Source organism: Pyricularia pennisetigena (assembly GCF_004337985.1).
Source record: "Pyricularia pennisetigena strain Br36 chromosome Unknown Pyricularia_pennisetigena_Br36_Scf_12, whole genome shotgun sequence".
Lineage (NCBI taxonomy): Eukaryota > Fungi > Ascomycota > Sordariomycetes > Magnaporthales > Pyriculariaceae > Pyricularia > Pyricularia pennisetigena.
This window is the reverse complement of record NW_021940924.1, coordinates 625,256-695,027: the sequence shown is the minus strand read 5'-3', so window position 1 is coordinate 695,027 and position 69,772 is coordinate 625,256. Positions and strand designations below refer to the sequence as shown.

Here is a 69,772-nt window from a genome sequence, read left to right as displayed (position 1 = left end):
TGAAGCACAGGCAGCCGCGTCCATCTGCCTTTGCCCTTTCAAGGAACTCACATCAAACTTTGCTCAAGATTAACAAAAGATTGGTGGTGAAAAAAATATTTCTCTATCCTTAATTTCGTTAAACCCCAAGACGAAGTGTTCCGCAACCAGCTTTGTAGACCCGGACTTTTATTTCTTCCCACAAAGCTCCGACCCCCGGCGCAGTAGCAATGATGACTGAGAGCCTACGAAAGTCTCGAGCTACTGCAGTATAAACGTCGCTATCTGCTTTGGATCGTAAAAAGCAACGGGCTCAGCGCTGGCGCCGTGCCGTGTGATGAGAGATGCGTCATGCATGTCCCTGATCCTAAGCACACCGCCTCTCGTTCTATGTTTGCTTATGTACCGTAACTCACGGAACTCTTAGTAAGAAGCTGCTTGGCTTCGCGATTCAGTTTTGAAAAAGAAATAATAAAATCGCGCATGCACGTTTTTACAAGGTTCTTGCGATAAATGAAGAATTTTGCGGTCGTGTTTGCCCTTGCTTTTAGCAAACCATTAGCTAGGTTTATTTACAGGTGTGCTTGCTTTGCTCAGAGGTCATCTGTTTGCATGTGGAAAGTGACTTGGTTGGCAGTAGGGAAGAAGGTGAATTGCAGGGCCTTGATATACCTCTTAGTCCAGTCAGGGAGCCTGGCTAAACACGCAGCGAGCGGGGTGCATGTCTGTGGTTTTATAGCCACGACTTGCGAGCCCTTTATCGGCTTCTAAAATTGTCGTTGATAGGGCTGAGGGATCAACAATTCTCACGACTCATAACAGACGAAAAAAGCTACCTCAGGATGGATGCGTTCCCAGATCAGGTCCTGAAGGACTCGCTGAAAAGGTACGTTATTTAGCGCAACCGGTACTAAATGGTGAGATAAGTTAACAACAAGCTTCTCAAGCCTCCGCGTCAGTGGAGACTACTCCGATATGACGGTCGTCTGTGGCGACGATACGTATCACGTCCACAAGGCGGTCATTTGCCCGCGTTCAAAATACTTTGAAACTGTTCTCAAGGCGGGCATGCACGTAAGTGCACGCAATGTACAATACAAGACGTCGACAAGGTTTGGAGCTGACCCGCTTTCCAGGAGAGTCGCACATCCCACGTAGACCTGTCCGACCACAGCCCAGATCCGGTCAAATCACTCGCAACAATCAACCCGAGTCGGGTTGGCTGTGGCAAATGAGTAAAAAAAATAAAAAAAAGACAAAAAAGGTGAAACCAGTAGAAGCCAGGGAGCACTTTTCGCTCCTTCTGGACCTCTGGGTGCTTACATGCATGCTGTAAGCATGCAGCCACTACCTCTCTCTAGAACTAGTCTAGTCTGGAGATGATGTTGGCTGACTCCACTTCCGCTTGTCAGCCCCAGCGCGCGTTCGCTGAATTCCGGATAGCGGACCGTCTTCCTAGTGGGCAAGCGACTTGACCAGGGTATCCTGTAGTCGCGTTTGGCGGACCATGGCCGAGGTAGCCGCCAGCGCAGATGCGACAGAAAACCAAGCCGTTGTCCATCTCGGCGAAATCGCCAGTAGCCATGAGCTGTAGATGATCGCGATTGACGGTCTTGCTGGTCGGGTCCCATCCATTTTCGTTCCCAAAAGAATATCGACAATAATGTTGTGATACGTCCAGGCCTTATCAGCACCTTTCAGCTAGTAAGAGCTACGAACGCCTCGAGCTTAATCGCCACTCCTTTGGCTACACTCCCTTTATTATAACTGGACGCGCTGGCCCGCAGATATGATCTTAATGAGAGACATCCAGCTTGGAAATAACAGCTTCTGGACAATGAGACATAATTCCAGCTCCCCTAAAACCCCCAGCCATGTTATCTTTTGTCATGAAATTTTCATACGCGGCTGCAAACGCCAAAAAGAAATCGACCTTGCTGATGCTGTTAATGTGGGCCCGGATGAAGTTGTTAATTTCTGGGCCGTACGCCCGCTTCAGGATACCGAACACTCCGACGTCAAGTGGTTGGGTTAGGTGAGATGAATGAGCAGGCAGGCAAATTGGAATAATGTTGTGATCTTTGCAATAGCCTTTAAATTCAGGGGATTGGTGACTGCAGTGCCCATCGAATACTAACATCCGATATACGCCTTTAGTGCGCGATGTTGTATGATTGTCGAAATGCTGAACCCAATCGAGGCCAGTTTCGTTATTTATCCATCCATTGGGGGTGGCTTTAAGGCTCCACATATCTGGAAGACCGCCTTCTGTATACCAATTGGCCAAATGGTAAACGCATTTAACAATAAGATACGGGGGCATGTTGTAGCCGTCGCCACTAATGCAGTAGATTGGATTTGCGCAGTTCCGAAGGTAATTATATGTTACGGCCAGATCAGCAGGGCCACAAGGACAAGAAGCTACTAATGTATCAGGCGAAAAATTCCACCCCCAGCCACCGTGCCTTTTTTAACGAACCTTCTCAACGCTAAACAATTTTGGCTACGGAGACAAACTACGGCCCACAGGTACTTCCTATACAAGTATATACAGGATAATACTTGTCTTCAAGGTCCGTCCCCATCCATTTGCCACAACTGTGCGGGTGTGCGGATTTTTACACCTACCGGAGTAGGGCGGGACAAGTCACTCATCCTACCCCCGGGTAGGGTAGCACGGATGATATTGGCAGGGCACACAAATGTCACGTGATCTAAAGATAAGAACGAGCGATACTTTAGTATCACTAAGTATCAAGGAAGTCTATGAGGCAGCCTTGCGGATATAAAGCTTTTCAGGCATCACACCCTCTCCATGTTTCAGCGTGGGTGTAGTCGCTGGGCGAACCTTTATCAGCTCAATTCATCTGAGGAATGTTCTGAATTTCTGTGTCAATGCTCTGGTGCATCTGGGAGTTGTGCGATTCCAGAATCTGTCCTGCGGAGACATTGGAAGCACAGTTGGAGGTAATACGGCCGGTTAAAAGGAAAAGGGTGATTCCGGATCCAAACGAGCTCTTGGTTAGCAAACAGAACGTTATTGGATTGCAGGAAAATGATATAGAAGATTTGGAACCTTTAGCTGATGAAGAAGAGGTTAATGAACCGGAACAGCCTGAAAACGATTGTATTTTTGTGCGTTGATAGTCTTATATTTAAATCAGTTTATAAAAGTAGGCATTTTGTTATTAGATTCTCAGGGCGCCGAACAGGGGCACGCAACGTTATGACTTGGATTCTTGCAAATCAAAGTCGACCCCAGATCATGCCAAGCCTTTGGAAAAAGCTAAACAGAGAACCTTGGGGAACGAATCCCGCGTAGGCACATTGCCACCAGGCTGCAAATGAACCTGCGGGGTTGTCAGCCCATTCCCATAAAAATCTCTAATAGGCATTCTTACCAGCTACTGGCCCCAACAAGCTGAAGCCAAGGGCTGCCAATACTTCTTTTGCTATGGAGAACAGCATGCCCTGGAAGCAGGCGGCAAAGATGAAGAATATTCCCATTTAGCCGGGCGACAGCCGATATTTGCTAAAATCCTAAAGCTCAATTTTTCAGTTTGTGTTTTCGGGTTGACGATGAAATGAATAGCTAGCAAGCAGACAGTAATGAGGTATGATGGTTTTCGTAAGTAAACGGGAGGTGGATTAGGTACAGCGGCTAAATATTACTGGAACAATACCTAAAACGCGTAACCTACTGGCTTGGCGAAAGCACTCGTAGGATTAACATTAATTGAGACAGGATTGATGGTTTGAAAATAGTCTTGGCACCTAGTGAGCGCAAGTTTAATTTATACCTTGGCCAGATGGTTTGCGGCCACTGGTCGTAAAAAAGAGGTACACACTTACTATAAGAACTGTAATGGGACGCCGACAAACACCAATGTGGCAAGAGATGCGTATCAGTCATATGGAAGCTCGATTCAGAAATATTACTTTGCGGAGGTTCAAAATTTTGGCAAAAGCAAGACTGCAAAACCCTAGGTTGCCGTCCTTTTGGAAGGACAGGGCAAAAGAACAAGAACATCTGTTGCCAGCGTCGAAAGTTTGGTTGAAAAAGTGGAAACCCATCCTGAAGTTATGATGATTAAAATTATGCTTTTTATTGCAGGCTTCAAGCTGGCAAAACGACCAGCCCCTCCGCATTCTACAACTCAAGCTCGGACGACTTTCCTTAATGAACCTATATAATCGAAGGTGACGTAGGAGTGTAGGGGCTCTTACCAAAAGTGGTCGTCGTCTAAACAATCGTCCCACGCCACATCAACGATCTCGACTTGGTATAACTCATTCAACTCCATTAAAACGCGTTACAGGGAACAAACAGTAGCTTCTCACACTTTAATCCTAACACCTATGAATGGGTATATGGGGTTGGAGTTTAAATATAAATATAATTCGTACATGATCTCTTTGTATGTCTCGACAGCAGACGGCCTCATTTTCCCCAACTATCAACTATCTCTAATTTCGAAGATGAACGTGCCGAAGCAAAAGGGTAAAGACTCAAAGGAGGCGCAGGGAAGCGGAAATTCCACCATTATCTGCAGCTGCGGAAAATGCTTTACAGCAAAGTCTTCACTTGAGCAGCACTGGAGGGACTCGCCCAAGCACAAAGATGAGGTGCAGCCCAACGACTTTCTGAGGGTTGACCAGAGTAAGGCAAGTGCTCAGTACAGCATCACTGTTACTAGTTGCTGATCTTTGCTCTCCACTTCGGAATTGAGAAATTGTAAAACATTGCTAACTACTTCAAATTTCAGAACCAGATACGTGATTGTGACAAGGTAAAACCTTTTATCTAGGTTGGCGTTTGTCTTGAATAATTCCAGGATCATGGGCGCACGTATAGAAGTTAACTAACAACAATACGTAGGCTGTGAAAACGTCCAAGAAAGTTATCGCGGGGGATGACAGCGTTGAAACCAGTGAAAACGGGCCAAGAAAGAACCCAAACAAGCGACGTCAAGAACAAACAGCCAAACATGAAAACAGCAAAGCAAATCACTCGTGTGGTAGCGTTGGTGGTATAGCTTTCCTCCCACGTCGCCCTGGCGGCTACAATTCTAGCCCTGCGCATTTCCCGAGTTCTGGAAGCAGAAACCGCATGATTCCAACGAAGTCCTATGGCGGAGGTCGATGTCTGGTCGGAGGCTGTGGGTATTGTAGCCAATGTCTTGACGTAAACCATCTCTAAAAACGGGTTAGGATAACAGTGCTGTTACGTATGGATAAGGCAGCCTGCTGCAACAGGAAGCAAAAGCTTCGCCGATCAGATCTCTTTGTCCCCTATTTCACACTGCATGCACGCGCTAGCAGTGACTCACTGCATAGCCGTAACGCGCGCACATATATCCTGAGAACTAAACCATTTTCTGCTATCGCAACTGGCTGCAGATTGACAAAAGCCAGTACCATGTGGTTTTCCCAGACATGCTTTCTAACCATGCGGAGGAACTTCATATAAACCATATTGGCCCGCACAAAACATGGGACGAGGTGTACAATCTACTGGACAGCCGCCTCAACACTAATACGAACCATAACAAGCAGGCGCCATAATCTCTTTTTTAGATAGCAACCCGAATGCGGTGGCGATGGCGATCATGTAATTATCGGGCTAACCAATCTCGCATACCGGGAGCGATTTGTAGTGATAAGTATGGTGCCATTACCCTAAAGCACTCCAGACGAGGCGTTTTAGCGAATGCTATAAATTTTTGACAAGTGGGCTGTTTTTAACGTATAATGGTTAAACTTTGATTGAAGTCTCAAATGGGATGCGAAGATGGAGCCGTCCATGGTATATGAGTTAAATTATGGAACTTCGATAGTCAGTCTGGTCTGGAAGGTGGCGCGTAATGAATGTTGTTGAAAAGACTTTAAATCGGCTCGTCCGGCGCCGATTGAATTAAAATTTAGAGTTTTCCCTCTTACCACAGCAAAACAGTAGCTCGGACTTGAACTTGGCAATTAGAAAAGTTGAGGATTGATAAATTTGGGGTAAAATAGACTCTTACTAGCGAGAGTATGAGTGCCGACATTCCCGCTAACTTTAAGTTTACTAAGATTTGAAGGCAATACCGTCTGAAGTTACCAACCGGAAACAGGCCGGGATCGCTGCTGTCGGCAATTAGCGGTAGAATCCGTACACCTTAGGAAGCCTTTTTCCGGTCGGTGTAGGCGACGTACAGGTCGCTGGCGATGGTTTGCTTTACACACGCGGGTGACGGCAAGATATAAGAGAAGGCATAGAGAAAGCTGAGAATTTGCTCAAACATGTTTTGGCAGAATTGAAATTGGCAAAGGGTACGGTTACAAACTTCAGCGGGTGTCACGTCCTTATTCATAAGATAGAATTGATAGAATAGCAGCATTTCATCCTACGATAAAGTCACGAGACCGTTGTCCGCGGGGCTAATCTGTGTGCGCTTGTGGTGGGGTCTCTTGGTGCACTAGTTGCTGGCTTCTCGTACTTATGCTGCAAAGTCTCAATCGTGAAATGGGTATTGCATGTGTTGGCTGTAGTACTGCCAACGGGTCTTGTGGGTCCCTTGATGTTGAATAGTAAGTAACGCACACCAACGAACACGTGCAGGCAGATTTGATTGGGTAGGAGAGCCATGTATTGTTCTAGGTGGTGCTATCTAGGCTAAAGCGCGTGTCAGCGCTTTTATCGCGCTCCTAGCGCTGACTAAGCTTTGATGGTCATGTGATACCGAGCTTCTACTGATTACCTAATGCAACAGTAAGCGAATCACACCCACCAGCACAAAAACAAGGTATACCAGCAGCAAGCCGACCGAGATGAGTGCGTCACGGATCATTCCATTTCGCAGGCGGTCGATGACCTGGTACACAGCCGCAGAGATCTCATCGGTCGTTACAGTGGATGGGCTTGAGAGAAACGAAGTCATGCTCGAATCGCCCAAGATGGATTGCTGCGCCCCAGAGCTGAACAAATCTCGGGGGAAGAGCGGGAAGGAAAAATGTGCTTGTTCGTTGACCCACTTTATTCCGTTTTCGACCGCCTCGATCTTGAGCCCCAGCAGACATCGAACCACGTCCTTGACGACTTTATGCAGTACAATCACACCCGTATTCATCATCGGTTGTCTCCTCATCATCCTCCCATCCACTGTAATTGGGGTCTGTCAGCGGCCACTTGTCTAGCGCCAAACGCTGCTTATACGTCAGGGAGTAGGTAGTTTCGAAGGCTTCTCGGACCATCTTGCGTGCCCTGTACCAGAAAACGCGGCTATGCGACACTACGTAATTGACCGCATTGTAGGCGATGTCTCGGTCTTGTGTTGAAAGTTCCGGTGATGAAGCTGACGAAAATTGTGACGAGGATCCGTTTTTGAGTAGAAGATAGACGAAGCGGAATGCAGCGCTACGGACCACTGCTTTTCTGCTCCTGATCACTAGTCGTTCCTCAGGGTCATAGTCATCCGACTACACCTTTAGTAACTTGATGGTATCTCGGAGATTAAGGCCTTGACAAACATCAATGCCAAGGTCATCAAGAATCTCGCAAAGGGTACGGTAGTCGCCAAGTTGATGTGGCATACGTCTGAAAAGGTTCCGCAGTCCATGGTGGACACTGTAATTGATTGCCTCAAAGAACGGAATGTGCTCATGAATTGAAAGTGCCTTCTTTGACCTCGGTGACTGGGATACCATTAACCTTTTGAAAAAGGGGATGGTATTTGGGTCAACGAGATACTGCTTCCCTTCCACGATCACCGTTATGACGTTCTTGCCATCAGATGTCATGCCCGGGGTCTTGAGAGGGGCCAAATCCTTCGTTTCTGTCGTCGAGCTCCATTTGATGTAAAGATCGTCCGGTAGCATCCTCCCTGCACAACTTTTGTACAGGGAAAGTTGGCTCTCTTCTGCGTTGTATTCAACCCGAACAGAACCATCAAAGTCTCTGGCAACTTCGAGGATCTTTGAAATCACCGCCACGAGCTTCTTCAAAGTGCGTTCCTTATCTTTCTCCCATGTCTTCATCTTTTCAGCTACATCCTCAACAGCCGAGGGCTGAAAGAGGCCACCAGTGTGGTAAGCTCGCACAAGCTTCGTTGTTTGCGATGTCCAAAGTTGTGGCATAATATCTTGGATGAGTAACGGCTTGTGGGCGACTCGGGTCTTAATCTCTAGGCATTGCTCTGACGAGATTGTTTCTCCCTGCATCACCACCTCCAGCTTCGATCCTGGCCATGTATATGACACTGGTGACGCCTCCGGCGATGCTTTTGACAGTTGCAACGAAGACAACTCGTGGGCAAGGGTGATTTTTGCATCTCTTTCACCAGCGGGAGAGACATAACCGTCAACCTCATATCTGACGAGTAACTTACAATCACGACTATATGGCCTTCCGTCTTGCAGAGGTCGAAGCATGGGTTGCGCACCGGCACCACCTGGATCCTTTTTCCAAGTGGCGAGACATAACCACCTTCATCCTTCTCAACGTACTGAAATGCCAGTGTGGGACTGTTAGTATTGGAAAACAAGAGCAAAGTCTCAACACCTACCCGGCTCTGTCCAAATTTTGGGCACCGTCTTATACCAATCAACGCATTGGTCTACTGCGTACCATCGATTGGATTGCTGCATCTGTGCTGTACTTTTATAATCGAAGCATTTTCGACGCCTGATCACGGCAAAAACCAGCATCAAAACTCTCCAGAACTTTAGCCAGCGGCCCGTACCCTTCCTCGACGGGCGCCCTGTGAGTAAACAAGTATTTAGCGCCTTCCAACATGGCGTGTTGTCCTTATCGAATTGTCTTTCCGGGTCCTGACGACGGCGAAGTGGCGACCAAACGCGATGCAATGCTCACTGGTCACCCTATTCGATATGGTGTCCAGAAGCGGAAAAAACGAGGATTGCGAGATTGGTGGCACTTGAGTGCAACCGCAAGTTATACCAGTAAGCGTTTCTAATTCAATAGTCCAGGAAAATCGCACAACCTAACGATAATATCAGGAGCTGGCATTGAGTAAAACCGTGGCGACTTCCTAGAAGTACAAGGTGATTCCGAGAGTCACTGGATCGCCATCCTACTCGAAGTGCGCCAAACCTATTTGCGGGTTTGTTGGATGTATCGGCCCAGCGAACTGCCCACTGAAGTCCCAGAATCAAAAAAGGGGAATACTAGACTTTACAAGTCAAATCACAGCACGCCAAGCGATAATCCAGTATGGAAATTCAGCTAACAATGTTAAGAATAGTGGACATTATCGACGCCTCGAGCGTTGCATCAAGAGCAGTACTCGTAACGGAACCTTCATCGTACTACTGCTTCAAGAGGCGAAGAATATTTTATCTTATTAAGCGTACAAGTACCTTGCGACGGAAAATTCAAGGTGGTACAACCCATGCCAGCCTCAAATAGCACCGGGGCTTCATCCCTTAACGATAAATCTTGTGCATACCAGCCCAGTTGGACATCCGTCAACTATTTTTACCAATAGTGAAGAGCATATGTTTTGGCAGTTATCCTTCAGATGGTGGAAGGTAAAAAAATATGCCCTGTGTCTCACTTGGACCTTGTTTTTACTACAGTCCTGAAGCGCCTCCATCAACTATGTCGTCAGCGATTTTCAACTGAACATAATAACTTGCAAGGTGTAAGTGAGGTGCTCAGTTATCAAAAGCTGCATCCGACTTGGGTGCCATCTCCATGCTCGTCTTCGGTGCGGAAGAAGCACAAAACCCTGTTTTGGGACCTTGATCGTCATCTGGAAGAAACGGTTCTCCGCGACCTGGAGACCAGACTCGCCGTTCGGCAACCGGCTCACATGGATTCTACTGCAGGGCCCTCCTTGACGACTACTGGAACGTTTTCATCATTGTCATCAGCCATGGAGCTGCCGATTCGATCTGAATTGTTGGAAGATCAGAAACTATCCTCAGATACCGGAATAATTACAGACACGATATTGTAAACGCTGTTTACTGGTATGGCAGACATCCTAAACAATGTGTTACAAAGACCTCCTCAGGCTAACTTTCCGTTTTTATGAGGCCAAACGTAGCTGCAGGCAGTTCTAGGCTTTCTCAAATTTTAATCTGGACTCTCTTTATGTTTGGGCACCTCGCTTACAAGTTGCAGGGACATTTTAAGGACCCGGGATCGCCGCCGTAATCTCCCACCCCCAACAGGCAACTGTCTGCGAGGTATCTGAACCAGTTGCGTATGTGATCAAAAGTAAGGTCGGTTGGAATTACTGGCCCTTGGTTTTAAGCAGATGTGACGAAGAAAGTTGATGCTGGCCTTCAGCGGTGCGTTTTGTGACGGACTGTCACTTGAATCTGTTATTGCAATTCGACCGCTGATTCTCGTAGCTCATCAACTGGGTCTCTCTTTCTTCCATTCTTTTTGTCTCCTCAAATCTTTTCAGGTTACCGTGCCTAGTTTCTGCTCTACCTTGTCATTCTCTATACCAATATTCCGGATTTACATCATTTTCTCGCTTGAGTTTACTACCCTGCTGGCCACGTAGAAGATACCCCCGTGATTTGACGCCACGTCTCATGGGCTCCATAAATAACGGTCGGCCTAAAGGGCATTGTTGCCTAGCACAGAGCAACTAGCCTCATGCCAGGGTGCCTGCAGGCTGCCCTCCCTGGGAGTGACCACAGTTTTTCACAGACATCGAGCGCGAAGGCTTGCCACAAGCCGCATTCTATTTCAACCCCACCCCAGCTGATCATTGTTCCCCCTGCTCGTTTTACTATGGTTGTTGTCTTCCGAATACACTTTACCGCACTCTAAAGAGCGGTGTGACGATGACACAGCAATCTGTGATTTCATGTTCACTAAGCATGGAAGTAGAATCTCATTTTGACCGGATGATTGAGGTAGCATTCCGATACCCTGCCGGGAAGGTTCGTGCCGGCCTACTTTGGAAAGATGCGGTGTCGGCTGCCAGGGCACAGTGATTTCAAACGCTTTTTTCCGGGTCGTTTGTGTCCCAGACTGTGAGAGATTCCAAGCTTCTGTGTTATAAAAAGGCATGGTTCAGCCCGTTACAAATGTTAAGTTCTTCCATCCTCTCGACCAGTGTGGTTTATAACCAGTTAGGTTTCCTCAAGGGCCTAACTTGACCTCATTACCCAGTCAACATCATATATAACATCTACCAACTTAGCTATTATTCAACTCTTACTTCATACAAACCTTTGATATCCTACCTCGAAGGACATTTCATCACAGAAGTGTCAAAATAATCTACCATTTCACGTAAGGAACCTTCTCAGTAAAAGTTCTTTGCATAGCATCTAATTTGGAGAATATTTTGGCTAATATTGATTGTTTTTTGTTGGAGTAGCCACGCAAGAAAAAATGGAAAACAGTTACAGTATACAAAAATGTCTTTCATGCGGAAAAGTATGCTCTTACTGTACCAACGGGGTTAAGGACGGGGGAGATTGCAAAAAATGCCGCGGAACTGGGTTTACTTCAGAAACAAAGGACAAAAAGTGCCAAGGTGATTGTGGTGGGTTGGGGTACATTTTTTCGTCCAAGTAAACTTTGCCTTCGGGCAATCGGAACGAGAATTCATTATGGGTTTTAGAGGCCATGAGAAGCTTGCAGAGAATAGATATGAAGGACAAAGAGCCGCAATGCAATTGTGGAGGGATTCCAGACTATATGATACATATGAACAAGCTGAATAGCTTTGCAGATCTGTCGGTATCGAAGTTGAGCAGGCTGGAAGGCGTAGGAAGTTGTGGCGGCAGGAAACCTCGGCGGTTTGGCGAGGAGATAAATCGCCCATGCTACGGTATATGGAAAAAGGCCGGCAGAGGTAAACTCTGCGATAAATACGGGAGGCGGTTGACAGTATAACCCACTGCTCCTCATACGTGCAGCCTTTTTGAGCTGCGACGTGCCTGATTCCTCTGGCGCCCGAGTTCCTTTGGTCTGCCATTAAAGTGCTTGGCAGGCTGGCCTTGGCGAATGCCTGTGCCGCTGGAAGGTGTGAGATCTGTCGGCCGCACCAGGGAATCCCGGGAAACAACCGGGCTGACGAGCTGGCCAAGACCGGCTCCGCCAGATCGCCGGACCCAGACCCGAGGGCTTAGCAAACCACATATAGCGGCGCCAGTACGGTTCTCAGAGCCATTGTTTCCAATATAGAGAAGGGTCGGTGGCGCAAAAAGCTCTGTGAAGGTCCCCCGCATATAGGAAATGGAAACTTCAATACCCACCGAGAAAGGAGCCCGAGGAACTGCGTCTGCCAAGACCCCTACTGGGCCACTATCTGGCCATGAGGACCAGCCATGGCGATTTCAAAGCCTACCATGACCGTTTTAACCACCAGGATGCAAACACATCGTGTGCCTGGTGCTGGAAGCGGACCTCCCCTGAGCACCCGGTGCACTGCCGCTATTCGCGGGCGGTGTGGAGAAACTGGCCGTGGCCTGATAACGACCGGCCGGCCGGGCCGCCAGACCGCGCCCAACGCCGCAAATTCTTCCAGAAAAGTTTTGGGCAACCGAAAGGCTTTCATGCGTTTTTGATAGCCACCAATTATTTCAGCGCCCGCCCCAGAGCGGCCTGCCAGCGCCCCGCGCGCCACGAACGCACTTTACGCCTAGGGACACCGATCGTAAGCGACTCGACCTCTGACGAGGAATAGACTTATTGCCTTCTCATCCATACTTTACGGCACCAGCCGTCAGACGAAACCTCCGTGCACCGTAGGCACGGGGTCGCGTCAGTGAACTAACCCCCTAAGCAGGACCGGGCCCGAACCCGGTCAGGCACGATCCGCCTCTGCCATCCTTGTTTTCTCCCTGTGTAAATAAAGAAGATAGAACGGGCGCCGAGATACCCCTCGGGAGGCTGCTAACGGGCGGCTAAAAAGCCGGGCCGAGCCCGGCGTTAAATAATAATACTACTACTACTACTACTAAATCACAAATCCAAGTTGCAGTGTTGGTGGCGGCTGCTGTTTTAGGGGGCCAGGGTGCAAGAAAGGCTCCGTGCTGGGGGCCCATCCAGAAACGACAACACTTGCACCAGATTTGCCACTGAAAGCAGCCTCCGTTGTAGGCCGTCGACGATTCTATCACCGATGGTCCGCAGCTTACACTTGCAAGGCTCTTTGCCCTGGTGGCGTGGTCGGGGGGGTTACCATCAGCAAACGGGGGCACGGGCCCAGGGATAGGGTTGCCACAACCGGGATTTGTGACTGTTGTCACAAATCGTATGTAATTTTGTGAAGATAATTTCTGGGAAACCGTTATTTTCCGCGTTATTTATATTTGCGTTGTTATTCTCGAGTATAAAAGGGCTTCGAAGTGATTTAGCCAACTTTACCGGCCATAACCCAGTTGTACGCCACCCAGATTGGATAGTTTTTGCAATAAACGCTTTAAATCTGGCTTTTTGATAACAGTAAAAAGTTTCGCTTTCCAATAACTGTCGAACAGCGAAAATGGCTCACAAATCCAAGCTGACGTCGATAAGCTTCTTTGAACGGCCCAAAAACAGATGAAAGACTCGAATTTCATACGCTAAACAGCATATTATGCAGAGCTGAGGTTGACGGCGCTTGCCGACAGGTATGGCACATCACCAGTGAAAAATGGGCCAAAACCTCCAAGTTATAGAAGTAATGATTTTGCTGGCATACAGGCAAGGAGCGCCTTGCGGCTCGTTCAGTTTGGTTTTCGCTTATGCTCACCTAGTAGTACTCTTGATTTACTTGCACCTTTTCCCACATTGTAAATCCTGGTGTGATTCATGTGGAAATGAATGGAAAGAGCCGCTGGTCCTAAAAAACAAATTATGACAGTTGAGTGTCGAACTATGTTTGCAGTTAAGTGATGTACCTGAGAGTAATACGGACAGACTCTTCCGGAGGGCTGACTTGCATCCATCATCAAACACCTTATTACAGTTCTTTACTACATTCCAAATGGAAGCAAACGACAAGAGTTGAGCTAATTTGTCTACTTCCAAATCTGACCGGGCCAAAAGGCTGCTATGCTTCCAAGTTTGTCATACCGGCTTTCAGCGACAGGTAGGCTAATTAAGCCACTAGGGTCACAGGCCGCAATATTTACTTACCCCTGCATACGGAATACCATCCGGTTCTCCGTCAAGCTATGCCTCATCCAATGCCAATCGGCAGCGGCGGTACTTATTGCGTTCGCTCACTACGCATACAAGTCGGGCGCATGCCAGTTGAAACTGCAATCGGCCTCAAAACAGGCCTAGCCACGATCAAAAAAGAAGGCACACTGATTGACCGGTGCGAGGCTGTGATATGACGTAGCTTCTTTGGAAACCTTGTCTTGGAATCCTTACGGATCATCGATATCATCATCAATGTGGTTGAAGAATCAGGGGTGAATTTAATGCTGACTTTTCTGCGGGAACCTTTTGACCGGCTCGTTCCTATTGGCCTTCAACTCCATGGAGCATTCCGGCACTCAATTTGAATATGTTCCTCTCGATCTGCGCTTGGCAAGATTCTTCGCCCTCCTTGCTTTGCGAATGCGGTGTAGGTTGCCAAAAGGACGTCATGCAGTGTTTCAGGGGTATTTTCTCTTGACACAATTCTGCACTAAGTAAATGGGCGAAAGAACCTGCTTTGGCAATGCGCTGTAAAAGTATGACCAGTTTTAACGCAATTCACACCCCAGCGCCGTGATACCTTTCACAGGAATTCAACCCTTGCACAGCCGTGTTGGCAAACCATGACAAACAAAGGCAACCACCAACGATCTAATCTGGCCCGAGCGGCTTCAAGACCCGGTCTTGACTCGCGGCTGATTGGTCTCAAAAAGATCCCAGGGAGAGGCCGGACGCGTTCCCCGAGTGTTTGTGCTCGGCCTCCCCGAGATTACGTTGCCGTTTCTGGTTTCTTTCATGTAGAGAGTGCAAGCCAAGAATGAAATTTCTGCTTTCAGTCATCATTCCCAACAGCTTGGGCGCAGTCTTTGGAGAGGTTGACTCATAGTAGCGCATTTTTTTTGGTTGCCTGGTTCTTAGAATGATGTTCAAGAATTGGAAAATTTATGGATGCGCTGCAGGGAAATGTCAAAAAGTATTCAAGATCCCAGGCATCTAATTACTGCAATTCAGTCTGTACCATCCCAGCCGCTCTTTACCCATAACAGCCATTGTCAGGCTTGTATTTAATTTTATCAAAGTTCTTTCATTTGCAGCTCTACGAGGTGGGGAGCTATGTCCCAGCCCGATGGACTGCAGCAGAACCTTCTGCCCGCCAGTATGGAGCCATATTTCTCCAAAGAATATATATCTCACGGACAGGTCTAACATCAGTGGACATCTTAGAGCGCACAGCCCTGCCATCAGCGCGGCGTGGACAAACCGATAGTAAGCTTCAATTTCTCCAAGCCTGTCGCAAATCTATCTGACCCTGTTTTCAAAGAAGTTAGACATTTGGATAATGTAGCGGAAGCACCCGCTTCCGTGGATACCGCGAGTAAAACTTCTCAGAGGACTGCCGCACCAAAGAGAAAGCGCAAGGCGCCTGATCAGTTGCCACTCGACTCAATACGCAACAAGATGGGCTCAATATCCGCATCTAACCTTGAAGACACGACTATCGACACGCAGGCGTTGGAAATGAAGCAATTTTCGCAGGTTTGGGAAGCGATACTTGTGAAAATGACCTCGCAGCAACTCGATTTCCGTCATGATCTAATGGCAGAGTTTCAGCTACAACGTCAAGAGGAGCGCGCAATGGCTGAGTTGAGGCTGGCGTACGAGGGTGTGAAACAACAGTTACAGAAGAAAGCCCTGGAGGTGATCGAGCTACAGAAGAAGCTCGATTGGTAGTAGTAGTAGTAGTAGTAGTAGTAGTAGTAGTAGTAGTAGTAGTAGTAGTAGTAGTAGTAGTAGTAGTAGTAGTAGTAGTAGTAGTAGTAGTAGTAGTATCTATTAACGCCGGGCCGCGCGGAGCGCCGGTAACGCCGGTTCTGGTGTAGACAGGGTTTTAAATATCAAAAGGGGTTTTCCGATGGGGGTGATTTGGATTTTACGGATCAGCCGTCTTTCCGAACGATCGATATCATCCGGCACGCCTTGGGCTGGCCTAGACGACGTGATAGGAAGGATGCTGGCTTGCAAGCCATACCACGTCCATCTATCCCGGTGTGGTCACATCGCATCTGTTGCATTCGGCAGGATTACGAACCGGGTTAGCGCACCCTTGATAAGAAAGCGCTGTGCTATCGTGTGGTACGTGGGGTCGGGGCTTTTCCACAGTGCATTTGTTATGCCTGACACCTAATTTGTACTGGACTGCCCTATCCCCACCTCAGCCATTTGCAAAGGCTGGCTAGTAACGGTGTGATGAGTTGGTGGGCCCACTTCGCAACTTCACAGGTTCCCTATGTACACCCCCCCACAGGATGCCCAACATTGACTGCCCAGACGTCTCATTGACTGCACGATTAATGTGCACATCTGCAAAATCTCGATTTATTTATGACATTGACCGGATAACTTCGCTATCCCTCATCCAGGTGCGTTTTTGTACGTGCTGTTATTATTTTCCCCATTGCTTTCTTGATGCTTCTTGCTGGCCTCGGCCCTCAATCTCCCAATGACGGGGAGGCAGATAGAAATGAGGGAAATGTTGCCGGATACTTGGTGCAGAAACATGCCAGCATTGTAGTCTGACAACACCTGCGTCGACACAAGGCTACCAACCGTGATGGGTATGCAACTACTTTCATTAGTGTCAAATAAATACTAATCAAGAGTCTTTGCTTACCAAAACTTCAAGGCCAACATCGGCCGGAAACCTCTCGGAAGCTTGTGCATCCGTAGCCAAAGACACACCAAAACAAGAATGCCCAAGTCTATGAGAATGCTTATAATGACGCATGTGAGGTGTAATGTTCTCTGTCTCTGGTCTATGAAGACTGTTGAAGGCGGGCCTACACAGATCCAAGCGATCGTCAATCCGGCTATATCCAAAGTGATTAAGACCAGCAAAATATCCGAGCACCAATGAAGTCGAGGATAGAGAGAAGATCGTGGGCTCAGAAAATCGATCGTAGGGTTGCTAGAGCTAACCACGTTAAGTCGTAGGACGTTGAGTTGTGTAAAGAAAAGGCAGATCGAGGCATTTGTGAAGGCCGTTGCTAGCACTGTGAGCAGAGACCCCCAGTACCAGCACTAGAAGACGTCAGTACAAGTAATCTATGTGAGTGTGGGTTGTTTACCTTTTCAGTAAGTTGAAAGTTTAATCCCATGATTTGCAGGCACCATTGAGCACAGGATAATGATGACTGCGCGAATATCAACAGTGTTCCGAAACAAGCAAGGTAGTGAGAAAGGACGTTGACTAGAAGCAGCGTTCGAAGCCTCCAGGAACGTAAAAGCCGCGGTGCAACAAAATAAAGCATAAGGAGAGTAAGGAGGATCGTGAAGATGAATAAGAAGCCCAACAATAAGGAAAGGGCTTCCTGTGGCACGGTTGATCTCGTCCAGGATGCCATGTTGAGATGATGGTCAAAAGCAAACAGCTTCCAGAAAGTGGAGGGCGGGTATCGTTCTAATAAGGAACCCGAACCCCGGAACAATATCCTGGCCCTGGCAGATACCTAAGTCGTAGAAAGTAACGATGGCATGGGTTCTAAATGCGGGATCCATAGGTATCGTGCCCTGATGGAAGCACCAGTTTCCAGATCGCTGATTCCATCGGCCCTTTGGCCGTTCTCAAGCTATACGAATGGAGCAAATGACAGTAGCATACGATTGACAAGACTACAGAATTTGGCCAACGTCAACCTGTATTCTTGAACGCGTCGGCCAGTCCCTCGGAGAATCCACTTTAAGGATTTCTGATCGTCTCTTGCATGAGCTACCTAATTTCCATTGTTTTATCAAAGTTACTGGGCTATACAAAGCTCTGGCGCCATGTGTAATATTCCAGCAAGGCATGACTGGTGAACCAAAACCTAGCACTGGCCCCCTGCGCATCCCGTTCGCTTTCTGGAAAGGGAAAAAGTTGCCGCTCCCCATCAAGCAGTACTACGCTGTGATTTTCTAGGTCAGGAAAGGATACGCAACCGGAGAGAGCTCATCTGCCCGGAGGTTCAAGCGACTCTTCCGAACAATACTCGATCCGCCCCTTATGCAGATCCGACTACAACAGCGGCTACCTCGAGACCCTCGGCTTTCTCACCGAAGTCGGTGAGGTCTCCCGCGGACAGCTTGAAGAGTGTTTTGATCAAATGGCACAGCGGAAGGACACATACTACAATGTCGTGATTGAAGACACCACGACCAAAAAGGTCGTTGCTACGGGGACCGTGGTTGTCGAACTTAAGTTGTAAGCATATCACGAAGTTCCCGTTGCCGTTTTATAATCTTCTTCGCTCGGCAACTTACCCTTCTCCAGCATTCACGGCATCAGCAAGGCCGCCCATCTTGAAGACGTTGTGGTAGCCGAGGAATACCAGAAGATGGGCCTTGGCTTGCATATTCACAGGGCTAGAGACTTCATCGTGATGAAGACCGGCTGCTACAAAGGAGTGCTGGACTGCTGTGACTACAACGTCGGCTTTCATAAGAAGGCCGGCTACGAGGAGTGTGGTGTGCACATGAAGAAGCGCTATGATGGAGTCCCTGTTAAGGCTTTCCTGCCTCCTTCATCTCAAGTTGTTCAGAAGGGAAGCGAAAAACAATTGTGTTAGGATAGCAAAAGGAAGCAGAAGCTCTGGAATAGCGGTTGGAAAAGCTTATAAATGCAGGTGAGAGGAGGATGGGGATCCAGCTGTAGCCAACCATCAGATAAGTTACTGAGAGGAGGTCACCTCAAGATACGCGCCCCACGCTCAGGGTGCGGGGTGACCTCTCTTAATAGGTAACACAGGACCCATAGGGTGGGCCTAACAGGTGTCATAAAATGCTCTCAACAGAGAAAGGAGTCACTAAATATAAGCACGATCACCACAACTATTGCGAAGACTGCGATAGAACCTTTTGCAGCCGCACCAGTTTGTGCATGGCTATCTTATCACACGGCGTATCAGGCATGGAATTTGCTGCATATATACATCGTGGGGCTGCATGACTCTCGACATCGCGACCGAGTTCTCGCTAACTATGATGTGCATCGGAGTGCGGCACAGTTGGTTGATATTGTCGCGATCCGACAGGCCACCGGCGTCCAAATGACCCAAACCTAGGGCGCTGCCAATCAATTTGTGCAGCAGGACCCGGACTTCAAATTGGAAATCCTTTAGTAAAGTATCAGCCCGGTATTGCCAAGAACGGTCTAAAAAAGGAGCTGGAACCCCTCTCCCCCGCAACGTCAGAGTGCAAAACCTAACGTGCGCCCATCGGTCGGAACTATCGAGGGCGATCAACCTTTGTAACCAATGGGCTTTCAACCAGTTAAGCAGAGAACTACTTCAGCCAATGGCTCTGCGTAAGCGTGCTCACGTCTCCAGGTCGGCGCTTGTCACTCTTCCACCTCACATCCGTGTTCCGGGGGTTTAGGCGGCAACGGGTTGGCTGTGTTGTTACTGGCTGGTGCTGCGTATCCCTGCACGGTTGGCAGAGTGCCTAGCAGCCAACGTTAAGAGGTGCATACGTTTTCAACTTATCATAAATGGTAAAATCCAACCCCCTGCTGCAGATACGAGGGCCTCGGAGGCCCTACGGTCAAATTGCAACCAACATTAACCAATTCCTGTAACCGGTGTGATTATACCTGAGCCCATATTTAATTCGGCCAGGGTTTCAGAATTACAAGGGCCTTAGCGCCCGCCAAGCCCAACTTTTGACGACTGTCAGAAGTTGGGCTTGGCGGCCGCCGACGGTCTTAAAATCTTCCCCCTCCAACAAGACTGGTAAACGCCCCGTTACTCATCTCTATCTGCAGCTCTTAACAAGATGGAGCACAACGTCGACGAGCACCAGTTGGATGACCCTGCGATTGCCGACAGCCTATTCAATACGCAGGCTGTTAAGCGGTTCCAAGATCTTATCATTGCCTGGAGAAAATATAACGATGGCCGGCCTAACTTCAAGGTCGATGGAGAAAAGTCTCTCGATACAGTTGCAGAAACCTTCAAACTTGGTCTGAAACTCGACCAAGCCTCAGCGATTCGAGTCCTACTTTCCTATTTAAGCTTCATACAGGCCGACGAACAGCTCACCAATCTAACGCCAAGCAGGCGGAAGACCCGACCTGAACCTTTGCTTCGGCAGGCCTACGCAGCTCTCAAATTGAGGCCGGATGAACTCAAATTTTCCTCTTTTCAAAGTCGCCTATCTAGAGCCCGTTCACTTAACAGCCTCAAGGGTCTCATTGCCTTTCTCCCATTTACCGAACGTGGCAAAGTCGGTGTTCGGCGTTTCGAAAGTTCAAATCCTTCGCTTCAGTCTTATATTGAAGCCCACACTCATTACCAGGAACTTTTGCAAGCGGGAAACGAATTTATCGACTCGATTCTATTAAATGTTGAACTTCCTAAAAGAATTTGGGAAGACCACTCTTTCGGACAGGATTTACCCTTAGAGAATCAAATCCGACTACTCAGAGTCAAGGCTCCAGATCTGCCCTCTGAATATGAGCTGGACGAGCATGGACACATCGTCACCGTCCAGCCCATCATCCCGCCCACGCCACCACCAGGACCAACTCCGCCTTTGGCCACAGATGGCCATGCCAGCACCGGTAACTGTGCAAATGGTGGGTCATCCCGCCAACAATCCAGGTCGACCCCAGACGAGCCGAAGCGCAAAACTCCATTACCCTCTTCTCCACCTTCGGTTACAGCATCAAGCGGCCATGTCGGCACTGGCGCCTACACGACCGGATCGACGGCATCACAACATTCGCTGTCCCCTCCTCTTCTCCCGTCGCCGCCGCCGTCTGAATTTCGGCCATCCAAAAGAGGAGCCCAATTGATCCCTAAGTCAGCTTTCGGATACCGGCAGACAGATACCAATGCTCTCAAATCGACATCCGCAAACCCCCACTCGAATGGCAGAAATCCGTTACACTCCGCCGGACGAACCTCGGCAGCTTCCTCTGGCGGAGACGCCACCATCGAACAGATATCACCATCGAAAGCCCCCTCTCGCGATGGCGTGGCCGGAACGAATACCGGTGTCTCGACTGCCGACTCCAGCTTCAGCCAGAAGCGACCGTCCAGCCTAGGCTCGTCGGCGAAGAAGCAGAAACTAAGTCATTCAGAAACATCAATCTCCGTGGTAAAGATATCCCCCTGGCTAAATGATGCACTATCACCGTCGTCCATGGCCCGACTTAAACCAGGTCAACAGCTTAACGATGCCATAGTCAACGCATATATGCTCATTTTAGCCCAGCGACATGGGACTTGTTTTGTTAACAGTCACTTCCTCAATCGCCACTTGACGTCCGTATGGAAGGCCGAACATGGGGATCCCTTGGACACTGACCTGGCCTTGATGCCTGTCGAAGAGAATTACCACTGGTACCTTCTGGCCATGTACAAGCGACCTCCTAGCACTAAAGCCTCTGCTCAAGACGATCGGGTTATCTGTTTTCTCGACTCTTTGCCATCCTCACGGTCGTATGACTCTGCTTTCACCCAATGGGAAAAGCATCTCAAGTCTCTCGGGAACTGTGGATATATACATAGAAAATCGGTCAAAGTCCCTCGGCAAGATAACAGGGTTGACTGCGGAGTCTTCAACCTTGCGTTCGCCCAAAAGATCCTCGAGAATCCTCAGCAGTTCGCTGATGCTGTTGAAAAAGGGACAGCCCTGGACTGGGAGATCAACGCCGACATATTTCGCGAGTCCATACGAGCTACCCTCATATCAGCAAACAACGGCTCCACGCCTCTTGTTCCTCCAACCGAGACTGTGGAAGGCGACGATCTGTTTATGGACAGCGTGGAGGTAGGCTCCGCCTGCCTTGCCACTAATCCTCTTGTGTGGAGGCCAGCCACGATCGCGCCCTCTGCCACGGACAGAGACGCCGTAGCAAACTATATGACAGTTGATGATGAGACCTTACAGGACTACATCGAGCTCACTGAGGCGGCCAGCAACGAGACAGACCCGGGGAACCGAACTATCACCGCACCGGCGGTCGGCAGGCCCACTGCTCTTAGTAATGCCACAAACAGGGTCGTGGAAGGCGAGGATGACATCATGCTTGACGCTGGACGCGACGTCGGGAATCCGGGTGCGGCTTCGGTCTGCCACGACCCAGACCTTCATTTGACCGATAACACTCCAGGTAATGATGGCGTGTTCGAGGCCGCGCATGACGATATCCGTGATAATGAGACGACACCGATAGACACGCCTGGTTCTGCACTATCTCGAACAAGAGCTGTACGTGGTGATGGGGATATTGATGTTCTTTTTCGTAAGTCAAATCATTCCCGCATCTGCACGAGAGCAATTACTAACTAGCGTCAAGAGGGGACTGTGCATATTGAGAGCGACAACCCCCAGGTGCCCTGCTTGCCACCGATGTCTCCTCGATCTATACTACCATTAGCACCAGCTTCTTCTGTGGAGTCATTAAGATCAATCTCGCCTCATGCCCGGATTGGCTCGGCCGCTGTGTCAGACGAGGAACAATGCATCGGAGCTATACTCAGTAAGTTATCGGCTCCCTCCTACAAGGCGTACAAACAGCCAACTGACATGGTGCTGAGATGGGATGAGTAACCTTCAAGCTTACAACTCACCCCTTGCCGACACTTCTGAGTTCAGGAAATTCCAACATCTGCTTCAGAAACACCGTATTGGACATGCTTTACCGGCGACCGACCGTGGCTGGGCGCCATTACTAACCTTCCAAAGTTTCCCTCGCGATCTCATGGAAACGGGCTGTAACATGCAACTTCCCTGGAATCCCCAAGGTAGCGACGAGGCCTTGACAGACCTAATCGACATAGATAACCGGCTTCATCAGGACGGATTTTTGCATTGGAACGACAGCCTTGCCGCCAGCAGTTTGAAGAGTTTTCAAGACTTGGGCAACTTCCCCGCGGGACTCCGCATTCTTCGTTTTATCTTGGCAAGAGCACAGCTACGAGCCTTTTTACGAAAGTGGTTTGCGCCCAACGAAGGGCCGTACATAATAGGACACTGCTTCTATTATAGCGATGTTGGAACAAGGGGACTTCCTCTCTTTCTCCGGCACAACCCTAATCAGAGCGATCGTTGCTTGGGTTTACATATATTAACTGATGAAACACGCCTCCGGTATTTTGCCGGGTCCCATGTAGAGTTTTGGGCCCCGACAGGTTTACATTGGTTCCAAAACAGCCAAGCGTCACTGCAAAATCAGAAAAGTGAATTACGGTCAAAAGGGTTGTAAGTAAACTGGACAGTAAATCTTAACTTTATTTAATTTCAGATTAAAAACTAATAGGCCCTCCAGTACATTGTTCGACCCCAGGATTAATCATCAAATCGATAGTGGGGTAGCCCTCACCATCATGATTGGGCTTCCCGAAATGCTTGTGGGTTTGCCGAAGTTGAAGGTGGAGAGTCCATCTGTGAGAGGAATTTTGGAGGCGATGAAAAATGACGACGGGATTGGCTGGAACTTGGAAATCTAGTTCGGACTAGTGGTCCGAATGAGATTAGTATATCTCCCCCGCATGGGAGGTTCCAATATTCAACTTACTTCCTCCAAGGTTGGAAGATCTATCATTTTCCACAGTTAGGACATTTAGAGCCCTGAATCCCTTGCCCGCTACAGTTCGCGCAGGAGCTTGACATTGTATTAACAAAGGACGATGAAGGTATAGGGATGATTGAAGAGGCAAAGGTGGAAGATTGATTGAAGTGCCGAATCTAATTTGTTGGGAGTGGTTGAACGAACGAGGAAGCGGAACCAAAGTAGGGAGGTGAGGTGGGCAATGCGCATCTCAATAAATACCTGCAAGGAAGTGGGATGCTCCACGAGGATTTGTGGTGGCATGTGACCGTTAGAAAATCCCTCACGGAGTAGAAGACATGACCGACGTGACAAAGGTGTCCCGCTTTTATGCATAATCGCCAACAATTGCAGCTTTGAAGTTCGGCAATTGATGGAGATATGTAATTAACCGCCGGGTTATTCTCGGCTGACTCCAAGTCCAATCCTCGGGTCTCCCTAGTCCAGCTCCCATCGTGTCCACACAATGTGATAAGGTTGATTAAGTGACGAAGATCGACGGTTTATTGAGCTGATATTGAGCTATGCTTAAATCGTAGAGCCTCGGCTTCTAGAAGCCTTGCAACCCATGCTGTGCTCACCAGTACAAAGCTTGATTTAGCATTAACGTTGGGTACCCCCTAACCGCACCCCCCTAACAACCGCACCCCCAAAAATCTAACAACAAAATTCCGCGTTTCGGAAATCGATTTAAAAATAAAACTATGAACGCACAAAAATACAGTTATCTTCAAGCTCTTCCTGTTCATTAGCCTCTTCTCCATTATTATAATCCTCCAAAATGTCCCTGTTACTTTCCTGTAATCCAATAACGTTCTTTTTGCTAACTAAAAGCTCGTTTGGATCCGGAACCACCCTTCTTCTTTTCGCCGGCCGTATTGCCTCCAATTGTGCTTCCAACAAACTTATTTTTTGCTGGGCTTCAGCTAATAAAATATCCTTGGCTTCAAAGCTTTTTTGAACTTTTCCAAATAAAAGCCGGGACGTGGCGTTGCTTTTTACGGATTGAGAAATTCTTTGCAGTTGAAACCGAATATCGCGGGTCGTTTTAGGGGTTTTCCAAATAAGTAAAGACGGGTCGTTAATTTTTTGGATTGGGCTTTCTGGTGTTTTATCCCTGTGCAAGCCGTTGTTATTACCTTTTTCGACGTTGGCGTTGCTATTTTCCAATAAAAAAGGGCTTAAAAGCGGTTTAGCCAAGTTTACCGGCCATAACCCCGTCGTACGCCAACCAGATTGGATAGTTTTTCCAATAAATGCTTTCAATCTGGCTTTTTGATAGCAAATTAGGAAATTTCGCTTTCCAATAAACGTCGAACAGCAAAATTGGCTCACAAATCCAAGTTGACGTCGATAAGCCTCTTTTAACGGCCCTAAAACGGATAAGTCCAATGGTTGAAGAACGTGCGAAGAATGAGGGGTGTTAAGGGTCTACCTATGAGTGCTCAGGAGGTAGAACTTGGGCTAAGAGTTTATAACCTATAACTAACAAAGGGAATCCCTTCTCCCTCCTAAGGAATCCCCTCCTTCTATATACACGTGAATTCCTCATATACCTTGTTGCTTTATTAGAAATGAATGAAACGTCGGGTTATCGCATCCCGTGCGGCTGAGCCCGACTTCTATACAAGTAGGAATGCGATTGGTTCTCCTTCGTGAGCTGAGGCCCGGATCTCGTGCGGCTGAGGATGCGGCTGGGTTTCCTGTCGCCGGGATCCGGCGTGGTTAACGTCCGGGCTTCCAGGCCCGGATCCCAGAGCTTCGGGCTAGCCCCGTGACAAGGGGGTAAATATAGAAGTTGAATGTTATTTTGGAGGCAGAGAAGCATAAATTCGTCCGTAACGTGTGATCCATGGCCGTCGAAAACCAATAACCGCTTTTCAGGGGTATTGGGTTGGGTATGTGAAATAAACACTTTTTTTAACCATTTGATAGCCGTTTCGTTATTTGTCCACCCGTTTTCGGTTGCATGAAATTTCCAGTTATCGAAAGGATCCAAATCTGTTGGAAACCATTGTTGCTGTACGCTTTTTCCTTTAAATATAACGAGGGGAGGTATAGTAACCCCCGTAGCCGATATGATATACATTCGATTATGCTCGTCCAACCCCGCGTTCCGGGCTCTTTTCGCTGTAACGGCCGGATCCCGTTAAGGCCTAACACCAGGCCATTAGATCTTTTACCTTCCATTATACCGGTTTCGTCCATATTCTACCGATTTTCCGGTTTAATATCGTCAATAACGGGGTTTGTAATATAAAGCCACCAAGATTTAATTACCTCAGTAGTAGCCCCATTAACCCGGGCGTTTTCTATTCGACGGGGCCTTTGGGTCTTAAGGATTGGATAACGAGGCAAAAAACGGGTTATCCAACGTTTTCCAAGGCCCTGTGTTTCTCCGGCGGCCTGAAAAATCCGTTCCGCAAAAAAGCGTAATTCTTGATGCGTTGGTGGAAGGCCTAAAGCGGCCTGGGCAAGCACCCAATCCGCTAAATGCTTTTCCTGTTCCGGTGAAAGCTTTTGGAATAGTTGTTTTGTTTGTTTTTTAGATTTGGCGCCGTTAAGACGACCTCGAAGGGTGCTCATAGGTATACCCCATTTTCAGGAGGATTTTGTAATTGATTCGCCATTTTTAACGTCGTTATGTTACGACCAGACAGTTGGGCCGGTACCAGGGAGACCAGGTGGGGTCACACCCCTCCTGACGACACTCGCCCAGAGAGAGGATCACCGACCGGCAGGAAGAAGATTACGTAGGGACGAGATCACGTGACCCCACGTGATCCCACGTGACACCAGGGAAAAAGGATCATTGGGATCGTGGAACGATCTAAATGATCCAGAACGGGATCATTGGGATCGCGAAACGAGCCAAATGATCCAACTTCAGACAGAGTCTATATAAGGACACGCTCATTACCATGTAGATAGAACTTAGCTTAGGATTGCTTAGCAGCAATCAACTTACTACCTACCCAGGAATCGATCATAACTTCACCCCCAGTCATTGAGAACCCCAGTTACCCCGTCAAACGCTCAGTTGCTTCAACCCACTGTACTTTACCATAAGAACAGGTTACCCCGATACCTTGATCGTAACACGTTAATAGCGGAAATAAGCTGATTTTCGGTATATTCTTTCATTTTGAAAGGTAAAGAATATAAGTTAGAAAAACGTAATGCAAAAAGCAGAAAATTCATGGAGATATTTATAATAGAAGTTCGAGAGTAAAGATAGAAGTGTTGTTATTTTTGGGGTGCGGTTGTTAGGGGGGTGCGGTTAGGGGGTACCCAACGTTATGGCTTGCAAGTCGTCCAGTTCAATCGCCGCGTCCAGTTTTTTCTTGTCATCCTGCTGTTCGAAATCAGGATCTGGGATAAATCTGTCATCTAAAGTGTTCCTTGGGAACACATCCGGCCTCTCTCTGGAATTGTTTGAGCCCAATCAGACGCAAGAGCTATCAGTAATCTGCAGGCGAGGACGCCGTACAGGTGGTGTGGTTGCATGGGGCGTCACCGTTGTAACTTCAATATAGACTTTTCTTTACCCTTCTCGACTAAAACAAGCTGCGGGAATAAAATTGAACCAAGCTACATAGCTGCTAGATCATCTTGATTCATTCTACTTCAGCGTCAAATAGCAGTGCAACACACTCTGCCATAGCAGGGAAAGTCTCATGTGCATTGGCAGAGCTCACGTGCAGATGCTCGAGGTATGGGAGTCGGAAAGAGCCGATGTATGTCGCCGTTGTACAGGTTCTCAGGGGCTCATTTTGGCGGGACACTCAGTATAATTTTCAGAAAGGCTAGCAAAGCCAAGCTTAGTTAAACTATAAAATGCTCAACGTCGAGATTGCACCTGACTTATTCCCGTCTTCGAGCAAAACAGTCTTAGTAAAACTTTAGTGATCAAATGATTTGAGCCAAGCAGGATCAGTTTCTACGCATACCGGTTTGGTGGCCATTTCCGCTGAAGTGGACGCCTGGCGCGGACATCAGCGATGCGGGGCTTTTTGCGACGCATGTCGCGCGTCGCGTCGATTGCGGAGGTGTAAGGACACTAGAGTCAATATGGGAAGGGAAGACCAAAGTACAACTTTATCGATAAAACAGACTGGTGGTTTTTCCACATCTCACGTGCCCTCTGGGTTTCCAGCTTAACGCCACACGTAGTGGACCTTTTATTAGTTTCCAGTATTCTGACTAGCAGTAGTGGGGCTGCGGGGCTGTTGTGTCGGGAGGATGATCCAATCCTCGCCTTGACTTGCACTTTTTCTGTGTTTTTTTACTCTTTGTCTTGGATTTGGACATCACCATCACAAGGGCTGTTTGATCAGGTGGCTGCCAAGGGGCTGAGCTCCCTCCGATTCGCCAAATGTGCTAAGCTATAAAGACTGTCTACAGATAAACACCATCAGACGTGGCCTGAAGTCAAGCGAGAGGGGTATCGTTTAAAGGCATGCGATGAAAAATCAAGAGCTTCTTGCCCCCATTCCTTCATCCGTCCTCTTTGAAATATGGTCTATGGCGGCAGCTCCTGTTGGCCATCTGTTCAAAGGATCAATTCTTGCTGCCGAAAATCCAGCTGACAATCGTTCAGGCAACCGGGTATTTACCCAGTGCGTTGCAAGACGCGGCCGCGCTGCTCTTGAAGGGTTGCTGTCATGACAACATATGGCGGGGTTTTGCTTAGTAGCGCCCGAGCAAACACGGCAGCATTCCCCGCTGCGTACGATCGCTAGGTGTCGTCCTTGTGCGAATCGGCATAGTCCGAAATGCCGTGGATGACCAGACAAGGCCGGCCAGCATCCAACCCAGCCGCCTCCATCTCGACGCAAAGAGCATCGTTGCACTGGTCGCGGATCTCATCCCGCCGTTCGCCGTCCTTCACAACCGCGTTTCCCGTGGCAATCCTCCCTCAGTGGAAGATAAAACCGGCCACTCCGTCTTCCGTTATTTCAGGCCGCTGGACGAGCTGGTTGATGTCATAGCTTGTACACTTGTTCCCAGAAGTACCAGCGTGTTGGTATGAGGCGTTGAAAGCCGATCCCGTTCAAGGCCAGGGAAAGTAAATTTTCGCGTATGTTTCGACCGAAGCAATCGCTCTCGATACGCCTGCAAAGCGCTTCGATCCATGTCGTGATCCGATGCAAGCTTATCGAGCGCATTCAGAAGTACTTAATCGGGCAGATTGATCCTCCGGAGCATCTCGAATTTTCCATCCGTATGCCACTTCCCCGAATCGTAATAAACGCACGCGGGCCCTCCGTCGCCGGGCCAGCCGACCGTAACGTCCCCAAGATGCCCGTCTTCGGTCGGGTCATCCGAGGGTTGGGCGCGGAGTATACCGCCACCGATGCCAACAAGTACGGCCATGCGGAGGCGAGAAAACGTCGTGGACATTGGGCCTTTTACGCGACCCGCGTTGACGTTACTGGTCATTCCAGGCGCTAAAGTCGCGATAACGACATTGTGGTCGTTAGCGCACTGACGGCGATCTCCTGGAGCCCCACGCCCAGGCATATGCAGTATGCCCACTACAGCTTGTAATGACTGGTAACAATCCTCACTTTTCAAGTCAGGTTATCCCAGGGTCGCGCTCGGGATATGGTCAAGTCATCGAAAGTCGACCTTTGCAATTTCAATTCCCGTGAGCTGGATTGGATTATTATTGCTAAAACATTTGCGACCTGTTTATGCCAAAGATCGTCTTCATCAGCCCGATGTCCTCGGAAAATACTCTGCTGACTTGACCTCGATCACCTGACTTCCCTTTTGGCTTGCCGGAATCTACCATATCTGGCTTCCATCGTCGTTTATTCGGCACCAACGGAGCCAACGGAGGTCGAGGTGGCTCCAGCAGCAGTGCTCTTTCGAAGTCGATCATCATAACACCCTCGGTCTCCGCGTTAAAAAGCATGTTTGCCCTTCGTACATCCTTATGCGCCACTCCAAGTTGATGCATCGCGCGCAACGACAGTATCGCCTTCCCTTCGAGCTCTCCCTCGCCACCACTTGCAATCCCTGTCACATCAAGATTACATCCGCCCCACGACAAGAACGTCATGTGTATTACGTAGACACGGTGATCATAGTAGTATACCCTATTCATCAACCGGAGATCGATGGCCCCGAGAAAGACGGGCACATATACACCTTGGATGGGTTGCAGACGTGTGTAAACCGCCGCCTCGTGCTCAAGGTCTTTGACAAATGCCTGAACCGTGCCCTTGCCGACAAAGGTATAGCCATAGTCAACCAGGCAAACCTTAAATAATACGCCGCGTGCACCTCCATACCCCAGCGGTGTAATCCCGTCGTCTAATGTCCGTTTTAGCTGCTTGAAGAGCAGATTGACGAATTCGGTGTGGTCTGTCGGATGACGGAGACAGGCGCGGCTTGGGCCACTATCGCGGTTGCTGTGAGAGCTGGGCTGCCTGTTGTGTAGTGCCATATTAGGGCATTTTGCGTCGAGTAATCCGCCCTTAACGAGCCCTAACAGACACTTTTGGGTGCAGTAGGGCCTGTCTTGCTCGTTACTTCCTCCTCCGCTCCCACCCCTCGGCCGTCGAGCTAGAATCCGCTCGCTGCGTCGAGCTCCCTGACCTCCCCGACCTTGACGCATCCGCCGTTCTGTCGGACTCGGCGTGTCTGGCAAATCCGGTCCTGATTCATCGTCTGAAGATTCTCCAGGCTCTCTATGTTCGTATTCCTTCTTAGGCTCATCTCCCATATGCCGACGTCTTCTTCTCCGGAGAAGATACGGAGATCGATCGACACCTTGATATGTTTCAGGTTGATAGCCGGGTGAACTGTTTGGCGCATGTCGCTCGTCCTCTGGAATCGATCTTAGCGTTGTCTCGAAATCTTCAACCCACGTCTTGAGTTTTTCAGTAGCCTGGTGGCGCTCGTCTTGCCCGCGCAATCGTTGCTCACCCGGCAGACCCAGCGCCATGAGACTAAAGGCAAGATACTGCCCGACTGCTGTGCACAAGTGAAAATGGCCCGGATGGGCCAACACTTCAGCATTAGGCTCTGCAAGGTGATAGAGAAGCGTTTCAGGCTCGCGCCAGTCGATCTTTAGAAACACGATCGCCTCGCCCGTCGTCAATAGACCATACTCGAGTCCCCCTTCAATCATGTAGTGGTAGGTTTGCGTAATCGCCGCTGCAGTCAGTCTTTCGGCGTGATACTGGAAACGTGCGTCGGGGTCCACTGACGTCGGGATGGTCTTCCGGTTGACCACTTCCGTGTAAATATTCATCGGGCGTAGACCAAGGCGAAGGTGCGGCGCGGTTAGCTTGTGTGGCGGTTTGTACTCGGAGATGTAAATCATTGTGCGTCTTTCCGAGCCCGCGTCGTCGGATCGGTAGACGCAGATCTGATCGGGTCGTAGCCGGTTGAGGTCGAGACTGTGGTTTGGAGTAGCCGGTGGTGTCGATGGGGTATCTCGGTAGACGACTTCCTCTGCAAGATCGCTGATTGCATGTGGATGGTTCTCGAAAATGATTCCGTTTCCCAGCTCGAACGCGCTTCTAACATCTTCCGCCTGTTTGAGTTGGTCTATAATCTTTTTGACGGGATCCTCGACACTGTTGTGCAAGAAGGACTCGAGCGTCTTCTCATCAGCTATCCTGTGCAATGAAATCCTTTTTCCTAAGCCGGTGAGGAAGGCTCGATTCTCAAAAACACGGCTATCGACAGGGAAGGTGTCGTAGATTGTGCCGAATGTTATTCTCTGCTGCTGAACAAAATCGGACCATGGCTGGATATGTGTGGGACACCATTTTTTTCGTGGGTTTGTGATGGGTCCCTTCGAGGTCAGTTTCCGGTTCCGTTCAATGTTGAAGCTGGAGAAAACCAGATGATGACAGGCAGCGATGTACTCGTCAAGTGTCGTGGGTTGAGTTTGTTGTTCTGACGCTTCGGCGCGTTGCTGTTCCCTCTTGGCGCGTTGCTGTTCCTTCTCGGCGCGTTGTCGCTCCCGCTGTCCTTTTTTCTCCGCTTCTTCCGCACGTTGTCGCTCTCTTTCTGCGCGTTGCTGTGCCTCTTGCAGCTGCCTTCTCAGCTCTTCCACGCTCGTCGATCCATCCATGACGCGTAGGGGCATAGGTCTTGGTGCGGGTTGATTAGGACATAATTGTCGCAACCCGAATGTTTTGAACTGCGGCGTTGTCTGAGTGGAGCCGTATTACGTACGCATGTTGCGAGGGGCAACCTGTCCGAAACACCCAAACTAACGAATCGACCGATGCACGGACGTACTCAAGCGTAAAATTAACCAGGGCCTTGGGCCGGGTAAGTGGATCACATTTAATCCCATGCTCATCAGCGATTCTTGGCGGCCATAAAACTTCGGCCTTCCATACTCATGCACATCTGCAGGGACCAACTGTGCGGTCGTAATACTTAATGGCATTCATAGGCGGTTTGGACGGTGCTTAGCCTGTGTAGGCGATTGGCGATTCAGGGCTTCAGATAACGGCCGGACCACTGATTTAATCGCATACGATTGGCTGACCAAGCTCTTAATCCCGCGCACGGCCCTCTACCACCTGGCGCCAAACAATGATGGCTTCCTGGCTGCCCAATTTAATGTACTTCATCACGCGTTGAAGCAGCAAGTACCACACAATATTATATTAGCTGACCCTGAACGTACTTGACTGCGCATGAACGACGGCGCCTGCTGAGATAATTTTACACCACTTTTGCCCAGTGCAGGGATTTTCTTGTACGCCCCATCCATAGAACTCCACACCCGCACCGTACAAAAACATAGTGTGACCCATGATTACAGGGCCACCCTCCGCCTACGGAGCATGGTTCCGGTGGGTCTACCCGGCTCGACCACAGTGATTGCTTCCATGTGTGCTTAGGTAATTTAGTGTGGACTTCCTAGCTTCGCATCCCAGAGTGGCCGGCGTCTAATGAAAAGTGAATAAAGCAGGAGCATGGGACGAAAATGACGATGGGCGTCCAGGAGCTTTTGGACGAGTTTGGTTCCCAATAGGTTCCAAGCAGGGTCTGTCTTGGCGCATCCAAATTTTTAGTCTGTTAGTTTGTCTGCTAGAAGTCCAACAGCACGGCGAGTAATCAAATTCTGCGAGAAAAACCTTCACTTTTATATGTCGCTTTTTCAGTAAGGCTGCAGCGCCTTGACGAGGGAGTGTGTATTCTGGCCCGCTTGCTGCCGACCCAACAGTGCCAGTGGCAGCAACAGGTGCATATGGCAGGCTCAAATTCCAATTCTGTTTTTTACCAGCACTTTGGGGTGAAGTTAATGCTGACTTTTCTGAGGGGTACTTTTTGTGACGGGCTCATTCCTATTGGCCTTCACCTCCCATAGAAAGATGTACATCAGAACGCATCGATCCCATCATCACACTGGCGGTGTCTTTTTTACTATAGTAGGTTAGGACTAAGCTGGACCCTAACAGGTAGGAATATTTGCAGCTCGAGCCACAGAAAACCAATATTGAGGAGCAAGGGGTTCGAGTACTTTCCTCCCACTTACCTGTAGCTGGTTGCCTGTGGGCTTCTCGGAATGCTACGTTGGTCGTCCGGGCCGGATGCGTTGTTCCGTGCAGCAAATTAAAAAGCGGTGAATATCAGCAGAATGGGGGAGGGTAGATACGGACCAGGCCATTTTAAATCCTTTATTGCGAGGATTGGCGATCAGTAATATGGTGGGGTTTCTTGTCCTTGTGGCTTGTTGGTTCGCTTGATGGTTGCTCGATAACAAGTTAGGCAACTAGGGTGGGTGGGTACTCACTGGATTCGCTGCCTCGACTAACGCCTCCACCTTGAATGGCAGGCAGCTCTGTCGACTTACATCATCCCAGCAAAAAACGGGCCCCTCCTTTCCACAATTCCTGAGCACGGACTACAACAGGTGTGGCATCTTCTTATTTTACGCTGACTGTCTGTTTTGTCTATCCTACCCGTAGTTGCCGTAGGTGGACCATTCGTTCTTTCCGTTTCGTGCACATGCCACCATGGAGCAGCACATTAGCCCTTTCGACACTCTTGGTTTGGAGTATGGAATTTACTCAAAAGAACAGATCCAAAGCGCCTTCCGAGTGGTATCTTCGATAACTCATGGAGATTCTCGTAGCGAGAGCACGTCCAATAAGCCAAAATGGCTCACTTTCGAACAAGTGACCAACGCCAAAAACTTACTGCTTGATCTATCGCAAATGGGATCGCAATTTACGGAAAATGCAAAAAAGTTCAGCATTTTCCCCCGGACAGTTTTTGTGGAAAGAAAGGACAGAAAGAACCAAATCACATTCATATCCCCCTCAAAGCTACAGATCCACGAGTCATTAGCTCTTTGCGATGAATGTCAGGCTATCGTGCATAAAGAAGATCTGCGACGACATCGGCAAATCCACAACATCTACTGTTGCACACATTGCAAGGCCGAATTTTCACGACAAGAATATCTGAGCCATCTTACTGTCAATGACCTTGACGAATGCCAAATTTGCTGTAAAGCTGTTACGAAAGGGGCGTACACCAGGCACCTGGAGCGCACACATGGATGGGCAAAGTGCCCCTTTTGTTCAACACTCTACTCTAGCTTGGACCAGATGCAAGAGCATTTGGGCGCGACACATCTCATGAGGTGTTGCAGTTCTTGCCCCGAAAGTAACATACACGAGCTGTCAGCCCATGTTTCTGTGGGTCATCAATGCGTGAGCTGCCTTTGCGGGGCTGAGATTTGCATCGAATCGCTATTGGGTCATTTAGAACGGCAACATTGGTTTTCGGCCTGCTCTAGCGGCGAAGTTTGTATTATGAGCGGTTACGACGATCACGATTCTATTTTTGCTCATATCAACAAATCGCACCCCCCAGACCAATGCCCGGTTTGTGAATGTTTTGTTTTTGGGACCGGAACGTTTTGGGATCATTTATCCCAAGATCATTGCTTTCGGCTTTGCGAAAAATGCAACATTTTGGATTATTATCAAGCGGCAACAGGAGTTCAGTTCAACAAGCGACAATCACACCTGGACGAAAACCACCCATGGGAAGAATGTCGCAACTGTCGAGCTGGTATTCAAGCAAGTCAGATGCCAGAACATCTCCAAAATTCCCATGGCTATATGGCATGCGATGTTTGCGCCGACGCATGGCCCCCCAATGAATTAGAGGGACATAAGATGCGACAGCACCGTCGCTGCGAAGTTTGCGACATATATGTTTTAGACGAAAATTACCTCCAGCATTTAGCCACGCACGGAAAAAAGCCTTGCCCGTTATGCGACGAAATCCTTCTCCTAGATGAGTTTCCCCTTCATTTTTCGATTGAGCACAACGAAACGAATGTTTGCCCTGTGTCCGATTGCAAGACATATCATTCTGAGTCAGGCCTGCAAGTTCATGTTTGCCAGACCCACGGGTGGAGAAAATGCCGCTTTTGTGACACAACAACTGCTCCTGGACAGCCACTGCGAGACCATGAGCTTAAACACAGCCCCCGGATCTGCCCGATTTGTGACGAGCAAATTCCTGCAGACGATTTTCGACGACACCAAAAGGCCGAACATCAGATCCAGGAATGCCCCTTCTGCGAAAAGTCAGGGAGCGACCTCCTCCATCATATCCACAATCATCACCCTTTAGCCGAGACAAGCGCGAAAAGTGCAAACCAAAATGACATGGCACTTGGTCTCCGCAAAGGGGCTTGTGAAGCCGATGCTGGGCTGGTTATACCAAATCCTGGCTCTCAACCAGCGCAAGACAAGCCTTGGGGTATTTACAATCTATTAAACAATGTGCGAGAATCTTCAAAGCAAAGCTTGTCAGCGCCCTCTCATCCAGCGATCACTTCATCTGCAACCAACAGTGTAGGGACGATTGGAGATATACTGGAAACTCAGAGTCGACAAGGCGTACGTAACGCCAGGGCCACAACACCCATCCGTGATCAGGTGAATGTCTCATCGGAAGAGGAAGGGATGAACTTATCATCTCGACAAGTAGGACTACCTGAGGCAGCTCACTCTAATCGGCGGTCTGAACGATTACACACATCATCAGGATGTGTAACGAAGCGCAACTTTGCCGAAAGTCATGCCACACCCGCTGGCAAGCGTCGCAAAAAGGTTGATATAAAGCAACTGGCTACCCACATTGGAAGTGAAGAAACCAAGCTTGGATTTCGTGCCCTTATTCAATCATGTCTTACCAACACAGAAACGGCCACGCCCGCATTCCCCGCTACACCGGACGCTGCACCGGACCCTTTGCAACTGGCCTCAGAACTTAGCGAAAAAGCGGCAAGCCATGAAAAGGCGATTGGTATGCATCGGCTGTATCAATACATCAGCCTATTGGAGTTGGCCAAGGTTCTCCATGACTCCAAACATGGACGCATTCGAGTCAGCTCAGATGAATACGAGGGAATCTTGAGGCTGCAAAACAAGGAAAACAACAAGAGAAACAAAGATAAACTTGCAGACCAAATCAGGCTTGGGCGCAAAATCTGGAAGATTTGCGCCATGGACATCGATGAGAAGTACTTAGGGGCACTTCCGTTTCTTGTTGTCGCAGTGAAAACAGAAGATATTCTCAAGGTCACCGACGATATGTTGCCATCTCTGAATGACTTGCTCTCTCGTTATATCCATTTATGGACGAAGGGAAAGTTGCTGGTCGACTACATCAGGCGGGGTTGTTGTCCCGAGGGTCGAAAGGCGATTGAGGATATTCTTTTGTAAGTTCGTTCTGTTTCTCTCTATTTTTTGCAGATAAATATTTTAGGTTAGATATGTCCAAAAGAAAATCTCACATTGTAGCCTTCCAGACTTGGCACGTTGATACTGACCTTTCGGGGTGCGTTTTGTCACGGGCTCGTTCCTATTGACCTTCACTTTTGAAAAGATGGCTAGGGGCAGCATTCCAATGCCCAACCAGCCGCTGATCACATCGTCAAGTTCGAGAACAATTCTCCTAAGCGCGGCGTCCTCCGGGGCCTGTAAGCTTTCGAGCTTGGCTGCAAAAACCTTTTCGAGCCAGCTGCCGACTGTTTCCACGTTTTCCATCTCCTGTTGCAGTGTTTTGATGGCCAGGGCCGGGAGGCTGGAGTACCTTCCGCGGCCGGCCGGCTCAGGCGCGTTAGCGGTGCGCGTGTCGAGAGATACGTGTCCCGACTCGGCCTGGCCCTGCGGCAAAGCCTGCGGCGTGCTCTGCGGGCGCGCGCGGCGGTTTGAGACCTCTGGTGAGGCCATGACGACCGGCGCCCGAAGGGCGAAAATTCTTCAGCTGTTAAGGTTATTGGTGTGTTTGGATGTGAATCGCTAACAAAGGTGGGTCTGACCCATGAATGGTGGAGGATGCCTGGCCCAGAGTGAGGACAATACCGCCTGTAACCTGCAGCGCCGACCAGCTGAGCATTGACTCTCCCCAGTAAACCTTAGACGTGGTAGGGCTAGCAGCAAGCTCCTGGGTTGTCCATAATCACGACCAGTACTCTTTCTGTAACGTCAACAGCAACTCAAAGCGGACCAGGTCACGTAGGTGCTGTTCACGGGACCCAAACTCATCTGAGTCGTCAGAATCGGCCCAGTCGTGATCATCAAACACCAGTCCATCAACATCCCTCACCAAACTCCTCGTTCACAATCCTCATATTTTAACACTCCACAATCGCGTTTCCGTAGTCCAAGAAGCTCCTCCAAAACCCGCTTCCCGTATTTTTTGTGAACTACCGCGCAGAGAGTAAGTCGTTCTTATAACTTAACATGGGTGTGCCTGAAGTGGTCAGGGCCCTGAAGTGGTCAGCCGTAGCCCGGCATGACAAGAGCAACAAAGGAAACAATTCACTTAATATCTCAGCCATTTCGCCGTAAAAATCGATCAAATTGAAGCTATTGATTCGCATGCTGCTCCTGATGCTCCTGATCCAAAAATGAAGCCAAAAAGTGAATGTCGTGATCCTGATTTTGGCGTTCTTGTAGTGCAGTAGCCTCCAAAGCCGCCCTCCTCCTCTCCACGTCGTTACGAGCCGTATATATCTCTGCCATAGTCACAAACCGGTCTTGTTGACTCTTCCTGACTGCTTTACGCGGTACAGGCTTGTATTTCTTGATCTCCTCCGCGAGGCGTGCGTTTTCGACGGTAAAACTAGCGACCTGGGTAGTCTGAAGGTCCATGCCTTTCGCTATCTTGCGAAAAACAAGAGATAAATCCCGCTGAACCTCACCAAAATGCTCTTGTATCTGAAACGCGCCTTGAAGAATATCCTGAAGCAATTTTGGGGTATTGAAAACGATAGTATCGCCGTCTTGTTCGATCGGTAAGAAGCCCACGGGTGGGAAAACGAGTGGTAAATCGGTATCGACTACCTCTTCCGGAGTAAGTGCCCTTTGCGAACCAGGCGGCCAGATCCCGGCTTTTCTGAAGCCCGCGATCACGTTGCGCTCAGATATTCCTTTGTGGGATGCGTTCTCGTATGCGGTAATGAACCTCTTCTTTTGCTCTGGAGCGATAGTATCCATACTGGCGAAAAACCTCGTGTTCTGACGGTAATACTGCTTTACAGGGCCGAAAACCGCTACGTCGAGCGGCTGAGTCAAATGTGAGGAATGGGGAGGTAAATATTCGACGATAACGCGGTTGCAATAAGCAGTATACATGAACTCAACTGACGTATGCGTTATATGCTCATCAAGCACCAACAGCCGGTATTCTGACGGGTTTTCTGGCCTTATTTCCGGTAGATAAACCTCGTTCAACCATCTGAGGGCGATCTCAGATGAACTCCAGCCACTTGGGGTCGAATCGTACTTCCAAGCCGGAAATGAAGCCGGAAACCACTGCCCTTGAAGCGTTGCGCCTTTCAATATCACGACCGGAGTCAATCTTTTGCCCGTAGCGGTCACGGCTTCGATCACCGAAGCCCAAGTCGAATCGTTCGAGCTCTTTACCTCGGCTCTTCGTTGTAGGTGAGATCCGAAGACCGTACCCGCTTCTGTATCGCCTTGTTGAAACCCGTGTTCGTCCATATTAACGATATTGCGCTGACTGATTGAATACCGATCGATAAAGCCTTGATGCTGGGCTTAAAACTTGTGAATAGCTTCAGCAGTCGTTTCTTCGGCTCTCGCTCCCTCTAACGAATGCCCAACCTTGGAGCGGATTGAAGGTTGCGCCGTAGGAAGGCCCGCAGCCAACGCCGGCCAAACGGATGATCGCGTCGGTTCGGAGGAAGCATCAAAGAGGCGAAGTCCCTAATGATTTGGTAGGTCGGCGCCCTCCCTGCATGCTCCTCGTTTTCGATCCAGCCACAGATAAACGATTCCTGCTCTGGAGACAAGACCTGGTACTGTTCGTGGGCTTGTTACCGGGTAATTCCTTCCTCAACGCGTCGTTTTAGGGTAGATCGCGATACTGACCATCTTCTGGCGGCTTCTGCCTTAGGCACGCCCGTTTGGACCAGTTTCACGGCCTCTGACAATCGATACTCCAAATCTGACGACATCACGGCGGTTTTTCGGCTTCAAAATCACGTTGTTGTGGATAACTCTACGCGTTATGTTTGTTGTTGTTACCCGTGTAGCTACGATCGCATACAAATTTGGTGGGGTGCGTGCTGACCACTTCAGGCACACCCATGTTAGTTAGTCGTTAAAGCCCGGTAACACCCCCTCGTCGTCGTTCTTCATCCAAACTTTCATACAGAAAACCCCGCCGAATATATCCTTTACGGGCAAGACGTGTATGTTTCGGTGAGTGAGGTCTGCTTGGTTGATACACAGACCATCAATCCAGACTTTCAGGCCCAGCCGACACTCGAATCTCGACCGCAGGCCCCATAAAGCCGCCTCCAAGTGCTTGTTCACTGCTAAACTCCCCGCGCGACCCACAAACCACACTAAATACCCCATCAATTAGGATAAGGGTCTTAGAGGAAGCACCCTAGTGGTTGGGGGAAAGCAAGGAACCTTTCATGCAGCTGATGGAAGAGCCTCCTGCATTTCGAATGCTAGTTTGTGGCTGCATTGCCCACTGCCAAGACCATTGCTAGGAGAGTAGCAGGCCTTCCGCACGGCATTACATCGTTTATAAGCAACAAATCGCGGGCTTCCAAACATATGGTAAAACAGGATACAAACTATTTAGCTAAGCGCATGGTGACGTTTTGCATAGTCGGTAACATGATAAGCTCCCTTGGCCCAATCAAGCAGCTACGTAATCCCACGTTTCATCAGCTCTATAGAGGTCTGCCCATTTCCGCAGCTTAGAGCAAGACCGCAATCCTATTTGAGGGCCTGGGGCGGCAAACTGCGGAGTTCGACGTCGCATAGCGACAGAGGGGATTATGGGGCGGACTAGGCGTGCGCAATAATCACCAATGATCTGCTATTAGTCGCAATGGGTAAACTTGGGTGTAGTTTTTTCGCTAGTTAAGGATAATTTAAAAGCGTCTTGGCCTGGCCATCTGGCTTGCTTAAGGGCCTGATCTTCTCGTTGTTAGTTTTACTATTACCAATTAGGCGGTACTTTATCCCTGCAAAATAAATGGGGAAAGGGCTTGGAAGTAAGTACCTTTTTTGCATGGATATCCTATCCCAATAAGGCCTATAGATTTTGGCGGCGAATTTGCAATTTTTTTAATAAAAATAAAAAATAAAAAACAACAACAACAACAAAATATCATATCACGAAAAAAAATTACAAAATTTGGTCATATTGTTGGCCAAAACACGCTATTCCCAAAAGGTTAAGCATCACTTTACGCACAAAAAGTTGCGTAAAGTGATGCTTAACCTTTTGGGCTTAGTTGCCAAGAAAATCAGGGCTATTCGACCGTGAAAGCTGACTTTGAAAAAAGATACATCTACAGCAACAGGGGAGCCCGGTGACCAAGGTCTTGGCCCGGAATCGCAGCCTATTTGGGCTAAAACCCTGGTCACTTCGCTCCTTTGGGCTTTGTTAAGGAAAAATTAACGCGAGAAGATCAGGCCCTAATGGAGTGGCGTGTTTGTTGGCTGTAGGTCTGGCAACGCACAACTGATAACGTTCCATGGATAGTTAACCTCCACTTTATTTCGCCACGCACAACCATCCGACGCTACACCCCGCATTTTACCGCCCCATATATAGCGTGCCGCAGCGATGGAGGACCTCCTGCATCGTGATGGACGGTCTCCTGACTGTGATAAGGACAAGTGTCTCCGAATGGCGTGATCGTATACAGGGCTATATCGCCAGACTATCAAATCGTGGTGGCAGTTTTGTGAAGGCGCAAGCTTTGACAGGCATTCGCCAACGCCGTCAAGCATACCCAATGCAGGAGCCCTCCATCGGCGAGGGAGCCAAGCGCAAAATCCGATTAGCTGGCCGTGCAGCGTTATCGGTGTAGTTAGCGTTTTTGACTGATAAGCGATTGGGCTGTTGCACTGGGGCGTGTAGTCTCGGTGACTTTACCGTTTTGAGGGGAGTCTCCCACCTACACGTGATTCAGTAGAAAATTCGTGTACCTTTAGCCAGCTCCGTTTCTGGTGCGTTTTGCACACAATTCAGGGCACGTATCAATTCAGACAATTTCATACACCCTATCATAGTACCGTACGGGCACACCGCCGTGCGACATAGGCAGGCATTCGCAACTCCCACTTTGACGGCGCAAATTATGACGAAAGGCTTCTTGACACGGAGGGTGAAAATGTTCCCATATTCTTGATTGGATTGCAGAAGCCTGAAAACCAGCCATTGACCTTTGTGCCAAGAAACTATCCATTCGAAGTTAGAGGGGAAAAGTTTGGATCAGGCTTCCGCATGCAACCTGCCTTTAACCTTGTTTTCTATTGCGCATTCCACACCTTTTGTCTTGACCCACGCTCGTTTGTCAACCCGGCCCAATTTCCTAACGCTAATCGGAACCCGGACCCGGGCTGTTCATATGCATGTCTGCCTCGGCCTGGATCATGTCCATTTGCTCCTCTATGAATTTTTCGCTTGGCGTTGGGGATGGGGAGCAACTGTCCTCACTGGCAGGGCCAAAGACCCTCCGCCTTCGCTCCCGTCGCTGTGCTCGCTCGGCCCGCGACTTCAACCGCTCCTCACGCATTCTCGATTCCTGCGCTCGCCTTCTGGCTTCTTGAAATGGTCTCCAACAGCTAACGCATGTTGCCTCATAGTCTTTCTCATTTCCTCTGAGTGCAAAACTGCCACATTTTATGCATATAACATGCGAGACGCCCTGGATGTCGATTTGGTTGCCCCTGACGTAACGCACAGTAGGGAGCCTTCCCTGGCGGACCTCCAGACCACAGTCGATGCAGAAGCGTTTGAAGGATTCTGCCCCAAAACGTCGCCTTTTCTTCCTCAATTGGTTATCCGCGAAACGATGGCTTGTTCTGAGCCGGAGACAGTCGTAGCAGCCATACAGGTCTCTGCTCTGGGCAAACTCGGATTCTTCAGCATCCAGGAGTGTCTCCAAAGACAGCTTGGCTATAAGATTGTCGAAGTAGATCGATGTCAGTTTCAAGGAAATCTGACTGATAATGTCCAGATGCGAGAGGATCCGATTCTGCAGTTCGCCAGGGATGTTGACAATCCGAGCGGAGCCGGGTGTGAAGTCCATAATGGATACAAGATTTTGAGATACTTTTGGAAACCGAATGGACGATGAAAGTTGCGATGGTTAATCGCCAGAGGAGGGGCGTAGTTGCCTGTCTTGCGTACAACTAAGCAGTATATATAGCTACATACATCATTGTCAACACAAAGAACTAAAACGGATATTCTAACAATTCGGTCGTCCTGACTGCGTCACTCGGCGAATGAAAGTTTTCTGTTACGCATTGCGTTCAAAAGCATCACATGAACTACGTACCATTTGGTTTTACCCTCTGTTGTGCGACAAGCTTATCATTAACGAATCAGCATCCATATGAGCACCGTCATGGGAACGTTAGCTGTAGAATGAACTATATATAGAGTGAGTTCATTGGATCCCGAAGTAATCGTTCAGAATTACAGATCGTGAGCCTGACGCCAATTTGTGTCTCATTTTGGTCGAGTCACATAGGCGCCCTTGGCGTTTCTAGCAGGGCTTCTGCACAAAACAAAACCCATCACGCACAAGCTCGAGACAAGGTAGTCAACCAATTGAAGCCATTGGGACCAAAGATTGCAGAATCATATTAGCAGCCAATGTAAATCTCGGTCTTTGAGGACGCGCGGCTTTGGTTGATTGACTTTCTCAAGCTTTCTGATTTTGCCATACGTACCTATTTTTGGATCCTTCGAGGCTTCGGATCGCAGCACAAAGATGGCAATGAGCATTTGGGACGTGCTCCAGTAACCAGGCCATGGTTTCCTTTTGCAGGAGCCTTGATTTTCGGGTTCGCAAGATATTTAAGGCTGTTTATAATTCTTGTTTTCATATTCCACCAAACTCTGGTCGAGATAAGAGTAGCGTTTTGCTCGTTGGCTATAACTAATTATGTTACGATAGCTTCGTGGGGCTGTAGTGTTTTGAGTTGCGGAACTGGAGCTAGCAGTTTGGTAAGGCTGTCGTCCAGCGCTAATTATTGGACCAGGCCATTAGCTCTTCCCCCGGTACTGAACCTGTTTGTTGACATGGTAGGTCATGTGATAGTGATAAAATGGTCGATTTAGTCGCGTTGCATGGGTGGACGTTGCATCGATGGCTATAGTTCGTCCACTGTGATAGGTTTTCAGCAAAAGCATAATAAAAAACAAATGGCCCCGTAACGACAATGGTGATTATCAGCCCTTTTGAGGCACAGAACTTGGTCGGAGAAATCAAGACACACAAGCGCGTCATGCTTCACCTTTACGCACCACGGTTGCTGCTGGGTTTAAGGCGCTCGATGGGCACCGTCTTTACACGACCCCGACCCTGCCAAACGGCTGGGCCGTGCCTCTCCGGTTAATACTGCAGCTGGCCCTCTTCTCTGGGCAGTTGTGTTTTGCGTCCTTTACAGAGTATATGGCCGTGTGCGACATGCTCGGCATGGACTGGAGGGGCCGCGGTGGCGATGGTGACGAGAAGCAGCAGGATGGGGACGGCGTTGAAGCCAATGTTTAGGACCACTGATGCCGAGACTGGATGTACCTTTCGGCATAGCCCCGTTGGAATTTTAAAGGCATTTTTGAACAAGGTGCGCCGAGACAGCAAGGGAATCGAGAAGACACACATGGGCAGGATGTTGGATGCGGTCCTGCTAACTGAGGAGGAATTTGCGGACTAATCTGGGGTTCGTGGACCCTGGGCACGACCCAGGCTTGGTGCGGCGGTGCCTGCTAGTGGCGTGACTGACGGGGCGCGGCGCCCAGCATCTTAATGGTGGTGCAATACTCACTCCCCCTTATCAATGACCATTCTCTCGATCAGCCTTTGAAAGCTTTTCTTTGACTGGGATCTATCTCCTCTTGTTGATTTAATAGATGAGCATAATTTCTAGCGCCTGCTACTTGTGCACATCCAGACGATCAGGAAGGAATACCTGTCAGCAGTTGTTGCTTTAATGTTCCTGCCACTTAACACAACCCAACACGTATATTTTACATCCAGTTTGCTCCAATTAATGTGTTGCAATCATTTTGTATACGTAAATATTGATAGTTGCCCCAAAAATTGGTGTGCAATTGGCTTCTCCAGGCGTTCGTTGCGTGACCAAAAGTGGCGATCTGGCCTGCAAAAGCAAATCTTGGACATGCTTAGCTGCTCTAGTGGGTTCACTTTTCTCGATCTGCTGCACTATAGCGGTATTCAGCTGTCGCTGTCTTTTAAATTTATCTTCGCCTTCGCTTCCAAAAACAAGTGCACAATGGCTTCGATCCAGGTTGAGCGGCAGCGTCAGCAGCTAGTTTTGAAGTACTTGCTGCAGCATGTCACTATTTGCAGGATTGTTGTTCCGAACGATGAAGGGCCATGAATTTGTGCTGGATTAAAACCTCTGCTTCATCCAGCGCACGGGCCATATGCAACTGGAGCAACCACCCAAAAGATGGGTCAACACCACTTAATTCGCCTACTCATTCGGCATTAATCGTCAATTCCAACATCATACCGCACTACACGAAAAAGCGTAATGAGCCCATGCATCGGTTACCGAAACCTTTGAACCATTCCGTCCTTCTCACTCAATATAAAAGGTCGTGAATTTTTGCTTGGTTCTCTGTCCAGCACGACATTCCCCCGCCGCCTCAGATCCGCAAACGCGAACGCACTTAGGGTTTCCGCACTCCCCCGCCAAACAGCACCAGCTCCATTGGCACGATGGATGCGCCAGCAAAACGCACCGCCACGCATATTAACGAAGATCCTAAGACTTTACGGGTTCCAAAATTATATCAGGCAGGAGGATCGCTGCCCTCAGTATCCTCAAAAACGAGCCAACGCAATTGCGCGTCTCCGTCCAAAAAAAGGAGGGAGGTAGAAACCATGCAGAGGTTATCCTTGCGCAACAGGTCTTTTTCCACAAGGAAGCCTAATAACCTCCCAGAGGCTTCAAAGATTACACTCCGCGATCTTACACAGGCCAACAAAGGAAGGCGCATCAGCTTTTGGTCCCGGCGTAAGGAGATTCCCTGTACAAAGGACAGCATCGCAAATTGGCATTTCCTTCCGTGCAATTTAGAAAAAAACCGAGTTCCCGTTCTTTAAAGATGTCTGCAAAATCCAAAAAGGGCTGATAAATATGCCGAAGCGTCTGTCTTATGACGAAGCAGCCTGGACCACGGGGGTTGTTTTCCATCTGCTTAACTTAGCGATACCGGGTGATGAACAACTGGTTCTGGTGCCTTGGTCAATGTTGCCTGCTTCCATTCTGCCCTTTTGAGGAGCTTTAAATTGACAATAACATTTGGTATCCGCCGTTCAAAGTACATCGGCGAGAATTGTGAATAGGGATTTGTTGCCTCCAACCTACGCCAGCGGCAAGATGGTCGACGTTTGCCTTGCGATCGACCCATCATGGACCCCACAAAGCAACGGAGTTACATCATCTTCTGTCGATACTCCCCTTTCTAGTTGTACCTGCTTAGATAGACTGCTTAAGTGTAGCCTTTCGAGTGCCTCTGGCCGCTTATCTCGGCAACTTTTCTAGACATGATTCTGCCTCTAGAATTTACCGCAGCACGAAGAGGGTAAGGGCAGAGTTATAAGACGGCGGATCATGAGCCAGTTGGCCAACTTGCACAGCCGAGGGCTTATCGATTAGCGATTCAACCTACGACGCATCACCACCGACGCGCCACAAAGCTATGCCTCCGGATCCTCAATCAGTTCGATCGTGTTTCTTCCGTGCACGGGACCCACCCGGCCAATTATCGACTCGGACTGTTCGTGGCACAACGGTAGGGCCATACTGGTGAACTAGCGAACGATAGTGACAATTCGATAACATAGCGTTCGGGTTAAAATAAGCGATGAAAAACTCGAAATTCAATTCAGTCTAAGCAACAGAGAACCTACAAAAGCTCTTCCCAGATTGCCGTAATCCTCGAGAAGCTCCTGGAACTTTTCACTCTTCCACAGCATCAGCATTGCAGGACGCATAGTGCACCACCAGCTGCCTTAGCTTCTCCGGCACCGCTTCTGCATAGCAGAATCGCAATAATTTCACGATGCCATCAATGTTGTGTTCGGATAAGTCGTAATCTACGAGAGTGTGGTGAAGTTTGTTGAAAGAAAGATACACTAGTCGCGTGATGTCGTAGCGGTCTCCCAGAACGTAGACCCGAGAGTGATGGATAGATATATTTCGATCATTTGTTGGCCGACTAATACTGCGTGGCCCATCCTCAGAGTATATAGACATGTCTATAGGCCAGGACTTCTGAAAACCATTCCATAGCATGTCCCGCTTTGGTATCCTTTTTCTCTTAGCCTTCTTCTCTGGCGTGTGTCCCCAGGTTGACGCCGAAGGCGCTTCGGGTTCCGCAATTGCAACTCCCTTAGCTTGAAGCCCAAGGCCATGCTCCTCAGCGGGTGAGGCTTGGATCGAGTGGTCACTGGGATCATTTGCTTCTGTAATACCGTCATGTTCGATAGAGCTATCGTCAACATCTTCCTCCGCTCCAACCACCGGTTCTAGTGTAGACGTAATCCCAAAAGCTCAAGAAGGTTCTCGTCGATATCGTCCCAGGTGACAAAGCCATCCTTTGCTTCCTTAAACTCCCCATGCACCATAGTCCTCAGAAAAGCAGACTGTTCGGCAACAAGGTAAGAGTTTACAGTAAATTCTCGTGTTTCCGAACCGATGATGCGAAACTGATTGGATGTTGCGGCGCTGGACTATGTTAGCTGACAAAAATCCCACTGGGTTGGTTGTCCACGATAAAGTTGGACTGGCCTTTTCTTCGATATGCCTTCCATTCTTTTCATTAGTAGCAACCCTTTGAAGTACAACGAAGCTAGGGCCAAGTGCCTGGATGACTTCTCATCTTATTTGGTGCTGCTAAACGTGATGCGGTCGTATGCTTGGTTGGCTCTCGAAGGTCTAACCGTCACATCTGGAAAACAATCTTATAATTGGGGCCAAGAGACCTTGTAACACTGGACCCCGCAATTTGCCGCCCCAGACCCGCCAATTGGGTTGCGCTCTTGTTCCAAGCCGCGAAAGTGGAGGGCCTCCTGCATAATTGGAAAAATGTGACCCGGCCAAAAATAATTGAAATGCGGTTGGGCCTTACCATTTGGCTTGCCTCGTGACATGGAATATTTGCTGGCTAGAGGTCCTTGCTGCAAGGAGTGTTCGTGCAGGTAGTTGTCCTGTTGATTCAAGTTCTTGTTTTGACATTCAATCCCTGAGATCACCAAACCCCGACCCCCTGACCAACCCACAAGGGCGATGCCTTTGTGCTGTTGCATTGGGGCGTGTAATCTCGGTAGCTTTACCGTTTTGGGACGTGTTCCCACTCGTACACGTGATTGAGTAAAAGATTCTTGTACCTTTAGCCAGTTCCGTTTCTGATGCGTTTTGCACCCAATCATGAACGCACCAATTCGGAAAATTCTCACAACCTACTCATCTCCGTGCATCACATCGACCTGCATGGCTCCATTATACGGCTACTGTTTTTAGTGCTGTATGGATTGGCACTCTATGATGGGGCAGATGTAGAAAATTAATGTGTTGACGCGAAAGATGGTTTTGCTCCTAACTGTATGTCACATCGATAACGCAATCCTTCTGTGACGGCCCGAGTACAAACATCGTGTTTCACCGCAGAATTTTTTGGCTGATTTTGGGCAATATAAGAGCTAATCGGCCAGAGACAAGCCTTGGGGATAAGTTGCATTGCCGACTAGAGTAGCTGCTGAAATCCAAATGATACCAAGTTGCTTGGCTAGCAAGCCTGCAGAATGGTGGCTAGTAAATAGAAATTTCCTCATGCATAAAATTTTCAGCATGGACGCACGGATCATGTTCATCGGAGGATTTTTGTTTCCCAACCATTTAGATCAAGAACACTGTTGTAAGGTTCCTTTTGAACCTGGTACCTTTTGAACCTGGTAGCCAAATGAACGACCTAAAGTGGCTATTTGTGAACGATCTTTCACTGCCAGCTATTTTGTGAGCATGTGATTGGCCGCCAATGCACGACAAATGCCATGCGGGAGGCCCACTACCCTCGTATTAACTAAATTTAACCAATCTTGGCAGTGGGTGATCTAACTATACACTAGCATTCGGAATGCAAGAGGACCTTCACCCAGAATTTTGTACGGCACAAAACTCACACTTCGCGGGATGTTGAGGACAGTTGGCCGTACTGGATTTGCTTATGCGATTCTTCAGGTGCTCACAGTACGTCAATATACCCCTTCAGATAAACCGAGCCATTCTGGGCCACTCATACCTACCCCAGTCAAACAGCGTCCATCACGATGCAGGAGGCCCTCCATCACCGGGCACACTATCTATGCGGAGTCCGACGTCACATGGTGATGCGTGGCGTAATGAAATGGAGATTGACCGACCATAATCTGTTGTTGATGAGATGCCGGTAAGTTACACCAAAGCGTCCAACGCCGCCTACATTTTATGTTTCGCATCTTACCATAGTCCGAAACAACTTTACACAGGCAAGCAGCTTAAACAAGTAGCACCGAAATTGGTCCTCCTTTTTTCCTGGTCCGTCAACATGACTGTCAAATGTAGTCAGTGTGATCGGAACTTCCGCACTGACGACGCTCTGCAGCAGCACATTCGAGATTCGCATAAACCTATTCAGTTGCCTAACTGCCAGATTTGTAGCCGGACTTTCAACGATAACGACGCTCTTGAGCAACATCTGAAACAATCAAGGGTTCATAAACCCCGGTCCCAAAATGTACGCACTCGAATACCCACCGAAAGCAAAAACGCGTCTGCGGACAGTGAAGCGGGAGTGGCAGATCAGATGAAACTTCTTCAACCCAGCCCGGCGGTCAACGAGATAGCGGAGATTAAAGTCGTGCCTCTGCTCACCGAGCATGTGCGCAAACGGGCGGCCGATCTGGCTGGGCCAGCGTCGGTTCCATTTACACAGTATGGCCTGCTCGGAGGTATTATCTCTGATGGCCGGGGGCCCGAGGCGCCTGCTGACCCACGCATTTTCTATAACATTGCGGCACCATCGAGCGTCTTTATATGTGGTAGTCAAGGGTCCGGAAAGAGCCACACTCTCTCTTGCCTGCTCGAAAATTGCCTGATACAGTCGTGCGCGAATGTCTTGCCACGGCCGCTCACCGGAATCCTTTTCCATTATGATACTTTCCTGTCGAATAATGCAGGCGAGCCTTGTGAGGCCGCCTATCTAGCATCCAACCGGCAAGTCAAAGTCAGGATTCTTTGTGCACCTACGAACATTAGAACGATCCAGGTGGGCCAACATATCATATAAACTTTGGACAGGCGAGCCGTCAGAGCTGATTAGCGTTTCAATAGAGGGTGTATTCGAAAATCCCAAACGTGGCAGTTGAGCCTCTACGACTTAACGAACGCGACCTCAATACAACACGTATGATGTCATTGATGGCGGTAAACAATTCGAAGGGAATTCCACTATATTTACATGTCATCCTGCGCATTCTGCGGGATTTGAGAATTGAGCAGCAGGAGCAGTCCGACACCGCAGATGAATGCATTCCCCCCTTCCAGTATGCAAAATTCAAAAGGTGCCTCGAGAAGGAATGCATGACCGAGACCCAGCTCGCGCCGCTGAAGCAACGTCTCGACACTCTCGAGAGCTTTATGGTTGGCAAGCAGGTTTATGCGTTTAACTCGGCCACAAAAAAAGTGGTACTCCTGTCAAAAGAATAAAGGCTCGGGAAAACGAGCAAGGAACGGATTGGACACCAGAGGTACGCTCATTAAACTTTCTTTGTCCATCGGCATACGGCCGAAACACTTACTCACAATTTCGAAAAACAAGGCTGGCAAGTTGACGATCGTCGACCTATCATGCCCCTGCGTGGAGGCGCAAACCGCCTGCTCACTTTTCAACATTTGCCTTAGCCTCTTCCTAGAGCAGGAAAGCAAAATCGGCCGTGTTGTGGCCCTGGACGAGGCCCACAAATTCATGAGCGGCGGCACCGAGGGCGCCGAATCGCCAGACTCACGCAACCTGACCGAAAGCCTGCTGCAAACGCCACCAGGCTTGCAGGATATTTATCTCGACGCAGGAACCCAATATCTCGCCTAACCTGCTGGACCTGTGCTCTGTAACAATAGTGCACCGCTTTACGTCCCCCGCGTGGCTGCGGGTGCTTAAGCAGCACCTGGCGGGTGTTAGCTCGTCATCACTGATCCATGAAAAGACGTTTTCCGGCGGCTGCGGCGGCGGGGAGGACGATGGCGACGGCATTGTTCCTATCAGGCTTCGCGGCGCTTCTAGTGGCCCGGCTCATATCGACCCACCTGCCGAGTTTTTTTCGCACATAGTCAAACTGCGTGTGGGTGAGGCGCTGGTGTTTGCCCCACCATGGGGACAGCGTTGCCAACCGAAAAAAATGGCTTGAGTTATATGGCCTAAACACTTCGAATAAATGGCCTCAAAGCGGAGCCTTCCACAGTGTTTTGCGTTGATCGGTACAAAGCATTATTTATTACAAAATTTCAGCCACAAAATGGTGGTGGTGGTAACGACAAATCGACAAACTGCCTGCGAGTCGAAAATTTTTCGCTTTTCGCTTTGGGCTTTGTTTGTCGTTCCACGTGTTGGATTGGGGGTGGGGGGATCACGTGTTTTTCTAACTGGGTTTGTGTGGCTTTAATACAGGTTGTGGCTTTAGATTTTAATAAAGTTGATTGTTATTTGTACTGGAAAATAATTCGTACTGTGAGGTATCCGCTTTGATGCCATTTATTCGAAGTGTTTAGGCCATATAACTCAAGCCAAAAAAATCTTGGTAAGGCCAATACAGACACCGGAAACATAAACCTGGATAGACTTCTCTTTGAATCTTTACGAATCATCGTTTTCATCATCAAGGTGGTTGAAAGCAGAATTAGGTAACATTGTCAATTAGCTAATTCTATAATCCCGGTACGATTTCCAAACGCAGGATGTTGCTTGTAAACATGGCCAATACACCTGGGTAAGATCTTGAGCGGACGCCTAACGCGAACATTCGCGGTGCGAGGCTTTTTGCGGCGCAGGTGCGCGAGTGGGCAAGTAACCCAAGCAATCCGATCCACCTCACATCTCAGGCGGGCGTCGGTGTCTCTTGTACACCAGTTCACGCGACGTGCGGCCTTCGCTCTGCCTCGATGGCATAACTGACTGCAGGCTGAGTGCCTGGTCTCCGTACACCGAGGTCCTCTGATTCCCGATGGCTCCAGAAATCCCTCCACCGGAGAAGCCGTCAACGCCGTTGCTATTATGGCTGCTGAAGCTCCCGCTATGACTATGAACGGACATGCCCGATTGGCGACCGGATATGTGATGATCTCCAGCAAATCTGTCTCTGACGGAACCATCATGGCCAGTAGCCTCAGCAAAACGATCTTCTAGCCAAGCTTGGCCTCCCGGATTGCATGTCGGAGCTGCAGATAGACGAGAATAATGAGGAGATTCGCGTACTCCTCTTGGCGTCTGATCCAGATGCGTCGAATCTGGAGCCGATTCGTATTTCGGGGCAGTTGGAATATGACCGAAGTTAGAAGCGGCAGAAGCCGGCTGACTTGGTATTGGTGGGAAGGCGGAGATTGGTGGGATTCCGTAGAAGGATATCGAAAAAGGGTCCCAGTTGAATTGGGATCGGGAGAGGGCTTGAGTTGGATCCAAATCAGGTGGCCAGCCAACCCCCTTGTAGATGGGAGGCTTTGAATATGAATCAGCGGAAGACGCGGCTGTGGACAGCGAGGGCGACTCCAAAATGGGCTCGACCTCTTTAGAGGGCGAGGGTGACAGGCGTTCCATAAGATTCAAAATCTTGGTTTTGACATTTTGGCTTTGCCCACAAAGTGGCTCGCTAGCACCATCCTTTTCCAGCCCATCAAGTACAGCAGCAGGCATACGGAAAGTGTAACGGTTGATAGCTTCGATAAAATCCTTGCGTAGGCTCTTGTGCTGTTCTTTCTCCTCGGCGTCAACACAATAGACGTCCTGATAGTACTCGATCAGGGCGTCTGTTGTGTTCGAAGTCAGCTTGAATATAACTCCATCGCATGGGAGATCGACAAGAACAACATTTGCCTCGATATTGACAAGATAAAACCCGGGATCCGAGTCTTTTGGGCCTTCTCGCATCAGGGATGCCAGGATCCAGATGGTGTTTGGCGATGATAAAACTTTGCTAAGACATGTTTGATGCTCAGCAACGCTATTGAGCGGTTCATTGGGTCTGATGCGTCTCAATGATTCTGCAAGCCACGGTTTGATCCTGGACCCGAGAACGATAGTCATGGAGGAAGGCTGCGGCGTAAAAGCCGCAACAGATTGAAGCTGTGTATTTGGTAGCATGCTGGGCGAGTTGCCAGAAAGAAAAACGGGAACAAATCAGGTGCAATCTCGACTGGAGCATTTTAAAGTTTGACTGAGCTTGGCTTTGTTGGCCTTTTTGAAATTACACTGAGTGTCCCGCCAAAATGAGCCCCCGAGAACCTGTACAACGGCGCATACATCGGCTCTTTCCGACCTCCATACCTCGAGCCTCTGCCCGTGAGACTTTCCTTGCTATGGCAGGGTGTGTGTTCCACTGCCCCTTGACGCTGAAGTGGAATGAATCAAGATGATCTAGCACCTATGTAGCTTGGTTCACTTTGCTTCCCGCAGCTTGTTGTAGTCGAGAAGGATTGAGAAAATTCTCAAATTGAATTAACTTAGAATGGTGACGCCCAATGTAACCACACCACCTGTACGGCGTCCTCGCCTGCAGCTTACTCAAGTGCTTGCAACCTTGGTAACCTTGGTAGAGCGCTAGCTTGAAACTCTGGAAGAAGATGTCCAGGAACCCGAAGTACAATTGCGAGGGATGCAAAATGTTCGCCAAGTCTGCTGATCGTTCCTTGCAGCCCAGCTTGTTGTCCCGGAACTCGTCACGGCCTTGTCGGTAAATCTCTGTAAATTCTATCAGCTCCTTTCACGTCAGACCCCATTGATGATGCTACAGCCTGGACTAGATCGCCTCGGTCCTTCATGGATCTTGCGGGTTCGCGACCATATGAGGTGGAAGGCTGTGTGTTTCGGCAGGATGTCTGGCGTCTCCGCCATGAATGCTGTTCCTGAAGACTCAAAGACTTCAGTCTCCAGGAACGTTATATAGCCTCTCAGATCGACTTATAGAAATAATTTTCTCGACTTTGTTCTACACTAGTATGACAGTGATTCCGTAGTCCGGCAATTTTCGTTCCATGAAACCCGTGCAATCGTCTCAAGCATTGGTCAAAGTCAATATCCGGCTATCTAGCGAAAACGGGCAAACATCCAGGACAAAACGTAGAGCCTTACAAACTCCGCTTACGCCAGTTCACCCTTGTGCTGTTGGTAAATTTCAGTGTGACCGAAGCCCTGCGATTCTAATAGAACCGCGTCTCATTGAGGCAGACGAGGCGGAAAACCGATGTGGTTGACCGGGTAAAACCTGGCTGTCTTATCGACATTTTGCGTTGGGTTGCATCACCGGGGGGCGAGCATGCATCCGGTAGCCTTGGCGCTGGTGGGAGGTTGGCTTACGTCCAGATTCTAAGAAAGTGCCAAGTCAATACGAGGGGATTTATGCTAGGAAAGTGCGGAGATGGCGGACCTATTTCCAGAACCGGATAACCTCCGGAGGGATCCGCTCTCTCAGCGTACAGAGTTAATGCACCTTGGGGCCGATTGCTTCCGCTGACCAATCCAAACGCTTAGCAGAACGGTCGCCCCAGAACCCCGCAGTGCAAATATCCTAGCCTAGTCTAAGAAAGGCGTTATTAAACCCGTTTTCCACTTCAGCAGGGGAACCTGGTTTCCCCCGCCTATCATTGCAGATCGGCTAGGCCCCGTAACGTACCAGGGGCTCCCAAAGCTGCGACAGGTTGGAGCCCAAATCAATCGGTTTTCTCCACTAGCCCCAAGGAACTTAGCGTTAAAGTACTGGTCACTCAAAAAGCGGGTCAAAGTAATAATAACGAAAAAGAATGTTCAAGCGAGACAAAACTGACCAGTACTTGTAAATGAAGTAACTCCGTCCTGAGTTTGCAATCAATCAATCACCCTTCGATCTCAGTCCCACGAAAAAAGCTGGGACATCCATCTTTCGCCCCATCTGCGTTTCGCCCCATCTGCCGGCACTATGATGATGAGTGGTGTTACGGAGTGGCGTGCCTGGGCGACTGCCAACCGTGACTAGCTCCACCTCACGTGACAAGGCGCCAGGGTGAGTTTGTTATTTGCTCGCTTAGGCGCGTGTACGCGATTGGCACTGCGTGCCTTTCTTCTTTACACTTACCTTTAGATCTTCGAATAGAATCGCCCCTATATTGCAGCCTTGTCTCTTTGGGATCGCTTTCGTGACATATACCCCAAAGCACCAGTCTACTTGTTCGGCATTTATTCCATTGGCATTGCATTCGTAGTTAGCTGCCAAGGCCTAATAACTGTGAGCCTAATCGCTAGTCAAGCTGCACTTTATGTAGGGTGTTTTATTCACCGCCTAGCCGAGGCGGGTGCGCTTTTGTTTATGCGCTTCGCACAAAGCTCCACCACCAACCAAACCAAGACAATTCTGATGGTCCATCTCATCTTCCGAATCCTAGCGCTATTGGTTGTCGCCATAGCATTGCCTCTGCTTATGAAGGCTATCAGCATGCCTTTTTGGTTATATTTTGTAAGTCGATTGAGCTTCTGCCAAGAAGGGCTGCGCCTCGCTGACCCCGACCGGCAATTGCAGGCCGCATTCGTCGTTCTTTTCGTTGCCGACCTCCTGGTGAATATTCCCTTTGCGGCGAAAGTAGTTATTAGCCCTGGTCCCAGTTCAACTCTTTCCACCGAACTGAATTTCCAATAAAGTCCGAAAGGTCAGTCCGTCACCTGTTGCCGTGGATTGCCTTGCCTTTTGGCGGTAAAACGAGATAAGAAATCTAGAATATACCGTAGACTTTACATTTAGGTATGCCAGTTTTAATGGGGTTCCGTTCAAGAGTGGCATAAATAGTACTTTTAAACCGAGAGCAGAGCTGTCAAATCGCTTCACAAGTGCTGCTGCTGCTTTTCTTTAATTTGTTTTGTCGGTTTCGTCATAAAAATTCAGTAAACTATTGGAATTCTGCCCGTCAGCAAATTGGCTTAATCTGGGTGGAGAACCAATTCGGTCGATGCGGGGCGGCATCGGCCACGGCGTGTCCGTCCAGTGTTTCCTCGGCCCAAGTATAAATAGTCCCATCTCCGTGCCAGTCAATCCCAAAAGTTCGAACAGCAGTCCCATCAATCTTCTTTCCCAGCTTCAGATTACAATCCCTCTTGTTCTTTTGCACCTGTCAACATGTCTTTGGTTCCTTCCATCACACAGGGGCAGACCAATGCCGTCGAACCTGTCAAGTCTCACAACCATGGACCTAGGCGTAACACTCCAGTCCCGCTACCTTTTACCGTTGGTTCACAACCTCCCGTCGGACCAAGCCACCATGTGCCGGTCAACCAGCCGCTTAAAACTACGACCTCTCATCCTGTATTCAAACCAAGCTCGAACGCTACCCAAAGGCCCCGTGGATACGCACATGATATCAACAAACAACCGGTGGCTGCCAAACGCGTAGCCAGTGATTCGAATTCGGGACTTAATCTATCGCTACATCAGATGGACCAATCGCACTTGACGCCAAGCTATGGTGTTGATAGCAAGTTGCGAGCCGAGTGTGGAAACCGGCGAAAGCATTGTTTGGAAAATCACACAGCCCAACCGCCGCTGGCAGAGCTGCCCCAGAATCCAGACAGAACTGCCCCAGCAGCCGAGGCTGCATTCAAAGTAGGGCAGTTCACGGAGCATGTCACTCATGCCGAACCTTCTGGCCTGATTGGCGATTCAAAAGGAAATTCGTCTCCTGGTGTAAAGGCAGCAGAGGCTGATAAGACTGCGACTGGCGAGAGCCAACTCGTCGAATCAATGGATCGACCCACCAAACGGCAAAGATTCTGTACAGGAATCCGTTCAGACTTGCCTCCGGAATGCCTAGACCATTCGCTGCTCCCGGTAAAATGGTCGCATTATGCCATGTCAGGAACGATAGCTCTCGGGGTCGACTGCACATATGCGGAAGAGAAGCTCGAGAAAGCATTGAGGCAAATCGGTTTTGTCGATATCGAGATCAAAAAATACAGATGGCCGTTCGGAAGCTGGATGGCGAACGAATGCCAGAGCTCAGATCGCGAAAGGCTGAGGATGATGGGCGATAGGTGTGTTCAAAACCTTTCTTTAGGTCTCGACGGAATATCCAAACTCCCATTCACCAAAGGCCTACAGTGGGAGCAGAAGTCTGTAAATTCATACGTTGGTAAAGTTAGAAAAACACTTGGAGAGGGCCGACTTTACGTGCCGGTCATGGTTGCCTGGGCTAGACGACCACATTGAAAAGCGTGCCGAGTAGTCTAGCGAACAGAAATGCCTATGCGAGATGAAGGCGACAGAGATGGTAAAACACTTCCCTGGTCTGAGAGGCAACAATGCACAGAATTCATGAAAAATACCTATTTTGGACTTAAGAGAAAAAGATGAACAAAGCAGCACTGCCCAAACGAGAAACAAGTGAAAAAGAAAACGGTTGGAGCTTTTCATATTATGTCTAACCATCGATGCCCGTCAATGCGCAGTTTCTCTGTTGCTCGCTAGCAAACCTTGCTACATGCAAATGGGGCGCCAGAAAACCGACAAAATTGTTCTGCTTGGGAAAGGTGATCGCATGGTAATGGTCGACAGCACTTGGATTTCGGGACTGAAAAACTCGGACGGGATTGCCGAATCTTCCGAAGCTGGACAGGTACGAAAGCCGAGATGGGCAAAAACAGAAAAAGAATCCATAGCGCGAATAGGCCTCAAGGCTGAATGAAGTGAATTGCGAGACATTCCCCGCTGGGTTTTGGTTGGCAACTGTCGTTCAACAGCGATCATATAAGCTATTACTCAAAGTGGGACAATCTGCCAGGATTTAGTCTCCTAGGCCTGTTTTACGGATGCATGAGGCTCGGCCTCCACAAGGACTAGAATTGGTCCAAAACTGAACTGCAACGAAGCCACATGGTTCGTATAAATTCTATTGGACCCAACATAGATTTGACCCTCGTCACAAGAGGACCGCAACTCACCGTCGCCATGTTTAAATGGAAGATTCTCGCGCATTCCGCTTTCGCCTCTGTAGTTCTTTCCTCCGTTTGCACCTTAACACTGAGCGCATATGCGCTTTTGAACGAGGATACTGTAAAGTCCGGCATAGTCACCTTGCAAGTAAGTAAAGTCACTTAATTCCTTGGCGTTTTCAAGCTGCTAAATTCAAAAGTTTGATGTCACGCAAATCTTAAAACTCGATGCGCTGGAACGGCGTTTCCCGCAGCAAGAAGGTCTTTTAGACGGCATAAGACCCGGAGCTCGTGTTTCCAGCATCTTGAACAATCTCCAGAGTGCAGCAGGAGCAGTTGCTACATCGGTCCCAGAGATTATCAAGGATATACCCAAAGTCATCAGCCAAGCGCCCCAGCTTATTTCGGAACTAGTTCCCAAAAACTGCTCCCTGGGGACCGGAGAGTTTTGTATCCAAATCGGTGACAAAAACTTATTTGACGCCCTGCCTTTTGACCTTTTTACTTTCATCGAGCCGGAAATTGTGAAAGTGTTGAAACAGCACTTTCAAGACATTGAAAATGTCGACGCTACTCTTACGCAAATCACAACGCCATATTTCCGCCATACCCTCATAGCCGGCGTAGTGCTAACTGGTATCGCTACTTTTTTTGTCGTTATGTCGGCTTATGGCCGTTTTGCCTGGCTCAAAAAGTCGAAGGAGATTTTATTTTCACCGAAGCCCATTGTTTTCATACTGAGGCTGCTTATTGGACTACTGCTTTGCGTTCCGTACATAATCCCCACCTTGACACTTTTTATGGTCCGGTCCAAGTTCGATGAGTTGCCGCCATGGATCGAAATTGAAAATGGTGACGTGTTCGAGCTTCTGATAGGATGCATATGTTGTGCACTGTTTGGGGCAGTTATAAGCAGTGCTGTACACGTTTTCGCAGAGGCTTTCTGAGGCCAAATTTTAGCTTGATCGTGGCCCTTGGGTACACTTTATAAACGTCTGCTTTGTAACGTGGTTTGAAAATCGTATTTCTGGTATAAAATTTTTACTCCTCGTAGTCCTCATCTACCGGGACTAGCAGTGATATGTTTTGTTTACTCCAATTTTGGTTTTGAATCTTGGAAACGAAAAAAAACTATAACTTTCGAACAATATAAATTTTGCGTTATGCAGTTCTGCGCACGACGTGCGCACTTGCCATCCAGCAACTATTTGCAATATGTTTAGCAATCCCGCATCAGCATGTAGTATGTGAGGCCAATATACCTTCACAGCTCCTGCCCTTGCTAGTCTTTAAATTACACAAAATCCACAGCTGACCTTTTTCTCATCATAGCTAAATCTAAGGCGACCCTTTTACACAGACATCTTTCGCTCAGGCCATCAAGGCTTGTAGGGGCTCGTCGAAGGATGGACGGTACCATGGGTAATTGCAATTGGCCTTTGTTCCATGTTTATAGATGTAGTCGACGTCGTCCGCCCAGCTGCTTTTGTCCAAATTGCCAAATGACCCGGTATTTTGAGGAACAACTGGGTAGCGAGCCACAGGCTGTGAACCATCCAATTGTCCAAACGTCTCTAAATCCATACTGAATGGTCGCAGCAAAGCTTTACCTGCTAGGGGAAACCTAGAGGTTGTATCCTCTTTCAAAGCAAAATCTTTTGGGAGGCAACCTCCCCCAAATTGCGGCGGGGCAGCTTCCTTCAAAGCCTGTAGCATTATGTTATAATCCCGTGAATTTGCCCCTATAGTGGTGGTAGGCTCCCCGTCAGATAAATATGGCATTAACGGTGGTAGAGCTGCTTTTGCCTCCGTCGGTGGGCAGGGGGTGGGTGTCGCGACGGCTTCCCTGGACCCAGTGGACGTCACTGATGCTATCCCGGTCGTTATAACGGCTGAAGGCGCTGCCATACCCTCAATGTTTTCCGCGAGGTGTGAAGACTGCTCATATAAAAAGGCTGTTTAGCTGACGAATCTAGCTTATAATTAACGAGCCACCTGATGGCAGTGGTGTGCGCAATGGAGCGCCTGAGTTATGACATCTTTTCTCACCCTTTCCAAACCTGGCACGTCTTTCTTTTCTAAATGTTTCAGATGTTGAAAGTTGAACGGCGCAGAAATTCGGTCTTTTGCCTTCCTTTTTCTCTCTCGACTGTTTCTTTTTCGGCTGAATAGCGATGTAAAGACACGCATAATTGTTATGCTGACAACCGCGACTGGTGGCAACGTGTATTGCGATCAAAATGGCCGTAACAGTGTGTTTGATTCGGTGAAGAGTTGTCAAGATTGGACATTATCGAGCCGAGATTCATGCGGGCATTGATTATTTATACCTTTATCCCCCGGCGTAGATGGATATTCGGACCCGTTCGATCTCCCAACTTTTATTCTCATTTGTAATCTTACTGTTTTTCTTTCCTGATAAGGTGCTCTCATGTTCTCTATAAAAAGCAGAGTCTACAAAGGCAGCAGTACAGCTATATTGCATCCAGCAGTCTTATCGCGACATTTATGTCTAAAACAAAATATCCAGCTTCCCTATGCGTTTTTACGATCAAGGGGCATGCAATGAATCAGCGCCGTAGTATCTATACGGCAAAGCACCCAAGCAACAATGGGTTTTATTGTGTTCCGGTGGCTGCGAAGGCGTCACAGAAGTATTTCCCCGAACTGTTATCAACAAATTTAACAGTAGCGTTTTGTCTAAATCATCGGTGGGAGCGCGATTGAGCACAAAGTAAGTGGGACAAAGTTTCGTCAAACAGTTTCTTGGTAGGCAAGTTTTGGGCTTTGACCAGCGCCCCGTTTAAGCCGTGGCATTGGTAGGTTAAATCAACCGGACGCCGAACAGGGGAAAAATAAAAGTGATTAAGCTGCCAACTTTTCGCCCGTCGATGGTCAGTTTGAGGAATTTATTCCTGTTTAGACAGAATTTTGGCCCTGAAGCGTAAGCCGAAGCCAAAGATAGTTAAGTAGACCATTATGTGAACTTTGGAAGGTACCAAAGATCAGCGCTGAAAAAGCCTAGTTTCGGGTGGGTAAACGTAACGCTAGGGTCTAATACCTTACCATGTTGTTTTTCGTTCAATTTGGAGTGTACGTTTTCTGCACTACAACCCTTATCGAAAAGCTTTTTCAATCGCACGATACCACAAAGGTCAAAAACACTGTCGTGCAGATATTCCCTCGAGTAAATTAACACATCGCGAGGCTTTGCAGGCAGATAGAAAGCTTGGTCATACATTCTTTCTTTTATTTTTCATTTTTTCTTCGAAGAAAAAAAGAGAAGGAACAGGTACGGAGAAACCAGCAGACTTTACCAAAGCCCCAGACGGGTTTTTGGACAATTCAGATTCCAAATTGGGAATATGTCAGCCAGGTGGATATTTCGGCCTTGCCATATAAGCTCTAATAAAACAACGCTTTTCAGTATTCCTATTTGATTTTTCTCGACCTTCAATTTTCAATAGTTCAGCCTGCTCATTTACAGACAAGAGATCTCATTTATTGATTTGAAACCAGGTATCTGATACAGCCCTTCTTTAGACAGAAATATCCAACTGCCATGGGAAACACTCTTCGGTCCGTCAAACTAGCAGTTCGTTCGAAAACTGTAGCAAACATACACAAATCAGAAAATGACGTGGCCACACCATTGTTTTTCACTCTGCCTTTCGAAGAGACGATTGAAAACGTCGGTCGGGCCTATTGCTTGCTTTACAAAGCGAGCGGTAAGATCCAGTCAGAAAAGCTGCGTCCAAGTCCTAGACTCAGCCACATAGTCGCCAATTCAAGGTTGCTTGCCATTGTGAGAAAGGAACTCGATAACACATATAGCGGGAGGGGTAAAATTCATTAAAATAACAGAGCATCGGTAGATGGCAGGCTCGAGATAATATTTGTAGGCGTTTCATAGTGTTACCTGATACTGTAGCTAGCTCTCCTAAAGCGCAAAGGTATTCGCTCCGCCGGAAGCGATATTCAAAAGCAAAGATGGGACAGGTCCGTAGCTTGGAACCACTCAGGAAATGTCATATAAATAAGGAAATATACCAACAATAACGCAAAGGTACGGTGCTATCCAAAAGATATAGTCTAAGTGGTGTTGAGGGTTAAAAAGGAAAACAATGGTCCAATGACAAAGAGCAGCAATGCTATGACGCAACAATGTTCCAAAACACACGCTCCACCTTTGTGTTTTCGTTTTTTACCAAAGTTGGCTTACGCATCGGAATCATACGACTGGGAGGCGTACCCCCATTTTTTTGTATATATCTCATAACCGGCTTGCCATCCCTGAACTTGGACATGATCGTCGACAGATCCTGAACTAGCAGCCGATCGTTGTCCTTAATTCCACCTATCTCATCTTCACCGATTCGAACAGGTACGTCCTCATTGTAATACAAAGCAGCGGTCTCTGGTTTATCCTTGGATTTGCCTGTCAAATGAAATAGCTTTTGAGGCTCTTTCAGTTTCAGCTCTTCCTGATATTATAACGCTCCAAAGCGATTGTTATCTTGGTGCCTTCAATGCTAACTTCGTGCGATTCCTTGTCATATTCATGTGGTCTAAGCGAATGGCGAATATCCGGGGCATATTGAATATCGCCGCCCCAATCGTTTGCGGTAAGTAAGAGATACACTCGCTCGTCGCTGCCTTTGTAAAGCTTGAGAATGTCGTAGCCTATCAGAACCGGGATAGGTGGCGAAACATGTGTGTACGTTTGGTTCATCACCGTATTGAGCCATTCATCGTCTTTGAAAATTTTGTTCCAAACTTGCATTGCTTTTTCTTGCTCTGGGTGAAGATTCGCATTGATCCCAACCTGTGCCAATCCTTTCTTTAAATGAATGCGAGATATAGGAGGTAAATTTGTAATCGTGTCGAAAATTTCTTGTGGCAGGTTCCCGAAAACTGCAAGCTTCTTCTGTTCAGACATGGGATCTGATACAAAATAAACTACCCGGCGTATCGTGCCTGCAAACAAGTATCAAGCAGCGCAGCGAGGGTCTCTTTTATAAGCTATCACTGTTGCACCCTGTCTATTACCTGCATTGGGGATCTGCGAAACCCTAGACTTGGAAAACAGAATGCTTCTCCAGCATCCCATTTTCGGTCCGGAGTTTCTGGAAGTCACCCTGAAACAGCGGTACGGAAAACAGGATTGCTGTTCCGGTGCCTTGTAGCACCGTGACGACTTCTACCCGGGTTCCGTTGTCATGGACCAGAAATTGTCCTCTGACGATGTCCCGTTTGTGGAGTTAGTTCCACCTTGTCACCCCATTTAATTGAAAATTGTAACCCTCAAAAACATATTTTGCATTTTCTGGTTTTATCCTTTTATACCGCAGTCCCTATCGCTTGACGCCCTTGAATCGCACGACAATCTAATTGCATTTTATTCCGCATTGAACGAGACTTCAGGGATCCTTAACTCATCGTTTGTCGTTCGTTGCCTACCATGCGATGGACGACATTTTCCCTCGCTTTCTCCTACCTCTTTTATCCATCCGAAAGTAGTCCTACGAAGAACACGCCGCCAAGGCCTGAGCTCCTGCGAAAGCGCACAACGTTCGGAACTTCTTTCGGCATCCCGGGTGACAATGCGACATTTGACTACGTACGTCTGTTCGTGCTTGGAAGAAAACTACGACTGACATGTAGCCGTAGGTTGTTGTCGGAGGTGGCAACGCCGGTCTTGCCGTAGCCGCCCGTCTTGCGCAACAGCAGAAAGGAACGGTGGCGGTCGTCGAAGCCGGCAGCTTTTATGAGATTGGGAACAGCAATATGAGCGAGGTTCCGGCATTTACTAGCATATTCGCGAGCAAAGGTGTCCACGATTGGCAGCCGATGGTGAGTGTATTTCCCAACGTATGGCTGCACCGGCCGGTAACGAATATTTCGTTATTCATGTTCGAAAGCTTTGCCATTATCGAAACGAGACGACGATGCTATCGAAACAGGTTTTATAAAAGTTGCCATTGATTGTAAATGCTGACCATGAAGTAAACAGGTCGACTGGGGATTTATTACTGAGCCTCAGATTGTAAGTCTTGTCACGGTCCTTTGCAAGACACCCGTCCTAACCTTTATTTATCAGGCCACGGACGGAAAGTCGATCCTGTACCCGCGTGGGAAATGCTTCGGGGGTTCAACGGCCAGAAACTTCATGGTCTACCAGCGCGGCAGTGTTCAGTCCTACAAAATGTGGGCAGACCTGGTCGGTGACGAGAGTTACGAGTTTGAAAGTCTCCTGCCCTACTTTGAGAAGAGTCTCAAGTTCACACCCCCCGACACGAGCCGAAGATTCAAAAACGGCAGTGTCGATTATGATCCTACCGTGCTAGGGGACGGTCAAGGGCCTTTGTCTCTGACCTTCTCACACTACGTCCAAGCCTTCGGTACGTGGGTGGTGAAAGGACTCGTGGAACTCGGGTTTCCCGTCATTCCCGGATTCCAAAGCGGCCATTTGATGCGGGACGGCTCGACCATGGGCCAAGCCTATAGCATGTATAACATTAACGCAACCACCATGCTGAGAGAGTCGTCCGAAACATCGTTCATGCGACTGGCCATGGAACATGAGAACTTTATCGCCTACCCATCTACTATGGCCAAGAGGGTCCTTTTTGATGAGGACAAAAAGGCCACGGGCCTCATGGTTGACACGCAGGGTGTCCAGTACATCCTGTCTGCCCGCAAGGAGATTATATTGTCAGCAGGCTTTATAGGAACGCCGCAGCTGCTTATGGTGTCCGGGGTTGGGCCAGCGGATACTTTGCAAAGATTAAACATTCCCGTCCTTGCAGATCGTCCCGGCGTTGGCCAGGGTATGCAAGACCATGTATATTTCGGTCCGTCTTATCGCGTCAACGCTCCAACGATGTCGTCGCTTTTTGAGAATCCCAAATTCGCCGCGCAACAAGCCACCGAATTCAAAAACAACGCGGCTGGAATGTACACCAACCCTGCGTCCGATATAATTGCGTGGGAAAAGGTCCCGACGGAAATGCGCTCAAACTTTACGGAGGCCTCACGGACAAGGTTGAGTGGCTATCCTGAGGATTGGCCCGAACTGGAATATATTTCCCTCAATGGATATTTGGGCTGGAACAACGATTCCCGTGGGGGATCCCCGAACGACGGGTACAACTATGCAACCTTGGCGGTGGCATTGGCCTCGCCACTTTCGAAAGGTTCCGTGACCATCGTTTCTAACGACACGTTTGTTCATCCTAAACTCGATCCCCAATTCCTTTCCGAGCAGGCCGATATAGAGGTTGCATTGGCTGGTTATAAAAGAGTGCGACAGTTTTGGCAGACGACCACGATGCAACAGTTTCTCGTCGATACGGAAGAAAAGTTCCCGGGCCGCTTAGTCCAAAACGACGATGATATCATAAGCATTATCAAGCAGAGCTACCACACTACGAATCACGGTTCCTGCACTGCCGCTATGGGTAGACCTGAGAACCCTATGGCCGGTCGGTTTACATTTTGCAAATACCGTTATAAGTTAGGTATTTATTTGTTCGAAATCGAGGAATCATGCTATAATACCTGCTAGGGCTAAGCCGGTGTACGGTTTGAGATCCAAACAAAGACGCTTGCCCGTTTTGTTTTGACTGCAGCCGGACAGGGCTCTGCCACCAACGTGACGCGGAGTTGTTGCTGTCGATTTTACCAGCCAAAAGTGGAACCCAGGTGATCGATTACCACAGGTGGCCCAAATTTGGGCCCAATCAGAAGCCCAAATACGGGCCTGACGAAAGGCCAGATCAGGGACCAACCAGCCAATTCTCCATTAAATTGAACATGGATAGCGTAGTCTTTTGGGTGATTTGTGTCGCTCGGCCACCTGAGGAGCCAAATTGAAAATGTCGGCAGGGAACAAGAACAGAAGGGAGGCAAGAGAAAATTGCCGCAAAAAACTCTCTGATCATATAAGTGGGTTTTCTTCTTCTCCCCGCCCGTTCTGATGCGTTCGCGCACGCACGAACAGATTGCAGACGAGAAGCTGAGGATTATCGTCCAGCCAAGCGATATACGTCTTAACCCAGGGAAAAATGACTCCTACCGATGGAAGTTTATGCTTGGTGAAGAAGATACCTTCAGGTCCATATTTGCGAAAAATCTAAGCGACCAATCGACCGGGATTTATCAGTTGTTGTCTTATGCAGTGGGAAAAAGGTTTGAAGCTGTGCCAGCTCAAGATGCGACCCCACTTTTTCAATCATCTACTACGGTATGTCTCCCTTGCAAGCCGGTCGCGATGGGAACTGATCTTTTCCTTCCTTATTTGTTTGCAGCTTTTGCCCACTGGCAAGAGTTTTACAGCCATGATCGAGGATCTTAGTAAGGAAAACGAAAAGCTTTGCGCAGAGGTCGAAGATCTCAAAACAAGGTTAGAGATCGAAGAACGAACTAGATTTAATACGGAGGAAGAGAAGCGGCAAATTCAGGTCAGTCAGGCGGGATTGCAGTTTCAAGTGCAGGAGCTTTTGGTTTTATCGAAAACTTGCGGGCGAGCGTTTCAAACTACTGCCGCGGAATGGATCAGGTTGTACCACTAAGTTACTAGAAGATCTGAAAAAGTGCGGAGCAGAGAGCACAGGCCACACCTGAGTGGAGAAAACCAAATAGGAAGCGCTGTTGCAAAAGATTATTGCGGGCTACAATTTATGAAATCCAGTTATGCACCAATATCAACACAGTTCCGCTTCTAGTTACATCGTAAAATCCCCGTTCTTATGCAAGCCAAGCCTCTCTCTCAAGTTAAGAACTGCAAGGAAGTCACCCACATCACCTGCCCCGTTATTTATATAGATTAATAATGTTTCCACGGCTCTCTGCGCGTTTTCCTTGGTTGGTCGACCATGTTCTGAGCCACCAGAATCGAAGGCATAGGAACAAGAGTCTGATGATTGAAGCACGTTGTGGTGGTTGGTCCAACTTTGTGGTGGCTCGGGCGATATAACAAAGGAGCTGGTAGGCGGTAGCTGTGGGCCTGGTGAATCTGCTGGCGGCACCTGATAAAAGCCGGAACTCAGCCCTTTTGGTCCACAACGCTGATTGGCTGTGTGGTGTGGCGCCTGGGTTTGTTTGCGGTCGAAGTCGTCGAAGTCGAGGCGTTTTGATGGCTCTAATCTGTTTTGGATGGATACAGATCCGCCGTCGGAAATAGCTAGACAGGATACTGGTGAGGCGGTGCTCATCGGGGTACTCATAAATGGCGAAACTAGATGCTTAAGTTAGTAATTGAACGAGAATCCGGTTTTTGATTTTCTTACACGAATCATTTTCGGGAAAGCTATTGCTTTTGCAAATCCGGTTGTCATCTTGAGTCGAGGCAGCTGGCGAATCCCGCAAGTAGTTTTGCGGCGATGCTGGCGATGTTTTACGTTGAGGGACGTATGGCTTGAAGGTCTGGAAACAAGGGATGCCGGAACGATGTTTTCGTCTGAAAGCTTTCATCCAGTTCAAGGATAGGACTCGTTTTGCAAGCTGCTTCGAAATTTCCGGGTTATCCTCGCAAATTTGCCTGATCTTTTCTCGAATTTGTTCAGCAGAAACAACGGAAGGGCGTTGGTTGATCCAGTAAATTAGTTTCTCCTCAATATCAGCCTCGGAAAGCTCCAAAAGATCATCTACAGCCAAGATCTTATCTTTTTCGGATAGAATCTTGGAGATGGTGCTAGAGGTTTTTGGCCAAGTTAGCAGATTTGCTAAGGAGCATGGAACAAAAGCGTACTTTGATCTTGAACTGTGCTTGAAACAGCGCAGTACCAAACAGAACATTGGTAAACACTTGCCTTCTGTCTACTTTGAACCGGGTCGCTATTTCGGCCTGCTTCAAACTCCTTTTTTCGCTGTGAAAATTACAAATCTCTCGTTTCAGCTTGTTCGATATCTTGACCCGTGGTTGTGGCTTCAACGTATTGCGTCCTCCGATTGGCCGCGTTGCAATTGGCGTGGCTACGGTTGGTGCGATTGGGGTGCTCTGATTGGACGGGAAACTGGGACTTTTCGCGCCGCTAGGCCAGATTGAACTGGTATCGAGCGAAGCCAATTGCGGATGTCCTACGCAAAATTGAATTTGGTGCTGCTGTGGTTGCACGTCTGGAAGTGTGTACGGGTTCGTGTTGTCATGTTGCGTTGACATGGTCTGTCTGTAATACACGCCTGCATAGCAGTTGTAACCATTGCTGCTGTCGGAGCCCGCGTGGCCTCCGGCAGTGTTCATGTTCATGCTTTTTCGCTAGAAGTCGGCGCGAAGCACCTTGTAGGGTGGCGAAATTGCTGCCAATAAAGTCCGTGCCCTGGGAATTAGGTTCTATATCACCTGAGTGCTGCATAAAACCGATTGTTGGCAAAATTGAGTGAACTGAAACGATGCTTGTAACAATTCGCAAAAGATCCGAGTTGGCAAATATTTTATTCAAAGAGATTTAGCCAAATTACATTTGATCATTTTACAGAATTTACCATGGTGATCGAGCGGCAAAGGGTAGCATGATATATGGCAACGAATTTGCTGCGAAAAGCCGCGAAAAGGACCTTTGGAGCTATGTTTTTCCAATGATGATGTAAACAGTCGCAGTACAACCCTTTGGATGGTATTTCGTCCCTGGGATCGTTGCTTTTGGCGTTGTTGGTGCTGTTGATGCTGTTTGGAGAGGATACGACTCCACCCAGTGGGGTTTAATTTTAGGCGGAGTACCCCACCGGGTCCGCTTGAAATGTGAATGATCAGGGGGCAAGTGGGGTAAAGAGAAACGCGAACCGCCAAATCCTCCAAATATTAGCATTTACCCAAAAACTCACTACTTTTGCACCAACATATCTCAACACAGAAACAAAATAAAAATATAGCCACAGCTTTACGATATAAGCTCGAGGTCTGTTAATATTTTATGAATTTTTTCGGTCTATTGGACAAATCTTGCAACAAAAGGAGCCGGGGTAGGATGAAAGTGGTCACCAAGATGGGAGGAAGGGGACGCAGTGGAATTGTTGGTCGATGTTAGATTGTATGGCGATCTGGGATCCGAAAATGATTTCGCGGAGCCGTTTTCAACGGTCCACACGAAGACGGACATGGACAGTAAGGGTAATGTCTTACAACACGGCTGGAATCCTTGAACCTTGCTTGGAATGTTGGGCATTCGCAGCCGTCACCTCCTCGGTAAAACAGATAGCAATGGACTGGAAGACCGAGCGAATCTGACTTGGCCAGGGGATGGTTTGATGGGGTGAGTAACATGATTCTTGGACCCTTACAGATAATTAGGGCTGCATAAGTCCCACAACTCCAAAGTACGTATGTATTGTTTCCCATAGTTCCCCCATGACGAGGAGCCATGTTGTGAGCACAGGCATTTCAGCGGTCGGCGCGCGCGGAGTTAGTAAGCATAAAAAGTTCTCAAATACCTAGACCGACCTCCAATGCACCCCGTAGGACAGATTCAAGGATGGGCCTGCATACCAAGTGCTAAAGGACAGCAGCCCCAGGATTTTACCGTTAGCGGCATGCGGGGGCTTCACATTGCAACATTGTCCAGGTGATAAGTGAGGCATTTTGACGATGTAATGCCAAGTCCCGCGTATGTATGTGACCAAAATAAGGACAGCGAGATATTGGCGATGTGACAAGCAACACTAGGCAGGATGGCGTCGCAAGTGCTGAACCCACAGCCTTGGACCTTTTTTGTCGCTGTGATGAGGTTGAACTGTCGCGACATTAATGACGGTGATTTTGGTAATTTGAACCAGAGCCTCGGGATTGTGATGAAGTTGGTGATGAGAAGTAACAAAAAGTCGAACGGTGATGCCGACAAAGTTAATGCGATTGGAAGGAAAAAGAAATATTAGCAACAGGCCTCAGAGTAGTGGGGTTTTGGCGCCACTGTATCCGTCGAAATGCTACTCCGTCGCAAGGAAAACCAGGGATGGAGCTTTGCCAAGGTGGTGATAAGAACCAAAACCCCGGGTCCAGCAAAAGGACGCTGCGATCCTCGAGTTTGCCACTTTTCAAATGCGCAGTTGGTGTTTGTGCGCCTGGAATACAGGGCCGAAAGGCCGAACCGAGATTATTAACCGAAGGATAGTGGGGCCCGTACATTTACCAGGTTTTACGGAAGGTGCTCCCTGCAAAGGTGCCGAATTAGGAACCGGAGGTGCAACCCAACGCAGCATTATCATATTGTTACTTTTGCACAGCACCAACATCGACCAAAAGAGGGAAAAAGGCGGCTATCACAAAAAAGATCGCCAAAGACCAGATTTGGACCGTTTGTGCGGAATCTAACTGCGTGGGCGAACAGGCGCAGGCGATGGAAACCCCGTTTTGA

General features: G+C 48.6%; 12 protein-coding genes across 12 annotated transcripts; 8 read left to right on the top strand and 4 right to left on the bottom strand.

Annotated features, from left to right (window-relative positions):
- Nucleotides 1-821: 821 nt before the first annotated feature.
- On the top strand, nucleotides 822-1,214 carry PpBr36_11049 (uncharacterized protein; the record flags this gene model as incomplete). The annotated part of the gene is made up of 3 exons (XM_029898154.1): nucleotides 822-865; nucleotides 939-1,053; nucleotides 1,116-1,214. 3 exons carry the CDS (start codon nucleotides 822-824, stop codon nucleotides 1,212-1,214), a joined length of 258 nt encoding a protein of 85 aa, XP_029743625.1.
- A 3,244-nt stretch (nucleotides 1,215-4,458) lies between these two features.
- On the top strand, nucleotides 4,459-4,759 carry PpBr36_11048 (uncharacterized protein; the record flags this gene model as incomplete). The annotated part of the gene is made up of 2 exons (XM_029898153.1): nucleotides 4,459-4,639; nucleotides 4,752-4,759. The coding sequence occupies 2 exons, from the start codon at nucleotides 4,459-4,461 to the stop codon at nucleotides 4,757-4,759; spliced, it is 189 nt and encodes a 62-aa protein (XP_029743624.1).
- Nucleotides 4,760-8,750: 3,991 nt separating this feature from the next.
- On the top strand, nucleotides 8,751-9,385 carry PpBr36_11047 (uncharacterized protein; the record flags this gene model as incomplete). Its single annotated transcript, XM_029898152.1, is given in 3 exon segments — nucleotides 8,751-8,919; nucleotides 9,013-9,188; nucleotides 9,203-9,385. The coding sequence occupies 3 exon segments, from the start codon at nucleotides 8,751-8,753 to the stop codon at nucleotides 9,383-9,385; spliced, it is 528 nt and encodes a 175-aa protein (XP_029743518.1).
- A 7,447-nt stretch (nucleotides 9,386-16,832) lies between these two features.
- Nucleotides 16,833-23,795, top strand: PpBr36_11046 (uncharacterized protein; the record flags this gene model as incomplete). Its single annotated transcript, XM_029898151.1, has 5 exons — nucleotides 16,833-16,873; nucleotides 18,129-18,320; nucleotides 18,390-18,583; nucleotides 19,878-22,330; nucleotides 23,715-23,795. The coding sequence occupies 5 exons, from the start codon at nucleotides 16,833-16,835 to the stop codon at nucleotides 23,793-23,795; spliced, it is 2,961 nt and encodes a 986-aa protein (XP_029743623.1).
- A 5,055-nt stretch (nucleotides 23,796-28,850) lies between these two features.
- Nucleotides 28,851-29,114, bottom strand: PpBr36_11045 (uncharacterized protein; the record flags this gene model as incomplete). Its single annotated transcript, XM_029898150.1, has 1 exon — nucleotides 28,851-29,114. One exon carries the CDS (start codon nucleotides 29,112-29,114, stop codon nucleotides 28,851-28,853), a length of 264 nt encoding a protein of 87 aa, XP_029743622.1.
- A 5,602-nt stretch (nucleotides 29,115-34,716) lies between these two features.
- On the top strand, nucleotides 34,717-36,403 carry PpBr36_11044 (uncharacterized protein; the record flags this gene model as incomplete). The annotated part of the gene is made up of 2 exons (XM_029898149.1): nucleotides 34,717-34,744; nucleotides 34,965-36,403. The coding sequence occupies 2 exons, from the start codon at nucleotides 34,717-34,719 to the stop codon at nucleotides 36,401-36,403; spliced, it is 1,467 nt and encodes a 488-aa protein (XP_029743621.1).
- Nucleotides 36,404-41,559: 5,156 nt separating this feature from the next.
- On the bottom strand, nucleotides 41,560-42,977 carry PpBr36_11042 (uncharacterized protein; the record flags this gene model as incomplete). Its single annotated transcript, XM_029898147.1, has 2 exons — nucleotides 41,560-42,296; nucleotides 42,923-42,977. 2 exons carry the CDS (start codon nucleotides 42,975-42,977, stop codon nucleotides 41,560-41,562), a joined length of 792 nt encoding a protein of 263 aa, XP_029743593.1.
- PpBr36_11043 (uncharacterized protein) lies at nucleotides 41,590-42,321 on the top strand (the record flags this gene model as incomplete). The annotated part of the gene is made up of 2 exons (XM_029898148.1): nucleotides 41,590-42,156; nucleotides 42,202-42,321. 2 exons carry the CDS (start codon nucleotides 41,590-41,592, stop codon nucleotides 42,319-42,321), a joined length of 687 nt encoding a protein of 228 aa, XP_029743620.1.
- Nucleotides 42,978-44,940: 1,963 nt separating the features above from the next.
- PpBr36_11041 (uncharacterized protein) lies at nucleotides 44,941-45,502 on the top strand (the record flags this gene model as incomplete). Its single annotated transcript, XM_029898146.1, has 2 exons — nucleotides 44,941-45,238; nucleotides 45,330-45,502. The coding sequence occupies 2 exons, from the start codon at nucleotides 44,941-44,943 to the stop codon at nucleotides 45,500-45,502; spliced, it is 471 nt and encodes a 156-aa protein (XP_029743532.1).
- Nucleotides 45,503-46,186: 684 nt separating this feature from the next.
- On the bottom strand, nucleotides 46,187-46,522 carry PpBr36_11040 (uncharacterized protein; the record flags this gene model as incomplete). The annotated part of the gene is made up of 1 exon (XM_029898145.1): nucleotides 46,187-46,522. One exon carries the CDS (start codon nucleotides 46,520-46,522, stop codon nucleotides 46,187-46,189), a length of 336 nt encoding a protein of 111 aa, XP_029743619.1.
- Nucleotides 46,523-51,350: 4,828 nt separating this feature from the next.
- On the bottom strand, nucleotides 51,351-52,616 carry PpBr36_11039 (uncharacterized protein; the record flags this gene model as incomplete). Its single annotated transcript, XM_029898144.1, has 1 exon — nucleotides 51,351-52,616. One exon carries the CDS (start codon nucleotides 52,614-52,616, stop codon nucleotides 51,351-51,353), a length of 1,266 nt encoding a protein of 421 aa, XP_029743541.1.
- Nucleotides 52,617-55,614: 2,998 nt separating this feature from the next.
- Nucleotides 55,615-56,611, top strand: PpBr36_11038 (uncharacterized protein; the record flags this gene model as incomplete). Its single annotated transcript, XM_029898143.1, has 2 exons — nucleotides 55,615-56,525; nucleotides 56,605-56,611. 2 exons carry the CDS (start codon nucleotides 55,615-55,617, stop codon nucleotides 56,609-56,611), a joined length of 918 nt encoding a protein of 305 aa, XP_029743542.1.
- Nucleotides 56,612-69,772: the final 13,161 nt, after the last annotated feature.